At 44.1% G+C, this 71866-nt stretch overlaps 1 protein-coding gene and 1 pseudogene across 1 annotated transcript; both read right to left on the reverse strand.

The window, feature by feature from the left end:
- Window positions 1–3959: 3959 nt before the first annotated feature.
- PLET1 (placenta expressed transcript 1) lies at window positions 3960–17382 on the reverse strand. The gene is made up of 4 exons (XM_077893523.1): window positions 17132–17382; window positions 12431–12632; window positions 10045–10106; window positions 3960–7613 (listed from the first exon to the last, which is right to left on the reverse strand). The coding sequence occupies exons 1-4, from the start codon at window positions 17310–17312 to the stop codon at window positions 7327–7329; spliced, it is 732 nt and encodes a 243-aa protein (XP_077749649.1). The 5' UTR covers window positions 17313–17382; the 3' UTR covers window positions 3960–7326.
- Window positions 17383–18640: 1258 nt separating this feature from the next.
- Window positions 18641–19635, reverse strand: LOC144311261 (folate receptor alpha pseudogene; annotated as a pseudogene).
- Between the last annotated feature and the right edge of the window lie 52231 nt (window positions 19636–71866).

Below are 71866 nucleotides of genomic sequence, written 5' to 3' on the forward strand. Positions count from 1 at the left end.
CACTGACCTTTTTTTTTTTTCTTTCTTTTTTCCTTTTTTTTTTTTTTCCCCCGGTTGGCTAAAGAAATGACATCCCAGGCTTGTATACTTCAAGATGCCCAAGAAACAAATCCTCAGCATGTCAGCCCAAGTTCACCTTCAAGCAGCCAGTTTATTAATGAAAACTCCCAATTTAGTGAAAGTATGAACTCAGTATAAAAATCCTTTTCACTTTTCACAAATATCACTGTGGCTGATGACAACCTGAAGAAATAGAAGGGCTAGTGTTGTGATTCACCTCTTAAAGGTTTACTTTGCCTGCAGAGAGAACCTTTGGGTAGCGAGGTGCTACACGGACATCTCAAAGTTAACATTTCCTAAAACGAAATCCCAATTTCCTCCTTTAGATTTTATTCTTTGCCAGTCTTCCCTGAAAATGCTGCTACCATCCATTTTTTTTTCAAGCCAGAAATCTGGGTATTGTCATGGATTCCTACCAGTTATTTCTAATCATCAGAAAGTTCTATTGGTTCTACTTCTAAATATGCAATGTTAGAGATGCCTGGGTGGCTCAGTGGTTGAGTGTCTGCCTTCAGTTCAGGTCCTGATCCCAGGTCTGGGGATCGAGTCTCGCATGGGGCTCCCTTCTATGCCCCTCCTAAGCACAAGGAATCCGCTTCTCCCTCTGCCTATGTCTCTGCTTCTCTCTCTCTGTGTCTCTCATGAATAAATAAATAAAATGTTTTAAAAAAATGCAGTGTTGGGGCACCTGGGTGGCTGAGTGGTTGAGTGTTTGCCTTTTGCTCAGGTTGTGATCCTGGGGTCTTGGGATCGAGTTTTACATTGGGCTCCCCACAGGGAGCCTGCTTCTCCCTTGCCTATGTCTCTGCCTCTCTCTCTCTCTGTGTGTCTCTCATGAATACATAAATAAAATCTTTTAAAAAATAAAATATGCAATGATTTTTGTCTATCTCTCCATTTTCAGTGTCATTGCCCCCAGCCAAACTGCCCTTGTTTCTTGCCTGGATTATTGACATGGCCTCTTTGCTGGTCTCCTGCTTGCCCTTTGGTTCTCTTCCATATTTCTTTAGTTCTCTCTTCCCTCCTATTACCGGTTGAAAGCTTTCTCTTGATTTTAAAACAGAACCGAAACTTTATGCTTCATATGACCCAGCCACTGGTTCTCCACAGCCTCCATCTGGAGAGCTGGTCACACTGGCCTTTTTTCAAGTCCTAAAGCACATCAGTTTCATTCCTACCTCAAGATCTATGTATTTTCTGCCCTTCTGCCTGGAATGCTGCCCCCTCACCCCCACCTCCCACCTCTTTATAAAACCGATCATTCTCAGATCCCAGCCAAAAGATCCCCCTCTTGCAGAAGCCTTCCTTGGCCACCTTGTTATTTTCTGTTGTAATTCCTATATACTCCCCTTTCTCGCAGTCTCAAAACTTTTACCTATATTTCCTTTTGTCTCATTTATTTGCTTACTGGTTTACTGTCTTTCCTGATCATGGAGATGTCACATTGCCTTATTACTCTCGTTTCGCCAGAACCTAGCCTAGAGCCCCACTACCCAGCAAGTGCTGAATAATTAGTTATTGAATGTGTGAAATCGCCTGCCATCTCCAAAGAACAGGTTGAACCTGGTTAGGTAAACATTTTGAGATTTAATACTGAAATTTCGAGGATACTTCCCATAGGTGTTATTCTTTATGTATTTCCATTTAGAAGACAACCACCACAAAATAAAAATAAAACCCCCTAAGTATTTCTCCAGACTTGGTTATATGACTGATTTTATCTTCCTGGAGATTTTCTATTTCCATTTGTGAGTAAGAATTACTTTAGTCCTCAACTACTACCTTAACTAAAGACAAGCCAGCTTTCTGAATCAAGGATCTTTTAGTAAATTTGTATCCTCATGGCCACACCATCATTTGGTAGCTGCCCTTAGGTGCTCACGGACAAGGTACTCCCTTTAATGGCAGGATAAACCATAAAGATTGGTGGGAAGATTAGTGGGGAGTAGGTTTGCCCCAGGCAGAGAGAGCCTCAGCTGGTATCACAAACAATGCTTTTTATCATTCCATCTGGTTGGCTCCTAAAAGCAGGATTTTTTGCAGAGTGTAGATCTGCAAAAAATAGATCTGTGGCAACACTGGTCAAGGCTCCATTCTCCATTCTAGAAAACTATTTAGAAAAGGAAAAAAAAAAGTATGCAACTGAACCAGATTGTGGGGTATAATGTTTTCCATCCTCATGGAGATTGTGTTGTTAACCAAATTAAGGTTGTTGGTATTGATTGGCTTAACATTATGCTCACCACTCTGTGTCCAGCATCTCCATCACTATGGCTCTGTGAGGTGGGAGGAGGCTCCAGTCCACGGAGAAATCTGGGGTCTAAGGGGATGAAGGGTCTTATTCAAAGTTACTCATTAGGTGGAAGAGCTGGGATTTGAACCTAAATTTGTTTGGCTTGAAAAAAAAAAAAAAAGGAAAGGAAAGAAAAGAAATAGAGAAAGGAGAAAAAGACTCAATTAACAATTAAAAAATTTTCCCAAGCTCTTTAAATGTACTATCTACATATTTTGTTCCTTTAGCCAAAGGCTTTTTGAATTTGTTGAACTCAAGCATCTGAACCTAAAGTCTATTTTTACATACAGGTTTTATGCATATGCATATATAAATGTGTGGGTTTTTGCAGAAGTTATTCCCCACTTCTATCAGGTATATATATTTAACTTCATTCTATCTATATACACGGACATAACGTATATAAAAGCAGGGTGGGGGGGGGTGGTCCATATGTCCCAGTTTCACTGCTGAGCTGCAGTCAAAGAAATACATTTCAGCCATCAGAAGTAAAATAATTCTTATTTTCACTTGTATGCCTTGAAGGACATGAAGAGGTAACCGGTTTGTAACCTAGAGCAGCTCTTGGGAAATCCCTTAGCCTCCGCTCGGCCTGCAGAGGCTCCCTTCCATCTCAGCCCCCACAATACTCATCCCGAACTTGGCTTCTCTCTTTCTTCTCCACCCTCTCTCTTAACTATTATGTAGAAGAATTAAACCCCTCACCAACAGTTTAGTTTCTCTGTAGAAAGGAACAGACCCAGCACACAAGGAGGCATTTTACTTAGAAGCTTGAAGGGTGGCGATGGGGCTGTGGAGAAAGACTGGAAAGTTGGACATGAACCATTTCTTGTAAGAGTTACACGTTAGTGGGGACCTAGTGGGGCACCTGGGTGGCTCAGTAGTTGAGCATCTGCCTTTGGCTCAGGTTGTGATCCTGGGGTCCTGGGATTGAGTCCTGCATTGGGCTCCCTGTAGGAAGCCTTCTTCACCTTCTGCCTATGTCTCTGCCTCTTTCTGTGTGTCTCTCATGGATAAATAAAATATTAAAAAAAAAAAGAGTTACATGTTCGTACTTATAATCCTTGTAATAGGTACCATTTTATTTGCACATATTTATATGGGTACAATACTTGGCTTTCTTGCACATCAGTATATCATTTGTGATGCCCTTTTAGGCATTAGATAATTATATATGCTTAGTTTGTGCCAGGTACTGTTCCACATGCTTTTTTTTTTAAAATTAATAAATTATTTATTTATTTATTTATTTTTTATTTATTTATGATAGTCACAGAGAGAGAGAGAGAGAGAGAGGGGAGAGGGAGGCAGACACAGGAAGAGGGAGAAGCAGGCTTCATGCACCGGGAGCCCGACGTGGGATTCGATCCCGGGTCTCCAGGATCGCGCCCTGGGCCAAAGGCAGGCGCTAAACTGCTGCGCCACCCAGGGATCCCCTCCACATGTTTTATATGTATTAACTGACTTAATCTCCACAAGGGCCTGTGGGTAGCTACTATATTTCTCCCTAATTTACAGATGGAGAAACTGAGTCGCACAGAAGGTAAGTAATGTGTACAAGGTCCCACAACTAATAAAGGGTAAAATTAAATGAATTAAACTCAGGTGGTCTGTCCTCAGAGTTTATTTTCTTTTTTTTTTTTCAGAGTTTATTTTCTAAGACAATTGCCAAACTGCCCCTTGTGTGAAATAATAAAGTTTTTTTTTACTTCATTATTAATATTTTTAAACATTTATTTTCAAAACTAATGTGGAGGTTGATAGATAGTAAGATGACATCTGCGTGTTCTGCCTGTTGTGAACGTTTTCCCTGCTCTGCATGGTCGGTGTGATAGCTGGACCACTAGCTGGGCTCAGACTCCTCCTGCTGTGTGAAGGTCTTCAAGGTACCAGGATTTGGAAGACAGCAGTTTCCTTTCTTTTTTTTTTTTTTTTTTTTTTTTGCAGTTTCCTTTCCTACTTCCTCAGCACAGAAGCTCACTTCCCTTCAATGGATGGGCGGTTGCTGTTTCCAACTAAGGATAAGCCCACGTTGGATTTCACAAAACATGAAGCCGCAAACAAGAAAACGTAAAAGTGGAAGAACAAGGTTGGGTAAGTGAGTGTGGGAGTGGAAATAGTCCATCTTTTGTTCACCTCTTTCTTCTCTGCACCAGGTGCAGCCCTGTGAGTTTCCTTGAAGATCCTATATGTCTGTTTCCTTGTGGTTGGTCACCTTCTCATCAGTGAGGATCAGGATTAGCCTGTTCCTAGATGGTGAATGTCCATACTTGTCTATCCCTCTACTCTGGTTCTGCTGGCCACTCACTGGATTCTCTCAAGAAAGAGCAAGGACGGCAGATGCCAGGAAGCCCTGCCACTTCAGTCTGACCTCCTGAGCGCAGGGGAGATAACATTGTTGAATACGACACTGTTTCTTTTTTCTTTTTTTCTTTAAGATTTATTTATTTGAGAGAAAGAATGAGAGAGAGAGAAAGCATGAGTTGGCGGGGGAAGGAGAAGACTCCGCACTGAGCAGGGAGCCCAACGTGGGGCTCGATCCCAGGACCTGAGATCATAACCTGAGCTGAAGGCAGACACTTAACTGACTAAGCCATCCTGGCACCCAAACACTCTCTGAGCCTGGCTTTCACGTCTTCCTCCACAGGGCTCCCAGCAGCCTCTGCTCATCAATCACACATGGCATCGAGCCACACTGCCTTACCACCTCTGACTCAACTTTGAGAACTAGGTGTGGATGTGACAGAGAAATCAAAATGGAGACCCACCCACAAGAGGGCTCAGATGCCACCTAGACCAACCCTGTATGGAACAGATGAGAAACCGGAGCAGAAGGTCCCCCTTCTTTCTGAGCAGGAGAGCTGGAACTTCACATGTTCCCCGCCTGTGAATCCAATGGCCTTGTGTAACTGCCTCTGTGCTGCATTGTCTGCATTCAGCTCCCCAGATTTCTTTGAGTCTCAAAGTTTCCAGCTTGAGAGTGTTTTTACTGAGGCCCCAATAGTTGTCCCAACTTCTACACTGAACCTGAGATGTAGCCAGGCTGAGCCATGATGGATAAATATGAAGCTTGTCCCTTGCTTTTGGGTCAGGGCTCACTGCAGCTTATCTCAGAGGTGGCAGCAGGGAGTGGGTGTGGAGGAGCACTGCTGGAGCTTGTGTCCATGAGTAACACCTGTACCCTGTCCTTATCATAGGACCCTGGGGGGCAGGTTTTCCTGGGGGGTGCTGGGGGATGCAGAAGCCACGCAGGGGGCCCTTCAGGTATCCTGGTTGATGCTGCAGGCTCTGAAGTGGTCACAACCCAGCCTCACCACTTACTGAGCAACTCTGGACAAATGATTTCTCTGTCTCTGCCTGAGTGTCCTCATCTGTAAAACAGCTATATCTTCTAGGATTGTCCTGACGATTAAATGGGATGGTGCACTCAAAGCGCTTAGCACAGTGCCTGGCAGTACTAATAACAGCTACCAAATGATGTCATAGAAAATGGCAGGATGAGGCGCTCCAGGAATCTGTCACTCCACCGCAGCAACCTTTAAGCTGGTAAAGACTGTCAGAGTGAACTTTCTCAGCAGTCTAGGATCTAAGAAAAGAAAACTTCCAGCTATTAGAGGAATGCTTAATGAGGAAAGAAGCTGCTAAATTTTGAAATTTAAGAAAATCTGTCAGGTAGCTGGCTTGCTACTGAGATAACAGAAAAGCGATGTCAATGACCACACTCAACAAGGAATGCAGTCTGCACGAAATAGTTGAGAAAAGTCAAGCAACAAGCAGCAGCATGTCCTGGAGAGGAGGCTGAGCCCGATTGCCAGAACCACCATGTTATAACCTTTAACACGTCCAGTTCTTAACAAAAATTAAAGACCCGCACGTAGGAAAGTGTGACCTATTCACAGGGAAGAAGAAGAAGTTGACAGAACCTGCCCCCAAAGAAGACTCGTTCCTGGATGTTGGCATCCTGGAATTCAGCATAATTATTAAAATAAAACTGTTGCCTATTACCAGGATATTACTGGAAATCTCACACTTCTGTTAGTTTTACATTGTATTATGAGTGCTCTAAATATTTTGCCCATTTCTTAGTGGGAATTACCATTAGGGGAAAAATGACCAGTTTATACTGAGGAAAAGTAAAATTGGTAAAACTCTACCCTTAGATCTGGCTTTGAAAATATACACTCCCACCATTCTTTTAATTTTTTTTAAATGTTCACATACATGAATAAAATTAGACACCAGGTTGTACTTTAAGTTAGAGTAATCACTCATTAAAGACATACTTGAATTTAACACATTCATTATTCTTGTTTGAAGTATAGCTTATTTGGTACGCCATAGGAAATAATCTATTTATACCATAATATTTCCCTATGGTTGGTTGCTCAGACATGGTACATTCCTGTTTTCTAGCCCTTCACATACTACTGGTATGACCAATAACATCAAGGCTAATCAAGGCTAATCATTTTTCCTTCCCTTGTTGGGTGACATGAGACACAGAAGGTCTGTGTAGCCTGAGTGGGGTTGGTCAGAAATCTGAGGTCATCTTGAAAGTGAAGAAAGGTTTTTTTTTTGTTTTTTTTTTTATCCCTCAGAGACTCAGGTGTAGAGGAATATTTGACAGTGAACAAAAGTTTACACTGGCCATGGAATTGGCTGTCAGCTTGTGATACCAAGAGTCGGAATTCTGGGTTACACCCAGACCAGGTCTAAGTAGTTAACAAAAAGCCTAATTAATGTTCTGAGAGATCCAGTTGAACATCTGTGTGCCCTGAGTCCACCAGTGAGTGGACTAGCTACCCTCTCCACCAAGTGACCTCCAGGTCTCTGTTTTGGTCCAAAGCAGTGGCAGTAGAGTTGTACATTTGAGAATGTAGAGTCTTCATTTGCACACCTATCAGAGCACTGGCTTGAGACTGAACGTAGGAGGATGCAGTGGGCGCAGGACCAATTATTCTCCTAGCTTCCTTCTAGGAGAGGAGTTTGCTGGTGAGAAAGACTAGGAGGATCTGAATGGCACTTGTGATGGGGCAGAGGAAGGTTCTGTTGGCCAAGTTGGTTGTTCTTGGGATCGGGTGTGGGGTTGTCTTGGTTGTGGAGATGTGTTCTGTTGTTGGAGTTGATTGTAGGGTTGTTGTGGTTGTGGAGATGTGTTTTGTTATCGGGGTTGAGTGTGGGGTTGTTGTGGAGATATGTTTTGTTGTTGGGGTTGGATGTGAGGTTGTCCTGGTTGTTGAGATCTGGGAGGTGGTTGTGCCTGGAAAACAAAACAAAACAAAACACAATGGCATTAGGACCTCTTTTGGAGGGGGAGACACTAGAGAAAGGAGGCTAATCTGACAAAAGGCCAGAGCCAGAAATTCATGAGCAAACTTCAGTCAACACGTCTCAGTGGCCAAGTGTATGTAAAAGAGGAGGAAAACTAGGGAGTACAGAACGTCAAGGAAGAAAAAACAAATAAGAAACACTCTCTACCCTTAAGGTCTATCCAATCCTATGGGGGGGAGGGGAGGAGTTTATACAACTACTGAATTTATTGTTGGGTGGGTAGTCTGTCCTCAAATGTCTTCATGTCCTTAATGTTATATTAGATCAATCAGTGCAAATATGATCCAGAATGGCACAGATTTTTCCTTACTAATTTCAAAGGTTGCACATAAAGTTGATAAGAACTAGATATCATCCAGACCTGAGGACAGCTACCCCCACTCTAAAGCAGGTGCTTGGAGGCCCCATCCAGACCCCTGAATCTCTTTCTTTTTTTTTTTTAAAGATTTTATTTATTTATTCATGAGAGACACAGAGAGAGAGAGAGAGAGAGAGAGGCAGAGACACAGGCAGAGGAAGAAGCAGGCTCCATGCAGGGAGCCTGACGTGGGACTCGATCCTGGGTCTCCAGGGTCATACCCTGGGCTGAAGGCGGCGTTAAACCGCTGAGCCACCCAGGCTGCCCCCTGAATCTCTTTCTATGGTTTCAGAGGCACTGCTTATTGTCCTGTGCAGGGGTCTGACCATCCTTTGGTTTTCTGAGGTTGCCTTGCAGAGAGTTGGAGAGAACCAGGCCAGGGGCTGATCCTGGAAAAACTGGAGCTTTGTTATGATGCCTCCAAGAGTATGTGGATCAAAGAGAACTATATGGAAAGAGGAGAGAGAAGTCCCATGATTTGCTCAGGCCCAGGCACTCTACCCTGGCGGGAGGGTGCCTACCAGTTACGAGGCATTGTTTTAACTCATTTAGTGTTTCCCAGGGCAGATGTTTCACCAATATCCCACTGAGCCACAGAGTCTGAACACAACTCCTTCCTTCCTTCCTTTTTTTTTTTTTAAACTGGATTTTATTAGTGTGGACCTAAGGAATCCTGATTGGAAACAAACATTTTCTTTTTTTCTTTCTTAGCATTTACATGAGTATTCATCTTGAAAATGTCCTTCAGGAAGAAAATAACACCCCAGTCTTTTCACAGAGGGAAACCACCAAGGAAGCCATGAAGGCATTCATGTAATAGTTTCCTTAGGCAGAAACACTTTAAAATTTATTGTTGAAAATAGATATCCCTTGTGACTGTATTTGCAGTGTATGGCCAGCAGGAAGATGGGCAGCATGCTGCACGTATTTCAGTACTGGGGGGCTCCCAAGGAAGATCTGTTATCTGGACATTGAGAAAGACCAATGTTTCTTGTTCTTGATTGAACTTTGTATTTAAAAACTTCATTAAGAATAAAAGATTATTGGGGCACCTGGGTGGCCTAGTTGGTTACGTGTCTCCCTTGGCTCACGTCATGATCTCAGGGTCCTAGGATCGAGTCCTGCTTCAGGCTTCCCTGCTGAGTGGGGAGTCAGCTTCTCTGTCTACCCTTCTGCCCCTATTCCTACTCTCCTACTCTCTCTCTCTCTCTCTCTCTTTCTCCCCCCCTCAAGTAAATAAATGAATATTTAAAAATGATTGCCTTTATAATTTTGATGTAAGTCTAAGAAAAGTGAGAGGAAAGTGTAAGATGTGGGCTATGAGTCCTAGTTTCTCCATTTACTTTCTTTGTGGTTTCAGACAAGTTACCGGTCTTTCCTGGACCTCAGTTTCTTGAATTTGTTTCAGCTCCCTAGAAGGAGGCAAGAGAGAAGGAAGACAACAGAGAAGGGAGGAGAAGGACAAGGAACTTCAGGATAATTGGAAGTTGGGGACGACAACTTATGAAAGGTCAGTGGAAATCCCTTGTGGTAGTGGTGGTGGCCAGAGGCTACTCTGAGAACTAAGGAAAGTATGAGCATTTCTACACTATTAAGGCTTCTTTGTGCAAATCTCCCCTTCTTCCCCTTGAGCCCCTTGGTTAGAGTCTGCTATACCTAGGAAGGCTTTGTGCGAATGGGAATTCTTTGTGGAAATTAAAGGGCTGACTCTTTTATCCATCTATGTGGTATTGGACATAATGGCTCCTGAGGCAGCAGGAGTCTGGAGCCACAGGTGGCTGTGAGAATTAGAGGCCCCTAGGAATTGGCAAAAAATCTTGGGAATGGCTTTTGTTTCCTACAGGGTGTAGGATAAAGGGTCGAGCTGTCTTCTGTAGGTCTCAGGTATTAGGAAACTCAACTGACATCTGGATAACACATGATTAGAAGATTCTTCTGGGGCCCTCATCAAGTAATTTTCCAGGCTGACGGAAATGTGTAAATAGACCACAGAAGAACTTACCTTTTCTTTCTAGTTGCAGAGAAGAAAATGTAGCCACATCATAGAAATTAATAGCGAAGGCTCTGTGGAGGGTAAATCAATGAGAGATAATGGTGAGGCTCTCAGTTGTGGAACTCCCAAGTCTAGCTCCCTTTTCTGCCTTCCCAGAGGATCCCAACCTTAGTGTTCTCTCAAGCATAATCAACAGATCATTGTTGGTCTGGTCAATATTGTCTTGACTAAGATCCTCCGTGGTCTTGCTCCAGTCAAGCTCTTGTCCATCACCCACCCCCCACCATCTTCAGCATCTGAACTCCCCACAGGCTGGAACGCACACCTGGTCACTGTTCAAGCCAATTCCACCCATTGTCTCCGGCCTGGTCCCATCTGCCTATATACTCAACAGTGGCCTCTGTGAAGCCATATCTCCCTGTTGTCATTAACCCAGATGGAGCTCCATTAGAGAGACATGCCCCTCAACTGCACTGCCTTGCTGTGAGCCAATCCTGCCACAGCAGGAGGACAGGTTCTATTGTTAGCAATGCCTGATGCATAGGAGGTGCTTAATGTTCATTAAACAATCTGTACAGCTTGTTGTGCTGTTCTTAGATCAGTGGTTCTGTTATTATTTCAGTCTCTTGTTCATACTTTGAACAGTTGACTAATGAGAGTGCTCCAGCCACAAGTCAGTCACCGTGCTTGGTGCCGAGGGGACATGGGTGGAGGAGACAGGCAGGGTTCTCACCCTTGTGGCACTTTACCGTCTCTTCAGAGAGACAGACTTGAAACAAAACAATCAATAAACAAGTTAAATAATTAGATCCCAATTGTGATATGTGTTATGACAAAGCAGTGGAAGCTATGAGAGTGAAAACAGGAAGCTGGAACTTGACCTGGCTTTAGGGAATGCTTTCTTGAGGAGTGATGTTCAACATCTGCAATTATTTCCATAGAGACCCTGCCTACCCAAAACTCACTGTGGAGCCCTGTGGGCAGGAGCCTCTTCACATCCCATTGGGCCCCCCACCCCAGCACAGTGAGCTCCCTGCTCTCTGTTCTCCCATCGTACATGCTGCTCCCCTTTCCTCTTAGGCGTAGGGACCAAACCAGAGAGGCCAGTGCAGTTTAAGAGAGGTCTGGAGACTGCACTGTGGGTGGGAATGTGCTGTTTCTGTGGCAGGTTGTCACAGTTGGGCCTTTTATCTGTTGTAGCATGGAGTGTGAAGGCTTTAAGGAGGTAAGAGAAAGCAAAGTCATAGCCTGGACTAATTTTTGCTGGCTTCGAAGAGGCTGCTGTCCTCCTGAGTCTGGAATGTAGCAGCTCCCTTAGATTTCCACTTTCCGAAGTCACTGTGGGCAAAATTACCTCTCTAGGGCCAGCTATGTCCAACCAGGCCTTTGGCAGGAGAAGGCAGGATGGCTTGATAGCATCATCACCACCAGTGTCCACAGAGACCCAGGGGACACGACCAGGGTACATGGCTTGACCTGCCCTTTCAGTACAAAGTGGCAGTCTGAAAGTGTGAGGGCCTCTCAACATGGACACCTGAAGTAACCTGGATAACATTGCTAGCTGAGAGGAACGTCTTTTTGTTCAAGTGTAATGCAAGCCCCCAGGTGGCTTCACTTCACAATCTGAGCATGTCCATTTTGTATGACACTAGGAAGCCAGTTTTATGACACAATCATCACACTTGGTGTTTCCAAAATGAATCTGTATTTTAAAAAATGATTCTCCAGAATTTGAAGCAAGCAGCATGGCTAGTGACAAAGATCTTTGCTTAAACTTTTGTCAGGCTCTAGAACCTTCTCAAGCCTATCTGTGCACTTGCTTGTAAAATCCAGTTTTAGTAGGAACACTGCTAAGTTAGTTGAGCAAGTACCTTTCACCCTTTACCCCGAATACCTAGTCCTTCCTCCTCTACCACTCCCAGGGAATACCTGAGGGCCCTGGCCTGCTATCTGCAAGAATCCTGTTAGGTCAGTTTAGCCAGAATCCCCCTTATAAGGCCTTAACTGTCTCCTCTCAGTGACTCCCACCCTGCTTCTTGGCTATAATTCCCACTTGCCCACATTGTATTCAGAATTGAGCCTGGTCCTATCCTGAAGTCTCTTTCCCCAAATAAGTTTTGTTTTCATTTGTTTCTTTGCCTGTTTGGCTTTAACCACCGTACAGCTGTGACCAGAGCTTTCTGTCTATGATGAGTCTGCCTGGGGGTTTGTGCATGTGTGTGAACTCCTGTAGGTAGAAGGTAGGACAGAGAAAAGGCAGAAAAGGAATTCAGCTACTAAATTCTCCACATCATGTCTAGGGTGTTTTGAATTGTCCAAGGTCAGTGTAAAACTGCATAAACCCCATCTGCAGTTGTAAAAGCCCAAAGTAAATCACATAGAGATAGATTCTTACTGTAGCGTGATTGTGGTTATGTTCGTGGAGTTAGGAGATACCCAGCTTGCTGTGAAGAGCTCGTCACTCGGGTTCTCCAGGTGATACAGGACACTGTTGTTGCAAAGCTCATCTACTTTTTCCCAGAGGCCTAGTGAGTTGTTGTTCTCATCCACTGCTCGCAGGACCACAGAGGTGATGTTGGCATTCACAGGAACCCACACTAGGGGGAAAGGGTAAGGAACCAATCAGCCATCTGTGCAGTCAGACAGGATGAGGATAGTGAAATCAAACATCAGTGTGAAAAAGGAAGTTACCAATAGCGTTGTACATATAGTATCCCATTTTATTTTATTTTATTAAAGATTTTATTTATTTATTCATTAGAGACACACACACACACACAGAGGCCGAGACACAGGTAGAGGGAGAAGCAGGCTTCATGCAGGGAGCCCAACGTGGGACTTGATTATGGGTCTCCAGGATCATGCTCTGGGCATTGTATCCCATTTTAAATGAAGTTGAAGAAAAAAGTCTGGAAGGAAGTATAAGATCTTACTATGGTGATTTCTTGGTAGTGGGATTATCCATTATTTTTATTTTCTTCCTTGTGCATTTTTGTGTTCTCCAAATTTTCTCCAGTAAAAGGTAAACAAAAGAAGACATGTGCGCCTGCTCTGGTTTTGTTGTGTCACAGGGGTGAGATCCTGGCTGGCTCTTAACCTCCAGAGCCAGGTTCCTGTCTGCCAGATGAAGGGGACAGCCTGTTCTGCCCTTCTCTCAGGGGGAGTGGAGTATGGGAAGAGGTGGCTCAATGCATGGGAAAGGATCAAGTGGGCCCCCCGGGAAGTGTGTCATGACATAAAGGGACCGATAGTGCCAAGTCAAAGCAGAGTCCATTTCCTGGTCCCAGAAACACTGATGCCCTTGGCCTCTGTTGTTGAGCATGAGGGAATGGGTGGGGTCTCTGAGCCTCAGTACCTGTCATATAATCCTAGGGCTTCCTGACCTTCCCCAGTCAGGTGAGTCTTCCTGCTGACTTAGCCTAGGGTATGGTCACAGAGACCTCATTCACACTGGCTGATTCCAGTATTCTGATGTGTAACACAGAGGGAACTTCAAGAGGACACTTCATTCAGTCTGTCCATTTCCTTCATTAGAAGATCCCTTCTGGAAGAATTTCTCAGTGCTAAAGGGTTATTCTCCAGGGCCCTGTCAGCCACCCAAAATTCATTCAAAGATTCTTTTTACAAAGCAAAGAAAATCGAGCAGGTAGCACAGTAGGATCAGCCAGTTCTAAATAAGAATTTTAGCTCTCCCACTTAGGAGAGGTCATTTCATCCCTCAGCTTTTGTTTCCTTATTGTTCATTACTCACTCCACAAGTGTATATCTAATGCCCACTCTGCAGCAGGTCTGGTCCTAGGTCTGGGGATGATGACATCCCTCATTATAAGGAGATCACACTACCTTATCTTACAGCATTCCTGGGAGGAGCACAGAGAAGAGTGTAAGACTTTAACACATGATGGGTGTCAGATGAATTGCGATTGTTATTTATCTATTTATTTTTTAGCACAAAACATTTCTGTTCTGTTTGTGCCAATCAAGGTAGGCTGAGCCAAACCCCACTGGCCCTGACTTGCCCAGTGAGAAGCTGACAATTCTAGATGTGTGCACAATGGTGAGATGGATGGTGCTCAGTGGTGCTGGCCTGCAGAGAGCACCAAGTCTGTCAGTCCTCCCACGGGCAAACTCTTGTCTCGCCATTTTTTCTGCTCTCCTTCTTGCCTTCTGGATTCCAGCTTCCTCTTTTCCCTCCTAGGCATCTGTCACTTGGATTTCTGGCCTCTACCTTCTCTCTTCAGGACATAGCCAGATCAGATTCCATGCACAGCACTTCCATCAGGACACAGTACTCTCCAGAACTTTCAAAGTGCCTGTCTTTCTAAAGAATCTAGACATTTCTGCCTTGTTCACTTCTGTTGATTATAATACCCAACACATGGCTTTTATGACCCTCCTAGCCTAACGGACTGTGCTTTTCGCACTTCTGCTCTAGGGGCAGCCAGCCCTCCTCTGGTTCTGCAGATGTACCTGGCCCACACCAACCAGCCCCTGGCCTTTTCATGTCTGGAATCCTGCCTTATCACACATTCCATCCCTGCTTGCTCTCCAGGACCCTGCCTATGTTCCACCTCTGGGCCAGTTCAGCCTCCCTTCCTCTCACTCCTGAAACATTTACATTTGTTATTGTAGAGTTGAGTACTTAATTACATTCTATCTGTACTATATACTGTGGTTTCATCCATGTCAATATGTGGCCAGCCAAACACTGGAGACCTGGAAGGCACTAAATAACTACTCATGGATTAATTTAAAAAGTTGTGTGCCCAGTATTATACAATGCCCTTAAAGATGAAGGTTCAAGAAAAAGGCAAGCAGGTTATAGCCATCTTGCCCACGGAGGCGGATGCTTGCCCAGCACAAGCTTAATATAAATGTCACTGTGTCGCGGGTTTCTTTCACTGATATCAAGACAGACCCAGGGAACCTCTTCTAAGATCCTGCCTGAGCTGCACTTGTGCCGTGGAATGTGACAAACCATTTATGCATGACTTACCAATGTAGACACAAACCCTGAAATTAAAAAAATTTCAAAATCAAAATAAAGAGAAGCAGTTGGTTTCTGTGGGTCTTTACCCAGTCTCTCCAAAAGTCTCGAGTCCCAGTGCTGTCCTGCAATGACACTCGTACGAGGCAATCATGAAGCCTGTTATGTAGTATAATCCTAGGTGTGGAGTCTGGCACTTCACATCTCCGTGAGCGTAGGATTTTGACTCTCAAATCACTCACACAGTGATTCAGTTTATCATAGAGCTTTAGCACATTTCTGTTCTGAGATGAAGTCAGATGAAGTTTGGAGAAGTGCCTGGCACGAAGTAGGCATTCAATGAACCAGAGTTGGTCTCCTCCTCCTTTCCCTTTCTCTCTACTCTACCCAACCCCTCTGTAAACGTTTGATTTTCCCCTCACCCAGCATGTTCCCTTTCAAGGAGTCTTATGGATCCTCTCTTGACTGTTCATTCTCCTATCTTGATACTTTCAGAAGGCCCCCATTCTACATATCTCCCCCACAGCATCTTCACAAGATGGGTTTCTTTTCCTTCCATTTCAACAGCAAAATCCCTCACCTTGTGTTATGTTATCTTACGTCCCAAGTCTGTGATCTCTTTTGTAGCAGTCCCTCTGACAACCCCCAGGTCCTTCTTTGTGTGCGAGGTCACACCTATGCTTTTTTGTCCTCATCTTGAATTATAAGGTTATCCTCCCTGGCTTGGTAGGACAAGATCCACTGCCTGTGGAAGTGGGTGGGATACAGTGACCCAAGTCACAACTGAAGCCCTTAGTGACAGACCCCATGAAGAAAAGAAAGAAGGACAAGCTGGGACAAGTGTGTGAAAACAGACAATAGTTGTTCTCCTGCCCCAAGTCTGGAATCTATGGTTCATGGGTGTGGACATCACCCTGGTGCTCTAGGAGAACAAGATGACACAGTAGTGAGACAGCAGGCTCTGAAGCTAGACAGCCTGGCTGAACAGAGCTGGACAAATCTCAGCTGTTACTTAGGTTCAGATATTAACAATGCTACCCACTACGGCCTGGGTAGAACTTTAACTCCCTTATGCTGCAGTTCTCATCTGAGAAAACAATAGCATTTACCCAGAGAACAGCATCCAGCACGTAGTAAGGAGTCTCAGCTCCCATTACCATAAGTGAGGGGCATAGAGTATCTATGGGCCAGGTATCTGAAACTAGACAGCTCTGGTTCATATCCCAACTCCATCCCGTAAGGAACTCTGTGACCTGAGCAAGTGACTAGCACTTCTACCTCTGTTTTCTCATCTGTGAAACCGGAATAACCATGGTATGTTATATGCCTAACAGGTTATCACGAGACCTAAATGCATGAATACATGTAATCATATTAAATGTTATTATGAAAGTAATCAGAAAGCACCTGTCTTGACTTACAGGTGTGGCTGATCCCAAATGGGATATTCGTAAAATGTTCCGAGGCACTTCGAAGAAAAGCCTTGGATTGGGAAGAAAAGACCGAGATTTAGGAGCTAGCTCTGCCCCTTATTAGCAGGGGAACCCTGAGCCTAACTTCTAACCTAACTTCTAACCTAACCTAACTTCTAACCTAACTTCTCTCAGCTGCAGGGCTGCTCATAAACAAGGTGTGAGAGGAACACTTTCCCTCCCTAGCTCACTAGAGTTTCCACCCACACACTAAAGGCAAACAGTGCCTCCCCGTGTTGTGCAACATACCATCATCCATGGTGGCATTGTTTTATCACATGGATGAACAGACCACACACTTTGGTGGACTTATTATCCCTGAAAACAATAAAAATGCCCACTTTATTTAAGTGTGAGAATTTGCCGCAGGTGTGCTCTTACTGGGGCTCAGTTAACCTGGGTATCAGGACTTAATGACTCCCAGCTCAGATTTGCACAGAGAACAGAGCAGAAACAGTTCCACCCAGCAAACTCTCTCACACATATTCCCTTTCTTTGTTTCTATCTCCATTTCCCATCTGGGTCAAAAACATATGTTTTGTATGATTGAGAGCAGGAGTGGAGGGGGAGTGCTCTGAAATTCTAGTTAACTCCCCTCAGAAGACAAAGGACAACAAAGAGAATGGCTTCTCCTCACCTGTGTAGTTTGTGTTGCTTTCGTAGACATCTGAATTGGCCATGATGCCTTGGCCAGTGGTGGTGACCTCACTGAAGAGCATGCAGCTGTCAATGTCATCTGCAGAGCTGGCCGAAGAACACAACAGTCCGAAGCATAGAAACAGCCTGAGTGGCAGCAGCATGGAGCTAAGGACTGCCATGGTCTTGACCTGTTTGGAAACTGCTGGGCCCGGTACTGGGTAATACCTGTGACTCTGCAGCTGTTTATATGCTCCAGGGCTGGAGCGTCTGTGTGAAGTCATACATGCAAATCTCCTTCCCACTCCTCCCTAAAATGAACTGGTGTCTGGAATTTGGCGCAGGATATCACCGAGGAGTGAATCTCATGGTACTCGTCAGCATGACCCTTTACAATTCCAGTTTTGCTCAAGAAGGGGAAGGTACTGATCATGGTTCTATTTTGCATCTCATTCATCTCAGCATCTGCTATTTGAAGAAAGCTGTTGAGAAAAGGCTTAGTGCTGGCAAAGTGAAATTCAGAGTTGAGTAATCACATACTTGGCCCATTTAGAAGCACCACACTACTCCCTGTAGGGAATTTAGGCATAAAAGCTCTATTTTCTTGGAATATTACATATCCTTTTCTAGCTCTCCTTTATTGAACATGTCTCCAATCCCAGTTTCTTTTGTGACTAGCATAAAATGTAGGAAGACTGTGCCTTTGGATTTATATTTATTTTTTGGAAATAAACAGCTTTGATCCACCTTGCTCTTGACACATTCTTCCATAGCACCATAGTACAAGGAAACTACTTAAAGAATTAGAAAATATGTTTTCTTGTATCTCTCCTCTGATTTTTATGATTTACTCACTGAAGGAGTATTATGTGAGTAGAAAGGAAATCAAAACAATGGAGAATTGAATCAAGATGATATTTATAAATGTTTCTTCAAGAGAAGCACATACAGAATGGTAGAACAAGGGCCTCTGAAAAATCTCCTCCTCCAGAAAAGCAATGAGAACAAAAACAGTCAAAATAAACTTTTTCAGAACTCTGGAAATTAAGCAAAGGTTTACAAAAATCTGACAAGCATTTTTTAAAGAAAAATGGCTGAATCTCATTGAACACAATGAGCATGGTGGCATTGTAACTTGGCTTATTTACACCCCTCTCACTACACTTCTGCACTAGCCTTAGAAACCAACAGCCTTGCCACTATGGGAGCCATGCAGACTGGCAAACTAGCAGCGAAGGGAAGGGGTCAGAATGGGCTTGGAGTGCTCCAAAAAGCCTCATTTCCAAAGGATTGTCACTATGTGACGTGTCTGGAAATTGCCTATAAATCTGAATTCTCAGGTTTTATTAGCTGACTACCAAGTGGACTCAGCAGAGCCTTCAGTGCTCCACACATGGAAAAGAAGATAGACTTCTTTAGAATTATTATTATTTTTTTTTATGGTGGGTGCCTGGTTTATTCAACTCTCAGAGCTCCATCCCTGGCCAACGAACAGAAGTAAATAGCTAGGAGCTGTGGGGCCCAAACAGAGCGGAGCTGTGCAGGTATCAGGAGATAAAAGGAGCTCAGCTAAGTAGCTAGAGCAGCATCAGGGCCAGGCGGAGCAGGAGAGGCCCAAGCACACAGTGCCCAGCCTCACTCATGGCCCCAGCATAGAACCTCACCACTTCCTCGTTGGGGTTGCCCTGGGCCGGGTCGAACCACATCTGGATGCAGCGGCCACTCCCTCAGCTGTAGTTGCTGACTTTGTAGGAGTGACTCAAGATTTCACTGCACAGAGCAGTAGATGTGGGGAAGTAGAAATGGAAGGGATGGCAGCCAGCTCTCTCTGGACACTGGTTATACCCTGAGGTCCAGTTCCAGCCCTTTTGCCAGTTGCTCTTGCTGGTGTAGGAGGTGCGGCAGTCCTGCCACCATTGCTTGCAGTCCTCTCTGCACAGGGTTATGTGCAGGATGTGCTCCTTGTGCCAGCCCTGGGTTCACCTTTTGAATCCAGAGCCCCAGGTTGGGGGAACACTCATATAGGCAGGTGTCCTGGATGAAGTCCTTTTTGCAGGCATTGATTTGCAATGGTTCCAGTTGAATCTGTACAGGTAGGAAATATCCTTATGGGCTTCCTGGCTGGTGTTGGTGAAGCAGCAGGAATTCTTCTTCCAGGGGCTGCACTGCTTATGCAGCTCGTCCTCTGGGCTTGGCTTTTCCTTGTGGTGCTTTGTGTCCATACAGACATTGAGAAGCTCAGTTCTGGGCCATGCTGTCCGTACTGCGGCCACCCCCACCAGAAGGAACAGCATCTGCATTGTCACCAGGTGGCCCATGTCAGTCTCTGAAAGAAGAGCTGTGGTCTGGGAGAGGAAGTGGTTTCTGGTCTGGCTCAGGCTTCTGCTCCACTCTACAGTTCCCCTTGCCCTCCTCCAGGGCACAGCTGAGGTTTAGTGGCTTGAATCCTGTGACAGGCAGGGAGGGTTAAGGCCTCAGAAGACTTCAGCAGGTGAAGGGCCATCAGACCCCCTCAGGCCTCTCTTCTGGCTTTATCCTTTAGAATTAATTTATAAAAGTCACTAAACAGACAATAGCAGCAGCAGCAGTGGCCACCGCAGCAAACAATAATAACCAACAGAAACTACAATAAACCCTGGGAAGGAGAGGTATTGCACATCCAGAATGACTACATTATATTTTTTAAATGTCCAGTTTCAACAAAAGATTACAAGACATGCAAAGGAACAGGAAACTATGGTCAATACACAGGAAAACCTCCCAATCAATAGGAATTGTCCTCGAGGAAAACTGGATATTAGACCTAGTAGATAAAGATGTTATCTCAAATATTATAAATATATTCAAAGAAGTAAAAGAAAGCAGGTCTAAAGAGTAAAAAGAAAGTATGAGAATAATGTTTCACCCAATAAAGAATATTAATGAAGAGATAAAAATGATTTAAAAAAACAAATAGAAATTCTACTGTGGAAAAGTATGATGACTAAAATGAAAATTTCCGTAGAAGGGCTTAACAAAAGATTTTAGCCAGCAAGAGAAAGTATCAGCAAACTTGAAGATTTTCAATAAAAATATAGAATAAATTTATCAAAATAAATGTAAGACTTCTATACTGAAAACTATGACACAGGACCCAAAATAGCCAAAATGGTCTTGAAAAAACAACAATAACAACAAAGTTGGAAGGCTCACACTGACTGAAATTTCAGAACTTACTACTAAGCTGTAATAATCAAGATAGCATGGTACTGGTGTAAGGATAGACATATATAAATCAATGGACTAGAGTGAAGAGTCCAGAAATAAACTCATACGTTTAGAATTAATTGATTTTTTTTGATAAGGCTGCCAAGACAATTTGATGGGGGGTGGGGAGAATAGTCTTTTCAACAAATGGTGCTGGAACAACTGGATATCCACATGCAGAGAAATGAAATTGAACCCCCAAATCATACTATGTAGAAAATTAACTCAAGGTGGGGTCAAAAACCTAAATGTAAGAGCTTAAACTATAAAACTCAGGGGAAAAAACAGGTAAAAAAAAAAAAAAAAAAAAAGAATGCCTGAAGTACAAGCAACCAAAGAAAAAATAGGTAAATTGGATTTCATCAAAACTAAAGCTTTCATTCTTCAAAGAACGCTATCAAGAAAGTAAAAAGACTACCCAAATAATGGGAGAAAATGTTTGCAAATCATCTGTCTGATAAGGGCCTACTACCCAGAATATATAAAGAACACTTACAATTCTTTTTTTTTTAACACTTACAATTCAACAATAAAAAGACAAGTATCATAATTTAAAAATGGGCAATGAATACTTTCTCCAAAGAAGATAAATACAAAAGATGCTCAGCATTATTAGTTATTAGGAAAATGCAAATAAAACCTCAAAGAGAATACCACTTCACAGCTACTAGGATGGCTAATTGACAGATAATAACTGTTGGTAAGGATATAGAAAAATTGTAACCTTCATGCATTGCTGGTGGGAAGGTAGCCAATTTGGAAAACAGTTTGGCAATCCTTCAAAAAATTAAACATAGAATTACTATTATAGGAACCAGCAACTCTACTCCTAGGTATATACTCAAGAGAATTGAAAATGTATGTCTGCACAAAAACTTGTACATAAATGTTTATAGGAGCATTATTCCTAAAGCCAATAGGTGGAAACAACCCAAGTATCCATTAATTCTTGAATGGATACAAAATTATGATATATCCAACAATGGACAGCTATAAAAAGGAACAAAGTATTGATAGATGCTACAACATGGATAAGCCTTGAAAACGTTATACTAAGTGAAAGAAGCTAGATACAAAGGATCACAAATGGTATGAAAGCACTTATATGAAATATCCAGAAGAGGCAAACTGACAGAGACCAAGTATTTTCCAGGGATGGGTGTACGTGTGTGTGTGTGTTTGTGTGTACATGCACGCACATGCGTGCGGATTTGTGGTTTCTTTTTGGGTTGATGGAAGTGCTCTGGAATTAGATAGTTGTGACAGTTCATAACTGTGTGACTATACTAAAAACCACTAAACAATTTTATGGTATGGAATACATCTGAGTAAAAGTTTTTACTTATATACTATTATATGTAAGCAAGTTGGGGGTAGTAAAAGGAATGCAGCAAAACTTTAATATTAGATCCTGTTTAATTTGGGAGAGTTTTAACCTATCTGGCTTTTAGTTTCCACTTCTGAAAATTGGGGCATTAATACCAATCTTACATATTTTTATGTATGTTCAATGAGAAATACATGTAAACTGTTTTGGAGGATGAGATGGGTCTGGCACATAGTAGCTGTATAACACATGTTCACATGTTGATTTGTTCCCTCCCTTCTGACTTTCCTTCCTTCTTTCACACCAGATTAAGGCAGTAGGTCAGAAGAAGAGAGAATATAGGAGCTTTGCTGTTGATATGGACATCACAGTGTAAACCTCCTTGTGAACTGGGGGCAGAGGATTGGGACAGAAGAGAAAAGTGATAAAGCAGAATTGTTCCATTCATTTACTGCATTGTGGAGCTCAGCCCTAAAGATGGCCCATATGAACTCACCAACGTTGCTTCTGGGAGGAGGGAGCTGCCTGTTGGCTGCAGGGACATATGTTGACAAAACAAAATTAATCTTTGATTGCTTCCAGAAAGGACTTCAGTTTTCTTGAGAATAGGAGACCACAAGAAAACTAGTTAAAAAAACAAACAAACATGTATTTGGACTTTGCAATATTCCTCTACCTGTTTCTCTCTAATTTTGGACTCTAGTTCCTGGAAATTCACACTCTTTGAAAACTGCATAGGTGATTCTAGGACAGTGCTTTTAAATCTTGAATGTGCATTCAAATCATGTGGAGCATCTTGCAAACATGCAGTTTCTGATTATTTTGATTCAGTGGGACCAATGTGGGGCCTGAGACTTCTCATTTATAACAGGATCCCAGAGGATACTAAGATGTAGCTAATCCCTGGAGCTCACCTTGCAAAGCTCACCTTGATCTGAGTAAACCAGGTTGGGACTGAATGTCAGACTAGTTACTAAAGTCAGAAAAGCTGGGCTCTGTGACTGTGCTGGGTACTCCGAAGTTTCCAGTTGGCCTAGAGCTTGTATGCTGAGACTTCATGATGCAGAAAGTGGTGGGCACTTCCAATCTCTGTCTCTCTAGGAAGTACAGCTTTCAGACAGCAGAGAGCAGCTGGTCTTCCTAAGGTCGGAGTCTAAAGAGAAGTTCCCTGAAATTCCCCAGGAGCAACCACTGGTGAATGCAGGGATCAGGAACCTGAGGCTGGTTTTTGATCTAATCTCCCAAGTGTGTCAGAGGTGAGGGATGCAGCACTGCCACAGGTTTTAGAGTCACAGAAGCCCCCATTTGAATCCTGCCCCTCATGTCGTGACCTTGGACTGTCTTTAACCTGTTCTGAACCTCAATTCTTTAAGTCATATTATGGAGTTAACAATACAAACCTTGCAAGATTGTCTCAAGGTTTTTTTTTGTTTTGTTTTGTTTTAGATTGTATCAAAGTTTAAGAGAGAACAAAGGTTACATGCCTGCCATCGTCTGCCTTCAGTAAATGGTGGTTCTTAGCAACCCCGGGCAGAGCAGGGTGCAAATCTAAGAGAAGGGGCCTCCAGGGAGAGGGAGAGGGCTGGAGAATGTTTACAGCATCTCCTTTGTTTGTCCATGGTGGATACTTACGACAACACGTTGACTTTGGGACTAATTGGGTTGTACTCTTTGCTTTTTTATATTTTTAATTTTTTATTATTATTTTTAATAATATTTTATTTACTTATTCATGAGAAACAGAGAGAGAGAGAGAGAGGCAGAGACACAGGCAGAGGGAGAAGCAGGCTCCATGCAGGGAGCCTGACGTGGGACTCAATCTCCGGTCTCCAGGATCAGGCTCTGGGCTGAAGGCGGTGCTAAACCACTGAGCCATCTGGGCTGCCCCTCTTTGCTTTCAACAGGGTGTTGGGTATTGCACTTTTGAGGATTCCATAGGGTGAATCCTTATGCCTTAGAGGACAATCAGGCAGCCAGCAGTTTAGAAGATATAGCTCATCTTTCTCATTCTCCAAGGCTTAGAAATTCTCAGGGAGATAACACACTATTGTATATGACATTAAGAATTTTCAAACTGTGGGTGACGGGCACTGAGGGGGGCACTTGATGGGATGAGCACTTGGTGTTTGCTATATATTGGCAAATTGAACTCCAATAAAAAATAAAATAAAATAAAAAAAGAATTTTCAAACTGAACTGGCTCTAAGAGGTCACTTTATTTTATTTTCTAAAGATTTTATTTATTCGTGAAAGACAGAGAGAGAGGCAAAGACATAGGCAGAGGGAGAAGCACGCTCCCTGTGGGGAGCCTGATGTGGGACTCAATCCCAGGACCCCGGGATCATGACCTGAGCCAAAGGCAGATGCTCAGCCACTGAGCCACCCAGGCATCCCTAAGAGATCACTTTAATCAAACTTCCTCATTTATGTCTGAGAAAACTGAATACAGAAAGGTGAAACTTTCCTAAGGCTATAGCCATACTTAGTGCCAGTGTCAGGGCTGAGACCACACTGCCCACCTCTTCGCCCCAGCCAGGTGTTTTCTTCACTGTACAGTTTTACTACCGATTACATGCCTGCACCTACTTAGCATTTGAGATTCAGATGGACCAAAGTCAAGGTATAATACATTTTAATTTTAATATTTATTACATTATAATAATTAAAAACATTACCTAATTTTAATTTTAATAGTAAATTAACATTAATAGGCATGTGTACTTTGTGATATATTTGGGACTCTTACTAGTCTATTTGCATTTTATAGAACTATAGAGATAAATGTACTCTTGCCATAATTAATTGTTATCCTTTCCTTGTTGGTTACATTGGTAGCTTCATTTAGTCCTAAATTGTGTGTCGGTGGCACAGTTGGGTTAGCACAGTGCTTTACCCACATTGTCTCATTTGCATCTTTGATCAGGAGACTAGGATTGGGGGGCACTAAGTCAACTGTCTAATGTCACACAGCTTTAGGGGAAAATACCCTGTCTTATAGTCATTCATTGTGACTCCAGGCTGATGACAGTTCTTTTGTTTTCATGGAATAGGAGGATGAGAACAAAATGGTGAGATTTTGAAAGAGAATATAAAAATTTATCAATTTAAGGGCTCGCCTTTTCTTCCAACATTATAGTTTTCTGACATTTTGTTATTAAAATGTCCTTTCTGTTGTGAAATTATGGTCATTGTAGATTGTAGGTTGTAAATCCCTCCTTTCATCTATTTGTTTTTTTTAATGTCCTTATTTGGCAAATTTAAAAAATTAAAATTAACACACTTTCTATGTCCCTGATATGTCTATATCCAGAATCTGGAGACCAGGGATCTACAAAGATTTACTTTGTGTAGGAACATCCAGAAATGCCTTGTGTTACTGTGGCAAGAAGCAGGAATTACTGGCATTTAAGTAGGAGCTGGTGTTCAAAGACCTCTTTCTCAATAAGTGTGATATTGAATCTTTTTTTTTTTTTCTGTTCTCTAATTAGGTTTCCAGAACTTACACACAACTGAATGTATGTACCCTTTGACCACCATCTTCCTTTTTCTTCTACCTCTGAGACCCTGGGAAACATCATTCTGATGTCTGCTACTATTTTTTTTTAAAGATTTTATTTAAAAAAATAAAGATTTTATTTATTTATTCATGAGAGACACAGAGAGAAAGAGAGAGGCAGAGACACAGGCAGAGGGAGAAGCAGGATCCATGTAGGGAGCCCGACATGGGACTTGATCCCGGGTCTTCAGGATCACACCCTGGGCTGAAGGCGGTGCTAAACTGCTAAGACACTGGGGCTGCCCTGTCTGCTACTATTAATTCAACTCTTATTTTATATTTAGATTCCACATATAAGTGAGATCATGAAGTCTTTATTTTTCTGTGGGTGGCTTATTTCATTTAGCATAATGTCCTCTAATTTTATTCATGTCACAAATGGCAGGATTTCCATCCTTTTTAAGGGCTGAATAATATTTCAGTGTTTGTCTATGTATGAGTATATGTGTATATATATACACATGAAATCCATATATTCATATGTATGTGTATATATCACAATTTCTTTACCCATTTATCCATTTCTTTATCCATTTTGCTGTTTCCCTATCTTGGTGACTCTGAATAATGAACATGGGAGTCCAGATATCTCAAGGAAAGTGATTTTATTTCCTTTGGATGTATACCCAGAAGTGGGATTGCTGGATCATTTGATAGCCATATTTTTAATGTTTTTGACAAACCTCCACATTGTCTCCTAATGGCTGTGTCCGTTTACCATTAGCATACATTTATTTATTTACTGACAAACCTCCATGTTGTTTCTCCTGATGATTGTGTTGTTTACCATTAACATTTGTTTATTTATAGGGATCCCTGGGTGGCACAGCGGTTTAGCGCCTGCCTTTGGCCTGGGGCGCAATCCTGGAGACCCGGGATCGAATCCCATGTAGGGCTCCCGATTCATGGAGCCTGCTTCTTCCTCTGCCTGTGTCTCTGCCTCTCTCTCTCTCTCTCTGTGACTATCATAAATAAAAAAACATTGTTTGTTTGTTTGTTTGTTTGTTTGTTTATTTATTTATTTATTTATTTATTTATTTATTTATTTATTTAAAGGTGGGGGAAGAGCAGAGGGAGAGGGACAAGCAGACTCCATGCTGAGCACAGAGCCTGATGTAGGGCTTGATCCCTCAACCCCTTGAGATCATGAAATCAAGAGTTGGATGCTTAACCAGTGAGCCACCCAGGTGCCCCATCATTAACTTTTAAATGTTGCCAGGAGGTATTTTCTTTTTTCTTTCTTGTATTGAAGTGTAATTAATGTACAGTGTTATATTAATTTCAGGTGTACAATATAACAATTCAGCAATTCTGTATATTACTGAGTACTCATAAGGGAGTTGAACCTTTTAAACTCCTCCTTCTAACATTAGCATTTGTAGTCACTCCAAAAATCCAAAATCAGTTACATTCATTTTTAGGCAGAAAAAGAAGTGTCGAGGATCCTCAGCATCTGGTCATAGAGTGGGTTGGTGGGTGAGGAAGTGAAATGAGACCAGAGAAGTCAGGGATCAGTGCTTCCCAATCCCCAAACAGAAGAGGAAGAGGAAAAGGGATCCCCAGGAGAGGGAGGAGGTGTGTTTGGACAGCCCCTTCACTGCCCAGCTAGTGGGAGTTCCTCCCTGGAGAGACAAGAGCTCTCTTCCTGAGAGGAAGTATCCTGCCAGGTGCCCTAGTCAGAAACCCCTGGAGACAAATGGCTTTCCTTAGTTCCTCTTAGCTACACTTTGGCACATCTTTGGAGGCTCTGGCATTTTACCAAGAAATTCAAATGCCGACTGTTTAACTGGACAGTTTAATTGTGAAAACATACAGGACACTTTAATCAGTGGGACATGAGCTGAACTCCCAGAAGGGGCAATGGACCAGTGTGGTGGGTGGACTGACAGGATGCAGCAGAGGCAGCTCTCCAGGGGCAAAGTCACTACTTATGGGAATCCCCTTACATCCAGTTCTTTAAAAGAAGATTGATTTTCTATTATCCTACTTTGTTCATGTAGGATTTAAGGTAACTTACAGAAATGCCTCTGCCTTTGCCTTGGGTCATGATCCTGGTGTCCTGGGGTCTTGGGGTCCTGGGATGGAGCCCCACGTCAGGCTCCCCACTCCATGGGGGCCCGCTTCTCCCTCTCCCTCTGCCTGCTGCTCCCCCTGCTTGTGCTCTCTCTGTGTCAAATAAATAAATAAAATCTTTAAAAAGAAAATAATTGTTTCATTATTTGAGTCATAGAAACATCTTTTAATTCATTTAATTCCCTTAGATGCTATTGACTTCTGCCATTAATCATGAACAGTGATTTTGTTTCCTTTTGGTGTTGATTTGATAGAATACACTAGCATTTAAATATCACTACTGTATACTATGGTGTTTTCTCTTTTCTAAAAACCAAACAAATGAACCTCCTGATAACAAATAGGCTCTATTTCTAGCCTTGTATACAAATATAATTTTGTCACTTATGTAATTTGTTGATACATTAATTTCAGAGTTCTTTGTAGCCCTGTTTCCTGAGACTATGAGAAATTCCAGCTTACTAAAGAATATGTCTTTCAGTTGAGAATTATCACTTCAAAGATTTTTAAAAAAATAACATGTAAAGGCTATTTTTTAAACTTTTTTAGTTTTTTATTTTTATTTAAAAAAATATTTTATTTATTTATTTATGAGAGACACAGAGAGAAAGAGAGAAGCAGAGACACAGGCAGAGGGAGAAGCAGGCTCATGCAGGAAGCCCGACGTGGGACTCCATCCCGGGTCTCCAGGATCATACCCTGGGCCAAAGGCAGGCACTAAAGCACTGAGCCACTCAGGCTGCCCTAAACTTTTTTTAAATAAAAGTTTTATTGTATAAAAATAGAACTACCATGTACACAGGGAAAAGAGCACAAAAATTTAACTGATACAGAACAACTGAAAGACATAATTATCCATTGTTGTTTGTAATTACTTTTCAATTTCTTAAACAGCTCCCCTCAACTTTTTTTTTTTTTTTTTTTTTTTAGTATTCTTGCCAATTTTTCAGTTGAAACAGCATCAAGTTTTCAAAAAATTAAGAGCCTCAGGGAAGGGACCAGCTTTCAAGATAACAAAAGTGACACCGAGAGTCTCCTCCTAACAGGGACCAATTCTATATAAAAATTTCTTAAGCGTAACTATTGAGTCTTGTGGAGTAGTCTATGTATCTCAGAGACCATCAGGGATGAATTAGAACACTGACATAAATGGTCCATTTTGGAGAGAGGACAAACAAAATAGCTGCATTTCCTTGTCAGATGAACTCATGCAAGGAAACCAGGGAGAAGCTCAGAAAATATAGGCAATGGCTGCTCAAAAAGAATTAGGAAGGCATTCTAAATGCCACATATTGTTAACAGTGTGCAAGTTAATGCAATCAGAGGGAGAAAACAGGAAACTTTTTAATAATAGCTGGGTACAGGTCTTGAGAATTCAAGAAAACAATCAATAGTAGACAAAGGAGCCAAAAGTCTCCTCAGTTGACCTAGAGCCCAAGGACCTAGATAGTCTTCCTAATGGCTCCAAATAGTCAAGGAAATCTATTGTTGCCAAAAGCATCAAAGCAATCCTGATTTTTAAAAAGCCAGACAGAATTTTCTGCTTCTCCTCCAAGATCGATTACCTTTGAATGAAAAACACACCAGGAAGCAAGACAAAAACAAAAACAAAAAACCAAAAACCAAAAAACAAACCCAAGCACCAAACCCACAGAAACAAACAAACAAAACCCCCCACTGATGCTAAAAAGAAGCCGTTTTTTACTCACATTTCCAATTAGAGTAACAATACTTTTGCTTTTTTTCTGCATATGAACAATCCTAGGACATTCCCCTGAAAAGTAGATGTGTAAAGGCTATTTTTAAGTGATCATTGAAATTCAAACAAAACAGGACACCTGGGTGGCTCAGTGGTTGAGCATCTGCCTTGGGCTCAGGGCGTGATTCTGTGATCCCGAGATCTGGGATCAAGGCCTTCATCGGGCTCCTGTAGGGAGTCTGCTTCTCTCTCTGCCTGTGTCTGCCTCTCTGTGTGTCTCTCATGAATAAGTAAATAAATCTTTAAAAAAAAGTCTTGAAATTCAAACATAAAATCTAAAAATTCTGGGATCCCTGGGTGGCGCAGCGGTTTGGCGCCTGCCTTTGGCCCAGGGCGCGATCCTGGAGACCCGGGATCGAATCCCACATCGGGCTCTCGGTGCATGGAGCCTGCTTCTCCCTCTGCCTGTGTCTCTGCCTCTCTCTCTCTCTCTCTGTGTGACTATCATAAATAAATAAAAATTTAAAAAAAAAAAATAAAATCTAAAAATTCTAATGGAACTTGTGGATCCTAAGAATACACTAGATGCCATTGGGAGATATACTTATTTATTTAAATTATTTATAATGTGTTGATTATTAATAAGTAATATCATATTTTAAGAACTGATACAAATACTACTGTTTTATTTTTTGGCACCAATAAAATTATATAAAAGGTAATATGTTAACTTTTTTATGAATACATTTTTGGGTATGCACAATATATATTCTCCAAGCCAGAGATTTTGATCCAGCTGGTATACAGTAGGGTCAGATATCTGCATTTTGAAAGTTCTGTAGGATTGAGAGGTGCTCTGCTAGATGGTGTGGAGAAAACAAAAATAAATCAGGTATCAGGGCCTGGTAAGAAGTAACTTTTTTAAAAAAAAAAAAAGATTTATTTATTTATTTTGAGCAGGAGACAGGGTGTGCACATGTGTGCAAGCAGGAGGAAGGGAGAGAGGAAGACACTCAAGACTCCCTACTGGGCCTCAATCCCAGGATACTGAGATCATCCCAAGCTGAAACCAAGAGTTGGATGCTTAACTGACAGAGCCAGCCAGGTGCCCCAGAAGTGACTATTTTTGAGCTCTCTTGAGACTTAACTTTGTGAGATAGTTTCTTTCTAACTGTTGTATTGAATTCTCACGACAATCCTGAGCAAGGAAACTTCACCTCCATTTGATAGAAACTAAGATTTGGCAATATTAAGTGAATTGACCAGAAGCTAGTAAGTAAATGAGCTGAGATATAAAAATATTTATGTCTACACCATCTTGTTACAAAAAGTGATTTGGGGCTATGAGCAGAGATTTGAACCCAGGCCTTTGTTTTGGCTGTGTATGGGTTCCCACCAGCCTATGACATCCCACTATGAAAGATTCTATAAGCAGAAAGTGATTTGGTTCAGGCATAACAGGAACATTGCCTTGATCTTCTGAAATTGATGCTCTGGTGCTTTTATTTTATAAGTAATTCTCAGGAACTCTCATATTTATTAACTATGAGTAATAAGGGTGCTCTTTTATTGTAGGTAGAACTATGCTTTCCAGCTGTTTTACTTTGAGGGAATAAGTACTATCATTTTTATTTGCTTACTCCAGAACAATAGTTGCCACCTGGGGGTGATTTTGCCACCTAGGGGCATTTGGTCATGTCTGGAGGCATTTTTGCTTGTCACAGCTGATGGTGGTGGGATTGCTACTTACATCTAGTGAGTAGAAGCTAGGGGTGTTGCAGAATACCTGTGATGCACAAGACAGCCACCATGATAAAGAATTATTCAGCCCCAGATGCCAGTAGTGGTGAGGTCGTGAAACCCTGCTCTAGAGGAAAGGAATTATCTGGTATGTAGAATATTAATGTTTTTTTTTTTAAATTTTTTATTTATTTATGATAGTCACACAGAGAGAGAGAAGGAGAGGCAGAGACACAGGCAGAGGGAGAAGCAGGCTCCATGCACCGGGAGCCCGACGTGGGACTCGATCCCGGGTCTCCAGGATCACGCCCCGGGCCAGAGGCAGGAGCCAAACCGCTGCGCCACCCAGGGATCCCCTAGAATATTAATGGTTTTAATAATAACAAATAGATGCTATTTATTAAACATCCACGGTGTTCTTGGAATCACTTCCAAAGGAACCTTAAAAATGATTTCTAACCTCAGAAAGCTTCTACACCAATGGGAAATCAAGAGAGTTCTGAGAATTTGAGCTTCTACCAAAAGGGAAAAATCAGGGGCTCCTGGGTGGCTCAGTCAGTTGGGCATTCACCTCTTGATCTCAGCTGAGGTCTTGATCTTGTGGGTTGATGCCCACTCTGGGCATGGAGTCTACTAAAAAAAAAATTAAAAAAAAATTTTTTTTGTAAAAGGAAAAATCATAGTCCAAACAATGAGAAGGAGGGAAGATGCCCCTTCTGTGTGGGCAGGTAAGAGCAGGATCTCTGAAGTCAGGAAGAAAGATCTGTGTTGTGTATCTGCTTCTCTGTTGGTTATCCACATGATCTCAAACCAATATATTGAACTGCTCTATTCTCTGGTTTATAAAATGGGGATAATGGTAGTACTTATTATAAGGTTGTTGGAAGCTTTTTAATGAGATGGTACATGTAAAGCGCAGTGTTTGGCATAGAGAAAGCACTCATTAAATTCTTATTTTACTTCTTATTTATTAGAGAGATTCCACTGAGGTGGTGCCTGGGAGCTGTTCACACCTCCTCCAAAGGGGAATTCCAAGGATCCCAGGCTTCACCGCCTCCTTGAGCAATGATAGGTGAGTCAGGGCTGCAAGAGCTTCACTCTGGCTCCAGGACACAGCCTGTCCAGCTGGTAATGAGCTGTCCATTGCAGCTGAGCTGAGATGAAGCTGGGCTTGGTTGGCTAAGGGGAAGCAAGAAAGGAAGATAACAAATTCTTTTTTCTTGTGAAACTTTATAAACTGAAGGCCTTTATCTGTAGAGGAGCAGCAGAGTATGGAGCAGATGTGTTAATGTCTCTATTTGTGAATAAAAACTATGATTTAGAGCTGCAGCTGCTCTAGCTTCCTTCCCCAGGCAGGAAATAAGCTCTCCTAGTCCTAGAACCCTTTAGGGGTGCGGGGAGGTTGGCTGGGCCCCCAGAGATTAGGGTGAAAACAGAGGGTGGGGGAGTTCTTGCCTTGGACACCTGCCAGATTCTCTACTAATGAGGTCATTCTGGCTCTTCACCTTTGTTTGACAGGGAGTTTACCAGAGAAGGGCACCCTATCTTTATCCTTTGTTACCTATACCCTTGCTGCCTTTTCCTGTGTTTTGTCAACACGGGATGGTATTTTTAGTTTTGTTTTGCTGATATCATTGCAACCCTGTGTCCTTGTGCCTTCCTTGTCTGGGGCAATCATCTTCTAGGTGAGGAGTTCCAGAGGAAGGTGTGCAGGGATCGCCATGTATGATGTGTGCAGGTGTGGTACCATTAGCCGGATCTAACAATCTCCTCTTTTGTTGTGCAGTGATTCTGTGGGTTCTGGGCTTGAGCTTTCCTTGGCTTGTCTTGTGTCTCTCTTGGCAGCTTTTGTTGACTGCCTTCTGTGTTTCAAGTTGTAGGGGAAGGCCGCTGGACAGTAGGTGGGTGAGACTAGGGACCTCCCAGGAGAGGCTGAGGGACATGGCAGCTCTATTTCACACAGATCCATATTGATTTGTCTTCTCATATCCTTTGGATAGTCCATGTCTTGTATACTAGGAACTTCCCGGAGGCTTGTTTCCAAGAGAGGGGCTTGTTTCTAAGAGAGGACTGACAAAATGGTTGCAAAGCACAGTTGTGAGTATTTGTGGGAACATCAGCTGCCTCAGGTGCAGCATGTAGAATTAGCTAGTAGGCTGCTCAGGCCTGGCACTGCCAGCAGTTTATAATATCAGGACTCCACATACAGCCAGCAATGCTAGGACTTTAAGTCCATAATCTTCTGCCTCCCAAAATCTTGCCCACCATCATTTCCTTAGATTGCTCATGTACACTGTCATCCTTAGGTGATGAACTGACATACCATTCTCATTTTTTAAAAGATTTTATTTATTTATTTGATAGAGAAAGAGAGGGAGAGAGAGGGCACAAGCAAGGGTAGTGCAGAGAGAGGGAGAAGCAGACTTCCTGCTGAGCAGAGAGCCTAACATGGGGCTTGATCCCAGGACCCCGAGATCATGACATGAGCCAAAGGCAGACGCTTCACCGACTGAACCAGCCAGGTGCCCCTGACATGTCATTCTCATTTGTTTCTATGCTTAGCTTGTGTTATCCAGATTGTGTTTCAAAGAGCATAGGCCTTAGAATTGATTTAAAGTCACTACTCTCCCATCTACTAGTATATAACTTGCTGAGTCTGAGTTTCTTCATTTGTAATACTTGCCTTGTTGCCCTACTGTGGCAATCAATTCAATGATTATTTTCTGAGTGCTTACTATGTATCAGGCAATGTGCTCAGCACTGGGGCCTGGGGGAGGGGGCACAAAGCCTAGTACCCAGTACTTGATTCCTGTTTTTGAATTTGGTTTAGTGTTGGGGGGTAGGCCTATAAGCAGATAGTTTCAAGACAGTGGGCAAATGCTAAGACAGAGGTAGGCTTAGGTATGCATTGGAGTACAAAGGAAAGACAGGAGTGCTTTTTGGAGTAAATGGAGGACGAGACATTTTGAAGGATGAGGGGTGGTTGGGGTGGGAGTTTCTGGATGAGAGGAATGTGGAGGTAAGAAACAGCATGGAGGGAGCAGGGAATTATGGAAACGTAGTGCTCAGGACAAGGGGTGACACAGATGATGCTGGGGAGTGACTAGGAAGGAGTCAAGTCACCAAAGCCTTGTAGGTCATGTCAAGAATTTAAGACTCTATCCTACAGGCAATAGGGTTTTGAAGCAGGAGAGTGACGTGGCCAGATCTGAGTTTAGATCAGTCACTTTAGTGACTATGTGGGGAGTGCATGTGGGATTGAAAAATCTGGAATCAATCCAATCAGGAGGCTGTTGTAATAGTCCAGGTGAGTGATGATGAGCTATCACAAAGTAGTCATGAGGTGTAGGATATAGAAGGGAGGGGGCAGAATTTAAATATTAAGGCAATGAAAAGGGCAGATTTAGAGATAGTTTGCTGGGGAGAGGGTGGAGTTAGGATGACTCCAGGTGTCTGGCTTTACTGGATGGGAGGATGATGATCCCATTGACTAACATGGGGATCACTGGAGGAGCAGTTTTGGGGCGAGGGTGGAGATAGTGAGTTAGGTCTCATTTGAGATGCCTGTGGTGTATCCCAATGAAGACGTCTAGCATAGAGTTGTATATACAAACCTGATGTTGGGGGAAGAAAAGCCAGACTATGATAGAGACTCACTATCTGATGATAGCCAAAACACCAATGATGGAAGCTTTTGTCCAGGAGCATTGTGTGCAATGCAAAAAGCAGTAGTTTAAGGACTGATTGGCAGGGAATCCCAATGCTTAAGTGGTGGTTGGAAGAGGACTCCAAGATGGAGACCCATGCTGACAGAGAGAGAGAGAGAGAGAGGCATGACAGTCACAAAGGAGTAGATGGTTTCAAGAAAGATTAAGCACTAGGGTCAAATGAAGCAGTAAGAAAAGTCTAGAAATTGTCCACTGGATTTTGGCAATGGGAAGGAATTGGTTTTTTGCTGGAATGTGGTAAGTAGGGGATCAGAAGCTGCAATGGAATGAGTTGGGGAGAGGAGGAGAGGCAGTGATGAGAGCAAGTAGAGGTTTCAGTAGAGAAAAAAGGAGGGAGATAAGATTGGGTTGGAAAGACCCAGGGGAAGAAAGGTTTCTGTTTATTTTTAAACGTTGCAAAACTGGAGTGTATTTATAGGCTAAGAGGTAGGAAACAGTAGAGAAGGAGGTGTTGGAAGGTAAGGGTGAAAGCTGACGGAGACAGGTGCCAAGGCTGGGGAACACAGATGGAGGGACTGGCCTGGGGCAGGAGGAATAACCCTCATCCTGGGAGACTGGAGACAAGGAAAAGGAGTGTGGAGACTGATGAGGATGTAGTAGGGACAGGAAGGTAAAGCAGCTCTCATTTTATGGCTTCAGTTTTCTCATCAAGATAAGAAGAGGTGTTGTCCACCAAGACTGAGGGGGCTTTGGGGTTGGGTGGAGGGATTTGAAGAGGGATCTAGCAATTGGAACAGTTCCTAAGGAGAGTGGGGAGATGGCAGGCAAAGCACAAGTCTAAGGATTCTCAATTTGCAGCACTCTGAACCCAGTTGAGTGTGGAGACCATGGTGCTATGGTAGAATTGTGTGCTTTTCCTCAACAGCACTTGGCCTGGGCAGAAGGTCGATTACAGGATTTGTTAGGGTTGGATTTTTCCAGAAAAATGAGATTGAAGGTAGGTGCTTGCGAGGGTATGGTTCAGGTGGTCAGCTGTGAGGTCTGGGCTGGGAAGGCAGCAAATGAAGGACTCAGGGGACCAGGGATGCCTGTGATGCTGAGGAGCAAATGGAGTAGGAGTGAGAACAGGAAAGAGCCACACAGTAAATGGAATGCTGTTTGGGGCTGGACTATTAGACTTTGAGATTTCTTATAAGGGGCAGTTCTGACAACTGGATGTGGGGAACCCAGGGGGAATGGAGATGAGGAGGTTTGTGAGCTGTGAGACTGCAGCATGGAATGAGTTATGGACATCCAAGTTACTTAGCCAGGTGGTAGATGTAAGGGACAGAGGGAAGCTATTTATTAGCCTTCAGTGATGGGGTTGGAGGCCGTTAGAGCCATGGGGCGGAGTCTCAATAGCAGAGACTTCAATTGGAAGGGGAAGAGTAAAGATTTTGAAATGGCACTGGGGAGTATAGAGGACAGCACTCCCTTGATCTGGTGCCAGTGGGGAGTGGGATATTGAACAATCTCCATGGAAGGTTATAAGGAAGCAGTCAGGCTGGAGTTGGTGTAGTTTGTGCTCTGTCTGGGGAGTGGTGGGACTCAAATCTGAGCTTTCACCATACTTTAGGTCCTGGGGGGAGAGGGAGCACTTTTAACCAATGTGACCTCCACCCCCAGAGGGGCCACCTGTCTCTAATTTACCCAAGGTGCCAAGGAGGCTAGTGGTGGACTTGGGAATTGGTATCATAGGGTAAGGTTATAGGGAAAGGACTGAAGGTGTAAGGGAGCTTAGTAGGCTTTGGGGGCTTTGAGTGGCACAGAGGAAATGTTCTGAGAGAGGGAAGCAGAGAGACAGGGCGAGGGAAGGTGGAGGAGCACTGAGGTGTTGTGAGGAGGAGGGATGACTGGAGGGGCTTTCAATGCCAAGAGTGGATTGACTGCCTCTGAGGCATTAATCGACAGTGATTTCAAGGATCCAGATGGAAGCCACTAGCCTCCTGGGGCGAGGCTGGAGCTCCCCAAGGATCCTGTCTGGATATACCACTGTGGTCTTTGGCATCTGCGTCACTGTCACAGGATGCTTATAAAAATGCATGTTCCTGCAATTTTACTCAGCTCCAAGGTTATTCTGAAGCATCTCCAGTTTGAAAACTCCCATCTGGGAGTCTTGGTGGTCTTGCATGCAGAGGGCCTGGTGGCACGCAGTGACGTCTCAGAGATACAGCACCACACACAGGGCCTGTCTGGTCAATGAGTGTCACACATGCTTGGACCCCTGGGTGACCTCTGGAAGGGTGTGTGGGCACACAGAGTTTTGTTACTGGCTGATGTACATGCCAATATGCTGGGGCGAGGAGCAAATATGGCTTCAATTTTTCCTCCTAGTACCTCTCACTCACGCTTCTGGGAAACCCCAGGCCCCCTTCTTGCTCTGGTCTCCTCCTTTCTTCTTCCACTGGCCTCTAACTCTTACCTGTCCACTGGCCTCCCTCAGGGAGTTGTGGTATGTCTGAGGCTGGGATGGTGGTGAGAAGAGAGAAGGTGGCAGAGAGAAGGTGGTGCCAATGGCCACCCCTCACATCCTTCAAGTGCATTTTACTTTATTAACAGTCTACACCTTTTATCCATGTTGTTTTAGGAGTGGGTGGAGGGGACAAGGAAGGAAAGGTGTAAGGGGATGAAGAGCCCTGGCCACCTTGGCACCTGACTCTTCTTTACGCTTCAGGCTGATCCCAGTCCTACTGTGGGGGCCACCCCTCTCCAGCCCTCTGGCCCTCACTAATCCAAAACACTCTTGAAACTGGAATCAGAATCTGAGTTTGTTCAGGGAAGCAAATGTTCATTTAGCTGAGCTGGCCTTAGATACTTTGGGCAACACAGAGAAGACACATGAGCGTATGGTCAAGGGGAACCTTGGGGATACGTCTGTAGTATTGGCATTGTGTGATGTGCCTTAGAAGAAAAGAGAAGGGAGACAGACCAAGCAGGGGCTTAGTGTGGATCTGCAGTGAGCAGATCAAAGGGAAGAAGGGCCCAGAGGGCCCAGCAGAAGGGTAGTTAGTGGTAGAGGAATTGAGTCTCATGTGGACTCTTGTCGGTGGGGGGGGCAGGTTCTCAAGCCAGGCGCTCATGTGTGCTGGGAGATGATCATGAGGTTTGCAGGGTCCCAGAAGGGCAGGAAGGGGATGTGAGCATCAGTAAGGTATGCGAAACTAGAAAACAAACAGACCCCAAACCCTTGAACCTCCCTACAGGTGGGGCCACGTCGATGAATCTGGCAGGTGAGAATCCTAGAATTCCGACAGTTGAAGGTGGTGTGGTGGTTTAGTTACTCAAACCAACATGTTGGTACAGTTCATGTAACTTTAACATCTAGTCCTATAACCTTGTACATGAGTGCCTGCCTGTATTTATGATATGCTCAGGTGTGTGTTGGACCAACTTGGGGGCAGGGGTGGGTAGTGGGCAGAGAGCTCGGCAGCCTGTGGCTGTTTTATAACACTGAATAATTGTGAAGGAATTATGAAATCCTTCATTGATGTGACATGACAGGCCTATGAGTAATCCACCATACCTGCCCTCCAGGGCTCTCAGGTGATCCAGGATATAAGGCTTGTGGACAAGTAACAATAGTTCAAGACTGACCCAAAAAGCCACACTGGATGTGGGAAAGCAGCCCCATGAAATAACAGGGGAGGGAGGCTAATAGCTTAATAGGCTTAATAGCCCAAACACCTTGTATGTTGGTTGTCTCCCTTCCCAGCTAGCTTGCAGGTTCTTGGAGGATAAATACTATACCTTCTTTTGTGTTTCCCACGACTCACTGTATGCCTTGGTACTCAATATCTGCTCGCTCTTATTAATTTTTATGCCTGCAGGGTTTGCAACATGCTCTGCATATGTTAGGTACATGGTTTTTTTAAAATGACTACAATTAATTTTCTCTGCCTTTCTTACCATTCCTCCACTTCTCTCCCATCTCCCAAGGGTTTATTTTTTTTCTTTCAAGGGTTTATATAATAAATACTTATTAAAATGAATCACGAAATTGTCAATGACATTAGAAGTTCAACTTCACTGATAAGAAATTTCATTTATTACATCGGCAGAGATTAACAAAAGTAAGATAATTTTCCACATTAATGAGGTCTCAGGTAGACGACACTTTTATAAATTATTGCAGGGAGAACAATTGTTCAGTTTTGGTGTGTGTGTGGGGAAAGGCAACCTGATACTATTTGTCAATAGCTTTAAGAAGGCAGATATTCTTCCGTCTAGATGTTCAGTCTCTACAAATTTACCCTAAGGAGATAATTACCACTGAGTGGAAAGAAGATAATCATAGCATTTTTTGTGAGAGTGAACACTGAGAACTTCTGATAGGCTCACCAGTGAGGGACTGTGCGATTAGTGCCTCGAAGCAACTTATAATAACATGGCACAAAAGCATTTGAAAAATGAGATGAGAGCATGTTAAAACAGAATTAAGGGGGGTGGGGGGGAAGAATCACACACACACAAAACCCAGCTCAGAGAGCTAGTTTGGTAGGATTTCTGGAATTCTGTTTTTTTTTTTTTTCCTAGCTATATGACCCCAGGCAGCTCTCTTGACCTTTGTGTGTTCAGCCTTCTTTTCTGTAAAATGAGGACGATGCAGTCTGCCCTGTAAGGATGGGTGATGTGTATGGGGAGCACTTGTTTCTGAGCCTGTGTATCAGCCAGATGCTCAGTTAGTAGTGGATAGTATCACCCAATTTTTGTTGAAATAAATAAATAAAATGTATATTTGCACAGTAAAAGAAAGGCCAGTACTTTTCTTACATAGAAAAGTTAGCAGTATTGTCTTTAACTGGCAGTAGTGTGATTTTTCTTTTCTTCTTTAGACTTTGCCCTTTTGCCAAATTTTCTACAATGAACACTATAGGAATTATATTAATATGCTAATTAGAAGCGAAGCACTTAGAAAAGAAATGGTCCTGGGCTTCTATTTAAAAAAAAATTAAAGAATTAAAGAGATGAATTACTGATCCCATCTGTGTTAGAATTACAAGAGACCTGGGATCATTTGTTTAACCACATTTTACAGTAGAGGAAATGCAGAGAGGGAAAGGGAGTCATGCGAGGTAATACATAGATTCATAGTGGATTTCACATTTCCTGAGCCAGGGCTTTTAGAACTACACTAGTCTGTCTTTGAGGACACAAGGCTCAAGAGAGGTGCTGCTTAAGGCCTGGTTATCCCGCAAACCATCGGTGTCCCCAGTGGAATCCTGAATCCTCGGAATCCCTTCCTGAATCTCCCTGGAAAGACTTCTGCCTCCTTAACCTCTCCCCAGGCAGGATGGAGCCAGACAGCATCCACTACTTCAGTCCACTTTATTTCTACCAGACAAGTCTGAACAAGCCCCTTCTCCAAATTTCATTCTTCATTAAATGGAGACAGCGATGCCTCTGGAAATCCTCCACATTGTTTCCAGCCTACATGTCTCTCCTGGGTGCGACATCTATCTATTCATCCTCACGTGGATGTCCTGCAGGCACATCCAGTGCCTGGTGCCTAAAATGGAATTACTGTCTTCCCTCCCAAACCCGTTTCTCCTCCTGTTATTATGCCTTAGGAAATGGCAGGCCCAGAATCCAGGATGACATTCTCTACACCTCCTCCTTCTAACCCTTTATTGATTAGTTGTTAAGTCTCACTGATGCAACCCACGTCACCCAGTCAGGATTGATGAGCCTGAGTGCCCTCCGTCCGAAGAGTGGATAGCGGGTGGGTAGGAGAAAACCTGAGGATGAATCAGACCTATCCTCAAGGAGTTAATCCTTTGCTTCACCATAAGCAAAGAAGAGATGCTGGGCTCTGAGACTTTCAAAGAGGAAGGTATTTCTAGTGAGGGGTCAGTGGGAGGCCATTTTGGACCTTGAGGGCAGTGTAAGATTTGGACATGTGGGCAAGAGGAAGAGAATTTCAGACATGAGAGCGCAGTGGGGAACGCCCAGGGGATGGGGAAAGGTTCAGCCCTCTTGGAAGAAGGAAGGATGGTGGTGGAGACAAGGGGAAACGAAGGCTGGTGTGGACATGAGGAAGGACTTGACTTCCATACACAGGCTACCAGACCGCAAAGCCCAGGGGCAGAGGGGTCTAAGGCCAGGGCAGCAGGCCAGAGCATGTTCTGAGCACATCCTTTTCACTCTTCAGGGCTGGTGGTGCTGTACGGTGGACCCTTGGACAACATGGCTTTCTACTGTGTGGCTCTACTCATGAGTGGGTTGTTTTTGTTTTTTTCCCAATAAACCCAGTTTTGTAAATGTATTCTCTCTTCCTCATGACTTTCTTAATAATATTTTCTTCTGCTTACTTTTTTTGTGAGAACACAGTATGTGCTATATATAACATAAAAAATGTGTGTTAATCAACTTTGTGTTATTGGTAAGACTTCTGGTCAACAGTAGGCTATTAGTAGTTAAGTTTTTAAGGAGTCAAAAGTTATATGTGGATTTTTGACTGCACAGGGGTTTGGAATCCCTATTCCCACCCCCCACGTTTTTCAAGGGTCAACTATTCAAATTATCAAGATTTGGTTTTTGCAAATCTGATGTGAATCGGTATCTCATTGTTTCAGGTATATTTCCTTTATGTTGGTGAATATAAGCTTTTATTTATTATTTATTTATTTATTTTAAAAGATTTTATTAATTTATTCATGAGAGACACAGAGAGAGGCAGAGACACAGGCAGAGGGAGAAGCAGGCCCCATGTGGGGAGCCTGATATGGGACTCGATCCTGGGACCCCAGGATCACACCCTGGGCCAAAGGCAGGCAACTAAACCGCTGAGCCACCCAGGGATCCCTGAACACGTATTTTTAATTTTAAAATAGTCACATTTATAACCTTTCGTGGGCACTGTTTTGTTTTTAAGCAGGCTTCAGGTCCAGCAAGGAGCCCAACATGGGGCTTGAACTCACAACCCTGAGATCAAGACCTGAGCTGAGATTAAGAAACCACCTAACCGACTGACCCATTCAGGCACCCACGGGCAGTGTTTTTTTTTTTGTTTTTGTTTTTGTTTTTGTTTTTAATATTTTTGAAGAAATCCTCTCCTTTTATGAGATTTTAAAAAGATATCCCCCTATATTTTCTTTTAATGTTTGAAAGTTTTACATGTCACATTTAGGTCTTGAATTTACTATGGATTAATTTTTGTGATTGTTGGAGATAAAAATCCAATTTTTTTGGCATATGGATAACCAATTATACCAATATGTTTTACTGAAGAGGCCATTCTATCTCCATGAATCTATAATGCCAGTTATGGGGGCAGAGTGGGGGTGTTTAGAGAGAAGGATAGGGAAGTTCTCTGATGAGGGACATTTGAGCAGAGAGCTGAATGAATGAGGATAGTAAATGAACCATGCAATCATCTGGGGGATGCTTCCCCTAGGAAGAGGGAAAAGTGAATGCAAATGCCCTGCGGTAGAGTGTCCCCAGTGTTGGAAGAACAGCAGAGAGGTCAGTGCATGGAACAGACTGATTGAGGAGGCGGGGAGGAGAAGCAGCATTGGCGCATTTGCTGCAGCCAGATCTGAAGGAGCTTGTAGAACATAGTGCTTTGGACTTTGCTCTAAAGTGATTGGCAGCCACAGGAGGACTGTGAGCAGGGAACAGCATGACCGGATTCATGTTTTATGGATGATCACACTGGCTCTTGCATGGAGGCTAAGCTGCAAAGGAGCTAGTGATCAGTTAGAAGGCGAGAGGCAGTGGCAGCTTGGATGGTGGTGGTAGGGACAGGGAAGGCAGAAGTGTCAGGTTCAGAGTATTATTTGAAGGTCGAGAAAACGGAATCTGCTGATGGATTGGATGTGGGGTGTGAGAGAAAGAGAAGAACAAGGTAACACCTCCTCGCCATTTTCTTCATTCTCTTCTGAAGCTCCTACTGCATGTTTATTAAAGTCTATAAGTCCATCTACCATCTTAACTAATTTTTCCTATTTTCCATCTCTTTGTTCTCTGGCTACATTCTGGGTGAATTCTACAGTGCCTTCTTTCAATCACTCATTCCATCTCTGACTGTGCCCAGTTTCTTAGGGACTGTTGAGTTTTAAGTGTAATTGTTAAGTTTTTCACTTCCATGATTAAAAATTGTTCTTCATGTCTGGCTGTTTGGGTTTCTTTTCTTTTCTTTTTTTTTTTTTGGTGGTTTGTTTTTATTTTTGTTTGAAATAGATATGGAGAGATAAAGGTGGGTGTGTCTAGGTCTGATCCCTCCAGGCGGGCTTCCTGCAGGGATCCACAGGAACTGGCCCAGTGCATATGCCAGTCAGTGCTGACAACAGCAAGGACTGGAGATGAGCCCTGTGCCCTCATGCCCCCATCCTGCCAGGAGAGGACAGCTGGCACTTTCCCTACCGTAAGTCCCTGCCATAAGGTGGCTAGGTGGTATAGCTGCAAGCGCCAGGCTTGCACCTCCATCTGTATCATATGGGGGAGTGCTAGTACAACCTCCCCCTGAGAATACAGCCCAGGATCTGGCACCCCAGCCTCTGATTGCTCCAGGAAGAGAGTGATACTTCCCTAGTCAACAACATCAAAGGCCCTTGGTCTAAGAGTCAGGCTTCCTCTCCTAGAGTCTGATGTCTGGCTGTGCTAGGCCTTTGTGTGCTGCCACAGGAGAAAAGGGCCATGGGGACCTGCACACGTCCTCCTGCTCCTCTCTCTGAGTCTCCCCGGCTGCTGATGCTACTTGGCCATTTGCCCTTTTCAGTGGCCCACATTATGTCTTCATTTGTTTCTCAACCATCCTCAACGTACTGATGTACGCCTTTTATTCTGCTTCCTAAAACTGATTTCATGTGGATTGATTTATTTCAGATTTTTGATGTTTTTAGCTGTTACGCTTAGCATTTGATTTCTGCATGTGTTTTATAATTTTGGATTTGCAGGCTCCTTTGGAAGGCGAAGCTCTTGGATTTTTTTTTTTTTTTCTATCTCTTTCTACATGTTCATGACTAGGTCTAGAGGTGCTGTAGCTTCTTCTTGGCCTCCTGAAACTCTGGTCCCCAAACAGGCCTTGTGCTGGTGGCTGGTGAGTGGAGATAGAGGGGATAGCACAGTGGGCAGCCTGGCTCAGGAAGGAATGCATTGTTCTCCAGCTTCCCAGGCCCACAGCTCCCTATGAAGCTGGCACCCTAGGCAGCACTCTGCAGCAGTTTTCTCCAGTGTCCTTTCTGGATGGGGTGGGGGGATCCCCAAAGCTGACTTGAAGTAGGGAAGCACTTTTAATTCTTTTGTTGTTGTTGTTGTTGTTTTGTTGTTGTTGACCAAGGCGGGGAAAGAAACCAAGTGGCTCCTGAGAGGATGCCACCCAAAAGAGGAAGAAAGAGAGCTGGTTCTTCTGCATCCTGAAGTCAGTGAAGAATCCCCCCAGGTAGGTGGCTGGCCAGGACAGGTTTCATAAGGAAGCGTCTCCCTCTAGTGGCCCCACAGGTGTATTTCAATATGCGTTGCTCGCCTTTGTTCTTGGGGATTTCCTTACAGCTCTAAAAGATCTACCAACATATGGGTGGGAGAGCTGTAGAGTACAAAGCCCTCCCTCTGGCCTTGTGACTAAAATGAATGGATTCTGTAGTGACTGGTGAAAGAGAGCTCCCCTTCAATTTCCATGTTTCTCATAATTTTTCCCAGTCAAAATTTGCAAATGGCTACATATATATGTTAATTAGCGTTATTCCCAGGAACTCCAGAACCCTTGTACTTCTTCCAGGTAGCTTCCTTATTAAGGGGCCTCTTTCGTGATTTTCTCTGTCCGTCTCTACTTGCTAAGTGTCTTAGCTGAGTTATTTTAGTTGTTGTGAGCGGACTCCTCCACACCAATTGGCAGGAAATTGGGGAGGAATTTGAAAGGACAGAGGGGGAGCAGGGGGAGCCGATGTCCTTAGAGCCTGTGATCTGGTTGGAAGGTCACACTGGAGCAGGAGTCTGGCTTTTGCCCTGGTTGTCTGCAGGATGGTGGCCTCCCTTCTCTCACTCTCTCTTTGCTGCTGACCTTGCCCTGAGTCCCCCTGTTTCTTTCCTCTGCATCATAGCTTCTGCTTATTCAGAGCTGTGGTTTACCCTGAACTCATTGTGGTCCTCCTTGCATCTTTCCACTCTCTCCACCTCATGGTATTTCAATCTTAGCATGTACCAACAACTAACTTATTTTCTTGGCATTTCTCAGTTCTGTTTCCTGAGATAGAACTCTAATTGATGCCACCACCTGCCTTTTTTGGTGCTTGGGCACATCAAAGATCTCTGGCCAGCCCACTTTGCAATCAGCTGAGCAGGGGAGGATGGCCCTTTGCAATCAGCTGGGCAGGGGAGGATGTGGTACAGCAGAACTGGCTGGGGATGCCTTTGTAGCAGGGGCTGAGGAAGTTTCCTTTAGAAGGGCAAGATCATGGCACATCATAGGGCCATCCCATTTGGAAACTCACTTGTGGCTGCTGTGAAGCCTTGGTCTGGGAACTGAGTGATTTGGTCTACTTTGCAGGGGGGCTAGGAGCTCCCACAGGATGGAAATTTCAGGATATCACTTGATGGGATTCATCTCTCCATTTGTCCTGCTCTGTTTTCCATTCTCATTGTGTGACCAGCGTTGCAGAGGAGCACAATGAATGGCTTGTGTGTCTCTGAGGCAGGCATAATGACGATGTACCATGTGGGTGGGTTGATTGGCTGGTCAATGAAGGGAGATGTCACATTGGGGCAAGGAGACAGGGAATGGGGATGGTACTCTGCTGCTGGTTAATAGAGCAAGTTTGTTCAAATTTAGGAAGGGTATCGCTTTCTCAGGATACTTCACTGACATCTTCCAGAAAGCTATTGTAGTAACCAGTCAACACCATGAGGAGCACAGGGAAGAAGGGGTCCTTGGGAGTTGTGCAGTGCAAAACTCACTCTCCTGTTAGTGGCTGCCTTGCTGTGGCCACAGTGAGCATGATGTGCATCTTGGCCTGTGTCTACAGGTACCCTGGCAAGGATCTCACATGGTTATGGAATAGGGGCCTCCATCACTCAGGGAACACAGATACATAGATTTGGGGTTATAGAAAACTTTTTGGGGAAAAGTAGGAGAAAATGAACATTTATTGAGCACTTCCTGTATGCTGTGTTAAATCATTGTTCATAGTTTTGCACCATATCTGTGTTGTGGCTATCATTATTCCTATTTTACAGCTAAGGAAACTGGGCTCACAGATTCAGCCAGGGCTGCTGCAAGTTGTATATTTGTACTACTCCAGGAGATGCTCTTCACTTTGTAGTCAAAGTGGCCATGTTGGTTGGAGGTGGGGCCAATAAATCACTAGCCCAAGCCACGCAATGGGGGAGGGGCAGAGCCAGATTTAAACCCAGGTCTGAATGATTGGAAAACGTCAGGTCTTTCTGTTCAGAGACCCCATAGGAGTAAAATGCAACTGAATTTAGTTTTCTCTTCCTCTTTGGGAAAAGTTCTACTCACATATTCTGAAATCAAGTACAGGAAATATAGAATTTTATCCAAAATGACGGTAACCTCAGAAAGAATAACAAGCACCTGTGTGTGATACCTACTACTATCCTAGGTGCTGGGTCATCAACAAGACACGGAGCCCACTGAAGGCTGTGCTGGGCTGGATTGCGACCAGAACAACATGGCTCTAGGGTGTTATGAAGTCAATCTGAAAACTGGATTGACTTCCAAGTTGGAGGTTCTCTATTCCACAGAACTTTGGTTTTAATTGGCCTGGCACAGAACTCTTCATCTCAGTTTTTATTTTTTATTTTTAAAGATTTTATTTATTTATTTATTTATTTATTTATTTATTTATTTATTTATTTGAGAGAGAGAGGCAAAGACACAGGCAAAGGGAGAAGCAGGCTCCATGCAGGGAGCCTGACGTGGGACTCAATCCCGGGACCCCAGGATCACACCCTGGGCCAAAGGCAGGCACTAAACTGCTGAGCCGCCCAGGGATCCCTTCATCTCAGTTTTTAAAGGCTCCCAGGAAGATTCTAGTGAGTGGCCAGGATTGAGAAGCACCAGTAAAGTCCAGTCCTTCATCACAGAGGAGAGAAAAATGGACCTGAGAAGCCAAATACTTGCTCAGACTGCTCAGCTGGTTAGTGTGTGTTGGTTCTTATTGGATCCTCTGCTGTGTGCCTTGAAGGGGCAGGGAAAGGGGCGAAGGACAAAATGAAGCAGGAAAGAGGTAGATGGCCTGTTGCAAGAAAAGAGAGGCCATACTTATCTCTTAGCCTAGGTGATGCTGGGAGGCACTTAATTTTTCATCAGGAGTCTCAGTACCCAAACCTAACCACCACATTATATGAGGTTGGTCCTCAGAGGGCATTGTCACTATTGTGAGCTGAAACCAGGTGTGACTCATGCCAGGAAATTGCCTGCTCTTGTTATTCATTATGGTGAAAGGCAAAGCCATTGTAAGAAAAACACCCAGGAATACAAGTGGCTTGAAGAATATCAGGATTTATTTCTCTCTCATTTAATAGTCTGTGATGAGTAAATGGGCTCTTTTTTTCCCATCAGGGCATTTGGGAACGTGGCATTACCCCAGGGCATTAGTCAGCTCTGCTGACTGAAGCTGGGATGTGGCCTCTTCTGGGTTCTAGAAAGAACATGGAGGAGCATGTGGAGGGTCTTTTAAGGGACATGTGTCACTTTTGTTCATTTTCCAGTGGTGAGAATTTAGTCCCATGGAAGCAAGGGCATCAGGAAATGTAGTCTCTTCTTGGGAGCCAGTGCCCAGCTATAAATCTATTCCTATGGAAGGAGAAGGCAGATTCTGGTGACCAATGAGTGTCTCCACAGCAGTCCTCAAGGGAATTTATTCCTGGTGCCCTTTGCAACCATTCTTCCAGTCAAGAAACATTTTTGAGGGCCTCCAATGAGTCAGGAGGGTATAGAAGTGGAAGCACATGGCAGGGAGGTTCTAGGTTAGATGTTTTCCATCAGGGAACATTCCCCAGAGGCAGCAATGCCTGAGTTTTGAAGATGAGTAGGACACACAAGGCAGAAGACATAGCTGTGCAAAGGCTCGGTGATGGATGGGGCATGGGGAGGACTGAGTGTGACAAAGTAGTAGATAGAGGTAGGCTAGAGAGAAGAGCAGAGCCAGACCATGCAGATTCTCATGAGGCACGAGAGTACAGACTTTCAATTGATAGTTACAAGGAGAGAATCCACTAGCATCTCCAAGTGAAGGGGAACTTTGGTGGAATTGGACCCCCAAATTTTAACCCTTATTGAAAGAGAAGTAAGGACAGTAGAACAGATCAAGGAAACTAAGAGCTGGTCCTTTGAAAGAATTAATAAGATTGAAAACCCCTTGGCCCAGACTTATCAAAAAGAAGGGAGAAAGGACCCAAGTAAATAAAATCTTGAATGAAAGAGGAAAGATCACAACCAACATTGGAGAAATACAAACAATTATAAGAACATATTATGATCAACTATATGCCAACAAATTAGGCAATCTGGAAGAAATGGATGCATTCCTAGAAACACAGAAACTACCAAAACTGAAACAGGAAGAAATAGAAAAAGTCTGAACAGACCCATGACCAGCAAAGAAATTGAAGCAGTCATTAAAAACTTCCCAACAAACAAGAGTTGGGGTTGGATGGCTTCCCAGAGGAATTCTACCAAACATTTAGAGAAGAATTAATGCCTATTTTTCTGAAGCTGTCTCAAAAAATAGAAATGGAAGGAAAACTTCTAAACTCTTCCTATGAGGCCTTGACTCAAAACCAGACAAAGACCCACCTAACAGGAGAATTATAGACCAATATCCCTGATAAACATGGATGCAAAAATTCTCACCAAAATACTAGCCAGTAGGATCCAGCAGTACATCAAAAGGATTATTTACCACGACCAAGTGGGACTTACTCCTTGGCAGCAAGGGTGGTTCAACATCCACAAATCAATCAATCAATCAATCAATCAATCAATGTGATACCCTACTTAATAAAAGAAAGGACAAGAACCATATGATCCTCTCAACAGATACTGAAAAAGCATTTGACAAAGTACAGCATCCTTTCTTGATTAAAACTATCCACAGTGTAGGGATAGAGAGAACAGACCTCAATATTCATAAAAGCCATATATGAAAAGCCCACAGAGAATATCTTTCTCAATGGGGAAAAACAGAGCTTTTCCCCTAAGGTCAGGAACACAGCAGGGATGTCCACTATCTCTACTCCTGTTCAACGTAGTACTAGAAGTCCTAGCCTCAGCAATCACACAACAGAAAAAGAAATAAAAGGCATCTGAATCAGCAAAGAAGAAGTCAAACTCTCCCTCTTTGCAGATGACATGATACTCTATGTGGAAAACCCAAAAGACTCCACCCCCCAAATTGCTAGAACTCATACAGGAATTCAGCAAAGTGGCAGGATACAAAATCAATGCACAAAAATCAATTGCATTTCTATACACTAACAATGAGATACAAGAAAGAGAAGTTAAGGAGTCAATCCCATTTACAATTGCACCCCAAAATATAATCTGCCTAGGAATAAATCTAACCAAAGACACAAAAAATCTGTACTCAGAAAACTATAGAACACTCATGAAAGAAATTGAGGAAGACACAAAGAAATAGAAAAAAGTCCCATGCTCATGGATTGGAAGAACAAATATTTTTAAAATGTTTATTCTACCTAAAGCAATCTATACATTCAATGCAATCCCTATCAAAATACCATCAATTTATTTCATAGAATTGGAACAAATAATCCTAAAATTTGTATGGAACCAGAAAAGACCCCTAATAGCCAAAGGAATGTTGAAAAAGAAAACCAAAGCTGGTGGCATCACAATTCCAGACTTCAAGCTGTATTACGAAGCTGTAATCATCAAGACAGTATGGAACTGGCACAAAAACAGATACATAGATCAATGGAACAGAATAGAGAACCCAGAAATGGATCCTCAACTCTATGGTCAACTAATCTTTGACAAAGCAGGAAAGAATATCCCATGGAAAAAGATAGTCTTTTCAACAGATGGTGTTGGGAAAATTGGACAGCCACATGCAGAAGAATGAAACTAGACCATTTCAGTACACCATACATAAAAATAGACTCAAAATGGATGAAAGGCCTAAACATGGGACAGGAATCCATCAACATAGGCAGCAACCTGTTGGCTGCAGCAACTTCTTGGCCACAGCAACTTCTTGCTAGACACGTCTCCAAAGGCAAGGGAAACAAAAGCAAAAATGAACTACTGGGACTTCATCAAGATAAAAAGCTTTTGCACAACAAAGGAAACAATTGACACCACCAAAAGACAACCGACAGAATGGGAGAAGATATTTGCAAATAACGTCAGGTAAAGGGCTAGTATCCAAAATCTATAAAGAACTTACCACACTTAACACCCAAAGAACAAATAATCCAATCAAGAAATGGGCAGAAGACATGAACAGACATTTCTCCAAAGGGAATACAACTCAAAATCACAGTGAGATACCACCTCATAACCAGTCGGAATGGCTAAAATCAACAAGTCAGGAAATGACAGATACTGGAAGGATGTGGAGAAAGAGGAATTCTCTTACACTGTTGGTGGGAAGGCAAGCTGGTACAGCCACTCTGGAAAACAGTATGGAGGATCCTCAAAAAAGCTGAAAATAGACCTACCTTAAGACCCAGAAATTGCACTACTGGGTATTTACCCCAAAGATACAAACATAGTGATTAGAAGGGGCACTTGTACCCCAATGTTTATAGCAGCCATGTCCACAATAGACAAACTATGGAAGGAGCCCAGATGTCCACTGACAGATGAAAAGATAAAGAAGATGTGAGATATATATATATATATATATATACACACACTACTAATATATATATATATATATATATATATATATACTATATATACTACTACTACTACAACTACTACTCAGCCATCCCCCAAAGAAGAAATCTTGCCATTTGCAACGATGTGAATGGAACTAGAGGATATTATGCTGAGCAAAAAAAGTCAATCAGAGAAAGACAATTATCATATGATCTCACTCATATGAGGAATTTAAGAAACAAAACAGAGGATCATAGGGGAAGAGTGGAAAAAATAAAACAAGACAAAATCAGACAGGGAGACAAACCAGAAGAGACTCTTAAGCATAGGAAACAAACGGAGGTTCACTGGAGGGGAGGGGTTTGGGCAGATAGAGTAACTGAGTGATGGACATTAAGGCGGGCACACGATGTAATGAGCACTGGGTTTTATATAAGACTGATGAATTACTGAACTCTACTCTGAAACCAGTAATACATTATATGTTAATTAATTGAATTTAAATAAAGTTTAAAAAAAAGAAAGAAGAAAAATCTGGACTGAGCTTTTTTTTTTTTTTTAATATTTTTATTTATTTATTTATTTAGGATAGTCACAGAGAGAGAGAGAGAGAGAGGCAGAGACACAGGCAGAGGGAGAAGCAGGCTCCATGCACCGGGAGCCCGACGTGGGATTCGATCCCGGGTCTCCAGGATCGCGCCCTGGGCCAAAGGCAGGCGCCAAACTGCTGCGCCACCCAGGGATCCCTGGACTGAGCTTTTAAGCTTACCTGAGCTGAGCTTCTAATGTGCTCCACACGAAGTTATTTAAGAACAGAATCAGCCAGGCCTTGGGAAATGTGCCATCATATTTTATGAGGTGTTTTTGTTTGAGCCCATCTAGACAATAGCATAGTGGAAGGGGTGTCCTCTGGAAGGGAAGCGGTGTGGGAAGGGGCAATCCAGGGCAGATATTGGTTATGGGAGGTAGTCAGGTACCACCTCTGACAGCCCAGATCTTGGAGGTGAATGCCACATTTCTGGTGGTGGGAGATGAGAGGTACCTGACCATGACAGTGGGTGGGCATGACATAGGAGGCAGGTGGATGAGGGGCTTTTGGCTGCACTGGGGCCTATGGAGGTTCCCTCTGTTCCCCTAGTCCTCTGGGAAACTCATGGTAAAGGTAGCTGGTCTCAGGCATGCTGTGTGGTATTGGAGAAGGGTGGATGCCATAATAAGGACTGAGAAGGAAGTGTCTGAGCAGGACCCTTTCCCTGGTGGCCAGAGTAGTAGTTGTGGTGGTGGCCCTGGTTGGGGGTGGGGGTGGGGGGACACGTTGTGCCTTGCAGAGCAAGGATTTCATAGGCCCCATGGTGGAGGCCAGAGTGGAAGGTCATACACTTCAGGGGCCTGTTCCCAAGTCCTGGCCCCTTTCAGAGACCCCTGCAGGACGTGGCGGCAGGTTGGTTGGTGGGGGCTTAGAACCTAAGCCTCAGGTGGTCACAGTTTGGGGATTGAAAATAAATATGACCTGGCTTTATAGTTACTGGTGAGGAGGTCTAGAACATTCTGGTTGTATTTTCATAACCTGCACCCCCCGCCCCCGCCCTCATACCTCTTGTGAATTGTAGAGTTCATTCTTCTGTAAGTTCTCCACTTCTGTTACTCAGTCTCTGTCTCTTCCTCCCTGCTTGTTCTCTCTGTGTCTCTGTGTCTCTCTCATTTCTCCCCATGACCTTGCCCATGGACAGACAGTTGGTCTCCTCATGCTTCCAGTGTTTCTTTTTCTCTCCGGCCTCTCCGGGCTCTGCTACAGACAAGGCACCATTTCTCTGTGGGCAGTGGGATGACCTGTCTGCCTTTCTCCTGAGCTGCTGCTGCCTTTTCTTCTCATCACTGGCTTTGGGAGGTCTCTGTAGGGCCCCGCCCAGACAAGCTTCCGGCTCATGATGAAAAGGGGGTGCTCTGCTCTCCTGAGATAAAGCATCAGGGGCAGAGCCTGATGAGTAAATCCTGAAGCCGTGGTCTCTGTTGTTGGCATCCCTGGGGCGGGCAATTGGAAACTTCGCTATTCAAAGCCATGTCCTTTGTTCCTCCACGTTGCAGTCCACGTTAATTGCTTTTCCAATGGTTTTTCTGGCAAGCTATTTTTGCTGTAAGGGTGCCTGGGGTTGCCGTTGCCTACGGAAGTGGTGTCACAAGCCCCAGAGGGTGCAATAATGGGGACCTGATGCAGACTCGGGAGGCTCTGCACAGAGTAGAAGATAATGAAGTAGAGTCACGAAGAGTGTTTTAAGCAGTCAGGCTTAAGAAATGACAGTAGCCTGTGGCCAAGCCTTTCCCAGGGTGTCATCCTCTTGGTGTTTGTGTTTTTAGCAGGCCCCCCTTCCAGAGCAGGGGCCTCAGGAGTCAAGTGCCCAGGTACTGGCCTAAATGACCTCTAGGTCTTTCCCAAGACCCTCTGGAGACTGGCAGCATAGAGACGGGCACTGGGGTGTTGCATCTTCCCAACCACAAGTCAGAACACATGGGCAGGGGATTCAGTATCTCATTCATCACAAATATTCACTGACCTCTTACTGTGAGGCAGGCACGGTGCTAGGGGCTGGGGACACAATCGTGACTCAATCACAGCTCCCACCTCAGAACAGCCCCCAGTCTGGCTGGCAGGGGGACACACCCACATACATGCAGTTAAATGCAGTGTGGGGAGCCCCAGTTGTATACGTGGGGCAGTCTGAGTACAGAGGAGAGGTAATTAGCTCAGTGAGAACCAGGAAGGGCTTCCTGGAGGAACCAAGGGAAGTGAGTCTAAATGAGTAAGTAGGCGTCAGCAAGGCCAGGCAAAGGGGAGTGTAAAGGTGAGGAGAGGAAAGGCAAATTGTCTTCCTGCCTGCACCACTCAGCTTAATACTAATGCGGTAGAAGGAAGCCATACGAAGGAAGGGAAACGACAAACAGCAGTCTTTGGACCGTACGACCAAGTTCAATCGCCTCTCCTTCATGCGAGGGTCTCACACTGGGTGTCCAACTGCCCCCTGTATGAGCCATGTATCCCCTTCCAGTTCCTTCCCGCGCTCACGGGGAACTAAAATTCCTGCGACTGCAGATGAATGTGTCCTGATAGTCCTTGCCTCACTCAGGGACTGTCCAAAACGTGGGCCCCTCAGTACCCATCACAGTGCAGAGAGCACATGGGTGCTCATCAAATCCTTGCTTGTGGCAGCATGTGAGCTACCTACCTGTCAGGGTGACCAACAGGCACTTGGCAGTGAGAGGCAGCCAGCAGCTACACGTGTCGTTAAGTTTACAGCAGAACATGGGTCGGGCCAAGACATAAGGCTGCAAGAGGCCTCGCTGTGTCAGCCACCAGCCAGAGGAATAAGAGGGAGGGACATCTCTGCTGGTCTCAACTGGGGGTGGGGGAGCTGGAGCCTCTAGAGAGTGAATTCCAGCTTAGGCCAGTTTGTCTTTCCAGCACTCTGGGGACTAGCCCCGAGGGTCCATTTCCTTCCTTTGCTGCTGGTCTCTGCTTTTCGGCAGATAATGGGAAGTCCATGGGATGTAGTATGGTTTTATGAAAAGCAACCTTGGAGACAGCTAGACCTGAATTTGAATCTTAGCTCTGCCGCTTCAGCTGTGCAGCCTTGAATGCTTCATTTCTCTGAAAATTTTTTTAAAGGTTTTATTTAGTTATTCAAGAGACATATAAAGAGAGGCAGAGACATAGAGGGAGAAGCAGGCTCCCTCTGGGGAGCCTGATGTGAGACTTGATCCCAAGACTCCAGGATCATTACCTGAGCTGAAGGCAGACGCTAAACCACCAAGCCACGCAGGTGCCCCTACTTCTCTGAATTTTGATTTCCTCATCCACAAAATGGGGTGAATCACATCAATTTTTTTTAAAACAGCTGTTGAGAGGATCAAAGGATAGCACATCTAAAGCACGTTCTTCAAATCTTAATCTCTGGGCTGGGTACAGTGGCTGCATTCATTCATTAAACAATTATTGATTGCTTATTGCTAAGCATTTTTCTTGGTTCTGGGGAAACAGTAATGAACAGCATTCCCTGCTTTCATAAAACTCAGTGTATTCTGATAAGGAAGCTAGAAAATAAGGAAGCAAACCAATAAATAAACAGGATAATTTCAGATAGTGATAAGAGCTACAAAGACAAGGAAACAGGCTGGTAAAGCAGAGAGGGATTTGGTGGGAGGCCTGAGAAGGCTTCAGGAATGGGTGATATTTAAAACAAGATATGAAGGCTAAGAAGGAGTTTGCCTTTTGCCAGGACCTGGGAAAGAGCATTCCAGGCAGAGAAAACAGCAAGGATATGTGCTGAGGAGGGAGGGTGCCTGGTGCATGCAGGGAAGACAGGAGGTCCTTGTAGCAGAGTGTCATGTACCCTGAGGAATGTGGTATGAGATGAGCTGGTGAGCTGGGGCTAAGTCCTTGCATGCTTCCAAACTGTGCCCAGGTGGCCCGGGGCCCTGGAGTGAATTCACAGGAACTCCATGGGGTAGAGTAAATGTTTAAGGCGACAGCTGACATCTGTTGGACTTTATGTAAACTATTAACTAGTCAGGATGGTTTGCAGTTTCACCATCAGATTGCCTTACCTGCTTTTGGATGACACCGTATCTTCACGAAGCTGGCTTTTTAGTGATTGCTGTGATAAAAAGCAAGCACCATGGGAATATCAATGTAGACTCAGAAATAAGTGTGGCAGTGTCTAATCTGATCCCAAGGTCTGAGGTGCTGTGCAGTGCCCAATTAGCACATACATCCCATTAGTAAGTAGGTGGTTATTTAAGAATGCGATAAAAATATCGTTCCCCCTCAATTTATATGTATTATTTTTTCTAGTGGCTATTCAGTTATTAAGACATAAATATTTATTGCATTGTTTGGGCCTAATTACTTAATGAACAGACCCTTCGGTGTTTCTTCTGGCCCCGGGGGACAGTAAAAATACTTACTGAGCCACGAAGGGCAGGATGAACTGAGAAGGTTGGAAACCCACCCCTGGACTAGGGCTGCACGCTTAGGGAAGTCTTTCTCATTTTAAGCCCCTGGCCTGATAGGAGGTGTTTGTCTTTGTACAGACTCAGGAGTGTGTGACTGTGTGTCTGCAGGCAGCGGGAAAAGATCCTGTAGGTTTTCTAACTCCGTGGGCGCCCGGCCTGCAGGACCATTAGGATCACCTAGGGAACTCTGCAAAATAATAGTTTACTGTCCTCAGCCCTGGATATTCTAATTCGGTGTGTCTGACAGAGTCTGAGTTTAAAAACCTGTGCAATAGTCCGCTTTCGTTCAGGCAGCCAGGATAGCTCAGATTTGGGGGTCCTGGTTGTTATCCGGTGTACCTGGGGGCCGGGCTGTGGCCTCGGCCAACTGTTTGGTCTTTCCTGATCTGGTGGGGAAGGGGTGCAGGCATGTTCCCCGCAGAATCCTAGGCGAGGTGGACGCTGGCAGCACTCATCCCCACATCCCCCCCCGCCCCCCCCCCCGGGGGCGCGCAGCATCAGTGACCCCGAGAGGAAGCCGCTCCGTCCGTAGGAAGTCCCTGTGGGGAATGTCCTCGCCCTCCCAGGCCCACTGATCACGCACCTCCTCCGCTCGAGCGCCCACCTGACCGGAGACGCCAGAGAGGGTTTGGGTGCGGGGTGGGAGGTTAGGGTGGGGGGCGACTGGGTGCGGCTGGGAGAGGGGCCGCCGAGAGGTGGCAGCAGCTGCCCGCCCGCTGCCGCCGCCAGCACGGAGCCTTCCAGCCGGGACCGGACGCGCGGGGGTTGGGGACGCGCGGGGGGTTCGGGCCGCCCGGGGGCTTCGGGGACGCGGGGGGTTCGGGGACGCGCGGGGGGTTGGGGGACGCGCGGGGGGTTGGGGGACGCGCGGGGGTTGGGGACGCGCGGGGGGTTCGGGGACGCGCGGGGGGGTTCGGGGACGCGCGGGGGGTTCGGGGACGCGCGGGGGGTTGGGGGACGCGCGGGGGGTTCGGGGACGCGCGGGGGGTTGGGGGACGCGCGGGGGGTTGGGGGACGCGCGGGGGTTGGGGACGCGCGGGGGGTTCGGGGACGCGCGGGGGGGTTCGGGGACGCGCGGGGGGTTCGGGGACGCGCGGGGGTTCGGGGACGCGCGGGGGTTGGGGACGCGCGGGGGGCTCGGGGACGCGCGGGGGGTTCGGGGACGCGCGGGGGTTGGGGACGCGCGGGGGGTTCGGGGACGCGTGGGGCGTTCGGGGACGTGCGGGGGGGTTCGGGGAGTCACAGGTGGCTCCGGGACACCGCAGCTCAGGGACCCGGGAGAGGAGTCAAGGAAGCGGCGGCCTCAGTGCTTGTTATGCCCTTGCTTGGTCTCTTCACATGATTTGTGGGGGAACAAGAGGTTGTGTTAGGGAACATGGACATGGATGAGCCAAGACCCTCGGTACACAGATGGGGAACCATGGTCTCAATGTGGTGTGATGTGAAGAATTCTTCTCCTCCGCCTCCTCCTCCCTCCTCCTCCCTCTTCCTCCTCCTCCTCTCCTCCCTCTCCTCTCCTCCCCTCCTCTCCTCCTCCTCCTCCTCCTTCTTCTTCTTCTTCGGTGGCAGTGGTGATACGGGGTGGAGGGTTTGAAAATCACTCCCTTGCTGGTGTCTAAAATTTCGCTATTACAGGTGCATTCTCTTGTCTTAAGTATTGTTCTCCTCAATAATGGGGAAGGAGCAGTGCATTAGACTTCGAACTCTTTAGGGTAAATCAGTGACTTAATATCTCTTCTTTCCTGGCAAGAGAAGGGTTAGCTCAGAATACTCAAGAAACAAAGAGACTGAAGGCTCAGTGGTACTTGCTACTCAAGCCTCAGGAGACCAGGGCAGGCGCTGGGATCTCTCAGAACCATTTATGTTGGAGACAAAGCAGCCCCATATCCACTTTGTGGATGTTTTAGAGAGGATTAATGAGGTTCACAGTGTGATTAATACAGTGAATTGCATTATTGTTATTATTATTATTTTGTAAAAGAGAAAGCACTTGTGCTAATACTTTGATACATTATGAAATTCGTCTCTCTCCTCCCTTTCCTTCCACCTTCTCTCTTTGAATTAGGGAAACGGTGTGGTATGGCATAATGAACTTTTAAGCCAGAAATCTGGCTTGGAGATCCCTCCTTCCCACCCCCTTATTGACTGTGTAATTCTGGAAAACAATCTTTCAGTTCTGGAAAAACAAGCCTCGGTGTTCTCATCTGTAATATCAACAAAATGGTGCCTATGGATGGTTGTTGTATCAAATTAGATAATGGGTGGAAAACACTTGGTGTAGGTATTGTCTTCAGGCCTATAGGCTGTGTAACAATAGTACCTTGGGGAGCTTCCCCCTGGTTGAGTGTGTGCATCTTCTGGGTGCCACCAGCGACTCTGTTGAACAAGGCTGTCCAGCCTGAGGACTTCCCATCTTACACTGATGAGGGGGGGTGGGGTGGGAACACTGACATCACATATAGAGGGCACCACCTTGATGCAGAATTCTGCATCTTTTCACCCCAGACTTTAGGAATCTCTTACCAGAAGAAATAGAAAATATCAGTAGGCAGTAAGATATACATATCCTTTGAAGCCCGGTTCTCCACAGGCTTCTTCAAGGAATTTAACATTTGTTTATTTTTATAAAAAAGTAAAATTCACCCTGTGTGTTGTCTAGGGGTCTTCAAACCAAATATCTGGAGGCAGGGGTGAAGTTTTATTTGTCTTTTTTAAGGAAAGTCTACTCTCCTATGTAATGTGTTTCTAAAAATGTATGTGAACACCAATCAATATTTCTCTGATTGTTTAGTCAAGAATAAAATGGTATTTTGGGGCTCACAACTGTATAGGAGGAAGACTTTTGTATATTTTTATTTCCCTCTGTTCCCCCTTCCTACCTGAAAGTTTATTAGTTAAATATGGGCTTGGGATCTGGGTTATTATTAAATAATTTTTGGTTTTGGATGTCCCCTGGTTTCAGAGTATTTTTGACACATAGTCTTGTAACCGCATTTAAACAATTATTTTAAACCCATCTCTATGTTTAATTGGTTTCACTGCTCACTGCTAGTCCTTTTATATTCTGATTTTCCCAATTCTGAGCTCCTAATTTTAATTCGTCACTTGTGCAGTTGGAATATATTTTAAAGTGATTTAAAGAAGGCTATGTGAGTGGCAGCCATTTTGAGCTCTTATGAACGTCTTTTTGTTGTCTCCTCTCAAAAACTAAAATTTTCCTGTGAGGAGAACTATTGAGTCTAAATCTTCTTCATGTCAGAATGGTAGACATTGCTCTATCATTGTAGAAGAGAAGACCAAGATCAGCATGATTTCATTCCTATATATATATAGGAATGAATATATATATATTCATATATTCAAAAAAATATATATATATTTTTTGTCTGGATGTATATGGGAAAACATGCTTTTTATTTGTTTGTAACTTAAAAGCTTGTCAGGGTATTTCTAGGTATGAGTGTCTCTTGGTTACTTTTACCTGGAACCTGGTGAACCCACTACATTCCTACCGGGTCCCACTCTTCCTATCCTTGTTTGGAAAGTTTTCTTTAATTATATCTTTGATGATTGCTTCTCTTTTGACTGTTCTGGATTTTTCTTTGGCAATATAATTCTTAGGCTGAATCTCTATTCTCGGTCTTCCATAGCTATCATTTTCTTTTTAAATATCTGTGTGTTTTTTTAAATCTAAGGTAGTACTGACTGTAAGAAGCACTATTATTTTACGTACAACAGAGGGAAAAAATGCTGCCAATTAAACTGTGACATAGTGCTATAATTATAATCTTGTGAAATTGGTAAATTGATCACACAAGGCCCTTTCCTGTTTTGAAATGTTTCATCTATTTTGGGAAATTTGGCAGTTTCTCCTGCCTTCAATTGCATTGCTTGGCATGTGACAGGCAGTCCATTTTGCATGCATCTCAGTTACAAAACATCACAGAATTCGTACTTCAAGGGAAGTTTCCTATTTCTTAGGTCCTGTAAGTATTTGGTTTTTCTTAAAAAAAAAAAAAAAGTTGTAGTCATTGCTCCAATAGCAGATATTTGCTTCAGTAATATCGAATTACCTCCTGCTGCTTTAATCCCATGCCTTTCTGCATACACAATAACTTCTTGTTTCAATGCCAAATCATAATGTAATCTTTTAAAAGACATTTCAAATGGCAGTTAAACTCACATGTAATCACAACAATGTACATAACTCAATTAAAGTGCTTACAACATGAACAGCTGAGACCAAGTTTGCCCATGGCCAGTACTTGCCAACCTTGCCATGCCAGCTCCCTGATCCAAAAGATTGTACAATGCCACTGATTATAAGACGTAACATGATTTCCAAAGTGTTAACATGTGGCAAAAAGGATGTCTTAGAATCAATGAAACAGGGTAGTTTAATTCTTTGTTCTTTCTCTGCATTTTGAAAGCTTTTCTCAAGTCTGCTATACGTAATACTTATTTGACTTTCTGCCGTGTGAGTTCCACTCATTTATTGCTTTATATATGGCATTTAATTATTATTTAATACTTTTATTTTCCTAGAAATTTTTTTGAAAGCCAAAAGCAACTTCCTTTCCTTCTGTTCATGGGAGACCATTGGTCAAATTCTCCTTTATAGACTTGAGGCCCCATGATTTTTACCATGCAACTGAGTTCTAGTCAATAGAATGGAAACCCAAGTGATATGTGTAATTTATAGGACTTCCCTATAAGAACGTTCAATAAGCTCTTGCCCATGCTTCCCCCAACCCCCACTCCAGCTGAGTGCCAGGAGGTAACAAGGACAACCTTGGAGGCTACATGATGAAGACAGCAGAACTTTTGTTAGCTCGGCTGCCCAGGAGTAGAGAGCTGCTCTTAAAAACTGGGAACATTTGCCTTGGGCTGTTTTGTAAGTGACAGATCAACTTTTATTATATTGCATCCAGTATACAAATATTGAGTGTGTTTATACAGCAGCTGAAGTTATTGTGATAACACATATTCTGAAATCACCAAGTATCTTTTCTAAAAGATTTCTATAAGAACTGCTCCAAATGGTGCCTTCTTAATTATTTACTGCTGCTGTAAAAAGAAGAGCAACTTTGACAATGAAACTATCTCAAATGAGGTAATGAAGTTATTATCGGATTTTAACACTCCCATCATTTCTGCCAAAAAAACATTTCAGAATACAGTCTTTCCTGTGGGTGTGTGGTGTTCTGATTTGCTGAGATATTTGATAAAAGAGAAGAAATCTCACAAGCAAGGGGCTGAAACTTGGATGGATAATAATGGAATAGTGCTTAATATTGTTTTAGATGAACTATTTTAAAAACTCCACTCTTAAAATTTTAACTAACTGCTGTTTCTTGTGTTCTAAAAGTTCCCGTTGTTTATTTTGAAAGGATCACAATTAGGCTTAGTGTAAGCAAAGGACCCTTCCCCTGCCATTACATTTTCATAAGAACCTAAGATGTAATCTGTGGTGGCAGTCTTTTAAACTTATCTCCATTTATTTCAGCTTGTTTTCCATAAGATTTTCAGTTTCAACTTCATAGGGCCACATTATGTTTTCATATTATAGAAGCCAATTTCCTACAATTTTCTTCTAGTTCCTAAAGCAAATCATCTTCAGAGGTGTACTCTTTCTCTTGATCTTCTGGGTGATACTCTCTTTCTTGAATGTGGTATTGTTTTTCTGTAGGCCCCAGGAGGGTCCTCCCTCCCCCTCACTCCCTTCACCTACCTTTAAGCAAGTAGAGAGCTCTATGGAGACTTGGTGCTTGCTAACAGAGAAGAAGTGCAAATTGTCCTTGGCTTTACTCACTACCCTATTTTTTAGGTCTGTAGCTGGAGAGGCAGTTGAGGTACATAGCACCTCTGTAGTTTGAAGAATGGTTGGGATTCATCTTCCTCCTGAACCAATGTGGGATCTCCTCCTACTTCTGCCCATAACATTCAGAACTGGTAGAGTATGTAAAAATCTTACTCGCCAGCACATATTGCCTTTATCCTGCCTACAAAGCATCATATGTAGAAAAATTACCTTCCAAAATAAGATGGTGCCTTTGCTAGTTCTCTTCTACTTCCTGCTCCATGCCTTCCCAGGAATTGAATTCTGTGAAAGATGTGAGTATATTGGGAAGATGCAGTAGTTCCCTGGCACATTCCCAAAGTAGCACCCAGAGTAAAGAGCCAGATTTTTGTTTGCTTTGGTCTTGGGTCTCTGAGCTGGGGGTGGAAAGTAGGAGAGTGGCAAAATCTTATCATTTTTCAGGTGGATGAGGCTCTCGTTTGTCTCAATGCAGCTCAGCTTCATTATCTTTATTTAGCTAATAGAAATTCCTTCTAATTCTGGTAACAGATTGATTATTCTTCCTCTTCAGTGTTGTGAACTTTGTGTTTTTTTTTTTTTTTTCTGTATCATAAGTAATTTAGGGAGAAGTTTAGAGATACTTCATCAGGAGTGTCTAGCCAGATGCCATTTTAAACTCTAAGTGGACCGGATTTTATTTTATTTTTTAAAATTAGGTCTATAGATTAGTTCAGTTTACTCATCTGTCATGTTCTGTTTGTCTTACAGCACTTCATGAAGCATTCACTGGGTCCCAAGTTATCTTTAGATACTTTTCTAAATTCTGTCATATGGGCCTTTGGAGGAGGCAGGGGGTGAACTTCTTTGGTAGCATGTAGCCACATCAAACAGTCATCAAAGGGTGGGTTATTTGTCTGACCTGGGGTCTTATTCAAAGTTCTTTTGGCTGTTAATAACAGAAACCAACTACAGCCAATTGTGGGATGGTGGGGGAGAAAGCAGAAAGAAAAGAATAGAGTACATTGGGATGCAGGAGGATCTTACAGAATCTAAGCACAGTTGGGCCATTTAAGAGCTGGGATGAGGAACTCTTGAAGCTGTTAGGATCCCAGACCAATCATTCACTCTCTTCTTCTGGTTTCCTCCAAAAGAAACATTAAACTGGAGGGTATTATGCTGAGTGAAGTAAGCCAGTCGGAGAAGGACAAACATTATATGTTCTCATTCCTTTGGGGAATATAAATAATAGTGTAAGGGAATATAAGGGAAGGGGGAAGAAATGTGTGGGAAATATCAGAAAGGGAGACAGAACGTAAAGACTGCTAACTCTGGGAAACGAACTAGGGGTGTTGGAAGGGGAGGAGGGCGGGGGGTGGGAGTGAATGGGTGACAGGCACTGGGGGTTATTCTGTATGTTAGTAAATTGAACACCAATAAAAAAAATAAAATAAACAAGAAAAAAAACCAAAAAAAACCAAACAAACAAACAAAAAAAACAAAAGAAACATTAATTGTAAACAAAGTACTATTCAGGATGTACCTGTGAGTTTGCTTCTCCATATGCATGGAATGACATGGATGCTTTATAGTTTCTGAGTTTTCCTCTTCCCCACTCAGGTAACTGAGGTCAGATGGATTGGTGCTTCTCCCTGGAGCCTGCCAGACTCCAGGGAAAGAGAGACTTTGATAAGCCTGACCTGAGTCATGTGACCACATTGGTTCAGTCAACAGTGGTTGGGTCTATGAAGACAAGTCCATATGTACATAAAGTTATAAGCATGACTACTGGCTTCACCTGAGGGTGGGAGACAGTTCCCAGAAAGAGAAGCTCTTTGTGATCAGGGCAGATTCCCTAAAGGTGTCTACCACTTTTGGCGTTTGGAATAAAGCCCATTAGGTCCTGTTCTGAGGGGAAGTGGAATTCTCAGCCATGATCCTCTTCTTTGGCCCTTGAGTTTCTTGGGTGGAATGGAGCACCAGTCTCTCCATTGAGCTGTGGGTCTCAGGGCTCCTGTGAAGAGTTGTGAGTAATTTATAAGGCTGCACACCTGCACCTCCAGCTGTCTCCCATTACATTTTCCCTGGCATTGTTCCCACTTCCCTCCAATCAGAATGACTCTTTAATATGAAATCCACATTTTGCAAACTTTCTTTCTAGCAGTGACTCTATTTGGAAACTAAACTCTCTCTTTGGTGTGAAATCAGGACCAGTCACAACAGGACACAGCACGCCTGCCACTATTGCTTTTTCCGTGGAGGTAGAAGTGAAAAAGTAGTGTATCTCATGGACACTTTCAGTGGAATTCAGCTGCAGTTAGCAGCGTAGGAGAATACTGAGCTAAGAGAAGTCCTGGGTGTTAGTCTTGAATACCATGTTTTACATAAAACTTCAAGACTTTGGGCAATCTTATCAGTGGAGCCAAATCTCATTTAAAAAAATTTTTTTGAATAAGGGTAATAATACTTTATAATTTATCAAATGCTTTAAATATGATCAAATATCTGTAACTATAAGGCATTCTTTATTAATTGACCTTATATGGACTATTCATAACTTTCCAACAATATTCCAATGGTTAATTGAAATTTATAGCATGACCTCAGGAGGAGAGGTGAGATCTTAGAGCAGTTCAGCAATTCATCTGACAGCATCTGACTGCTGCTCTTTCTCCTCTTCCTTCAAAGTGCACATACTGTGGGGTGTCACAAAGAAGACAGGGACCAGGGTAGGCAGAGGGCTCAGTAAACACTAAGAAAGGACAATTTTTTCTCTCTGTGCCTTCCAGGGACTTTGTGAGGCTGAATTGGGGTTAAATTAAATGACAAAACCTAAAGAAATGAGGCCTCGCTTCCTTTGCTTGGGTTTATGCTGCAGAGGGAATGTGACACGAAAAGCAAAAGCATAGGTACCAATATTATAGCACTTTACAGCTTGCAAGGTCATTCATGATTTTTAGGTCACGCATCCTTACAAGCAGCCCTGTAGGCTAGATACTGTTATTGTCACTGCTATACGGTTGAGGGCTCTGGAGCTCAGTGATGTGAGCCTGAGGTGACATGGTTAGTAAATGGAGTCAGAATTTGAACCTGACTCCAAATTTCTTCCTCTTAATAAGCACATTCTCGGGGAGCCTGGTTGGTTCAATAGGTTAAGTGTTTGACTCTTGATTTTGGCTCAGGTCATGATCTCAGGGTCATGAGATGGAGCCCTACACTGGGCTCTGTGTTGAGTGTGGAGCCTGCTTGAGATTCTCTCTCTCCTTCTCCCTCTGCCCCTCCCTGCTTGTGTTCTCTTTCTCTAAAAAGATGAAAACAAAAACAAAAAACCAAACAAGCACATTCTCATGCCTACCTGAGGAGTTTTAGAACAATGATATAGCTGCATCCTGCCCTCACAGAATCTGATTTAAGTGATCTGGAATTGGCCCTGGCTTTGGGATTTTTAGAAGCTCCAGAGTGAACCAATGTCCAGCCAAGTTTGAGAACCACTGCTATATGTTTTCCCCAATTTAGTGGGTGAAAACCAGCCACATTCTGATCCCATGCTTCTCAGACTTTAATGCACATAATAAACACCTGTGAATATTGTTAAACCTCTGATTCAGGAGGTTTAAGAAAGCCTGAGGTTCTGCATTTCTAACAAGCTCCCGGTGATGCTGCTGGTCCCAGATCACACTTTGAATAGCAAGGTAGCCCAGCCAGCGTAAGTCCTTCATACCAACTGTGTGGTGCTCTGAGTGCATCTGCCCAGGCTCCACAGCAGGGCTCAGGCAGCCAGATGGACTTGCTACTCCTGCCCCCCAAGGCTCCCTAACCCAGCTGGTATGAGACACCATCAGTTTGGTTGTACTTGGAGCTGTACAACTCCTTCCCTCCCACCACAGGGTCTGCTGCTGTGCATCCTGGACTGGGCTGCCTTCCTGTCCTTGCTTCTGGTTCTGAGATCTGGTGCCTCCCAGTTGCCCTGTTTGTTGATGTCAGCTCAGTCCTGATGTATGACAAAGTAGGGGGCGCCCATGCTGTGAAGACCAGAAAGCCTGGTGTTTAGGATCAGAAGGATTGAGTCTTGGCTCTGCTACTTCCTGCCTGTATGACCTTGAGCAAGTTACTTGACCTGTAAGGGAATGAAGAATGCTACCTCATGGGTTTATGAAGAGATTACATGAGACGGTGTAGGTGAAGTGCCCACACCAGAGACTGCTATGCTCAATTAACAATGATTATATTATTAAAGAGGTTGGGACTTAACATTTATTGTCTAGTGTGTGCAATACCTTGCACTAGGTGTTTTGTAGACATCCTCTTGTTTGAGCCTCAGAACAACCTTATAAGGTACATATCATCTTCTCTAGGTACAAATGAGGTGATTGAAATCAGGAAGGGTTAGTGACTCAGCCAAGGATTCACAGATGACAGTTCTGACTTGTCTGACATTGAAGATTCTTGTAGATTGCTTTTGATAGGTGTGGCTTATTTGACGACAGGAGGGGCTCCATGAATACTCGTTGTCTTACCTGTTTGGGAATGAGGGAGAACAGCACCCAGAGGGCTGGGAAGCAGCCTCCCACTCTCCAATTGCCCTCGCAGGGCAGGCTGGGATAGGAGCAGGGGTTCAGAGATAAAATGGCCAGTCAGAAAGTGACTTTGATGGGCAGACATTACCAAATGCTGCCTGCCTGTCCCCTGCCTTGTGAAGCAGGCAATGCAAGGTCTAGAGGAGCTGTAGACTCGATGCCCTCCTCAAGAGTGAAAAGCGACTTTTTTTGTGCTCTAGTAGATTGAGAATGAGCTAGCAGCAGCAGGTGTGAGTACAGTGGGTAGGGAATGAATGAGATCTTTTCATGGCTGAGTGTGGAATGGGGGCTCCCAGCCTAGTCTCCATGAAAGAGCTTGGTAGGACCCAAGTCCCCCAGTCTCCTTGTCTCCTGCCAGGCCCAGGCACCCACCTGCCACAGATCTCTGCCTTTGCCACATGTGGCTCCAGGGCGTCGAGGTAAAATGTAAATCCTGCCTTTAATACAGCAGTAGTGGGGAGCACACTGATGAGAAAGTGGGGTTGGATTGGAGTTGCTGCAGGGAGCTAGCTCAAAGTCCCAAATGACATGACTGTGGTGGTAACATGAGTGTGGGGCTAGTCTCTCCCTTGTTGGGGACCCTCACCATCCCAGGCTTTGCTCAGCAGGGTGAGGAAACCCTAGAGGAGGTGTGAAGACTGGGGCCGGCGATTTTATTTATTTATTTTAAAGATTCATTCATTCATTTATTCATTTATTTGAGCAGGGACAGGGTTGTGGGAAGGGCAGAGGGAGAGGATCTCCAGCAGACTCTCTGCTGAATGAGGAGTCCGGGCTGGGATCCCACAACCTTGAAATCATGACCTGAACTGAAATCAAGAGTCAAATGCTTGATCAGATTGAGCCACCAGGTGCCCTGAGGCTAGAGAAAGTAGGAGTAGCTGCTCTGGGAGCTGTCGCTTCCAGCCAGGTGAGCTGCAGCCCAGTGGCCTGAGATGCCCCCAGTATAGCCGTGGCATTGCCAAGCCCCGCTCTGCAGGAGAACGGTGATGCTCTGTTTGTACCCTTCCATATCTCTCAGCATCAGCACTAAGATGGATCCTTTTTATGTGGGAGGAGATGGAGCCAAGAGAAACCCTGCCAAAGTCCCTGGTGTCTGAGCGGCTGTGTTGGCCAGCCTTGTTTTGCTCTGTGGGAAAACAAGGAGCCACTCCACCTTACTTCACACTGGCTCTTCTAGCTTCAAAGCTCACGTTGTCCATCTTGATGAAAAATTTTCAGATTTTACACAGTTACAGGAAAAGAGAAACCCATGACATACACTTCATTGTTTATATAGCTGGTTTCATATATTTTGAAAACTATTAAGTTTTCAGCAGGTACTGAAATTCTTTTTTTTTTTCTTTTTTTCTGGGACTGGGGAAAGGGGCTTTGCAGAAAAGGGCCCCTTTATCCATCTTTTAATTTGTCTTTCATGACCTTTTCACTATTAAAAAGTATTTGCTAGTTATCTTCTAGAATGTTCTTAATTTGGGCTTATATGATGTCTCCTTGTGGTTTAGATACAGGTTATGCATTTCTGGCAAAAAAACCCCAAAACCTGAATGTGATGTGTCCTTCTAAGAGCATCCTGCAGAAGGCACATGACCTCTCTCTGTTCTCCTGTGACATTAACTGTGATCTCTCGTGCCAGGTAGCGACTGACAGATTTCTCTACTGTGAGGTTACTATTTTTACCTTTTTGATTAATAAGTATTTTGTGGGAGGAGATTCTTTAAATAATCCTGTTTCTCATCTCTTGCCCACTGGTTTGGGGATTTGGTAATGATCCCGCCTGAAACAATTATTGCTGGGGAGTTTAATTTGCCTACAAATGTGAAGATGGTACAATTACAAAGCAAAAATAAAAGAGTCTTCTAGGCACATGGGCAGGACCAGATCACTTCTTACACCTCTAAGTCTGTTTGCTTGTTTTCAAAGTCTTATCTCATTTAGTATACCTTAGTCAACTATTAAGTACATAAAATGTTGAATGCCAGGTCCACACACCAGGTTTGCTTTTAGGAATAATGATATTTCAATGATGTTTCTACCTTTCTATCTGATTCATTCTTGTGTTTCAGAGCAAACAGTCCCTTTGGAGCTCAGAGCTACCTTCTAAATTTGATCTGAACTTATGTTCCGTCTCCCTCTATTTAGACTGAAGATATGTGGTATTACTCTGTGTGCCCCGGTGATTCTAATTTCTACTCAGGACCAGCTTCTTCCTTGGTGAATGACTCAGCAGTTTACAATCTGACATTTTAAGAGAACCACTTTGCTATTAAACTGAAGCCATATATTAAAGTTAAACCCCGAAGCCAGCATGGGTCCAACAAAGGTTAGACAAAGATAAGACAATTTGTCATACCTACCAGCCTACGAAGTGCACAGCAGAAATGAAATGAGATCCCAGAACCAGAGCAGGCTGGGCCCTTTGACTACAAATTCTAAAGAGACAAATGCTTTTCCCGCGACAGCAGCTCTGGCCTCCTCCGACACAACCTTGTTGATGGACTATGTGGAAGGATTCTGTGCTCCAGACCTGAGGCCCGAGTTAGAACAGCGTATTTAAAGGAGGCTTAAGAGTTGAACTTCTAAATTGGGAAAGTTGTAAATTTGAAGTGAGTTATTGATTTTTATTTTGTACCAAAGAAGAATTGATGAAATAGAAAAGAAAGCCTTCCTGTATGAGCACCTAGCAGGCAGGTTGTCAATTGGGTGATTGTCCTTCCCTCATCATTTATTTCAGCTGCACAGAAATGCCGGCCAGGAGGGGCAGCTGAATGCAGCAGCAGGAACGTGTCGGTATACGCCTTCTCTGTCTGCGATTGATCGACCTGGCCCATGCAGCAGTACTTACCCATCCCCCTTTCCTGGTAGGCTTGCTCTACCTTGCTTTTCCTGAGGATGGGAGGCGAGGAGGAGGCTGGAGAAAGGGGAAAGAGAGGAGAGGGTTGTGAATGCAGAGCAGGAAGGAAGGGGATGGAGAAGACAGCTCTTTCTGTCTCCATCCCTTCCCGGGGGCCTACCATCTTAATCCTGAGGCCTTCTGGACCATAATACCTGCAGCGAGGCCCCGGCACCCAGCCTTTCCTGGCCCACTGCACACTCAGTTGCCCCTTACCAAGCAGCGTGAAAACTGACACCCCCCCCAGCCCCTCAGGGCCCTCTCTTCCACAGACTTCCAGAGGACCATGCTGACTTACAATCTATATCATTCATTCATTCATTCATTCATCCATCCATCAGTCATTTACTGATGCCTCTGCTAAGCCAGACTGGGAGTTGTGCGAAGTTGTGCTAGATATGTAAAAATAAACACAATTCTTACTCTCAGAGAGCTCCTGGTTTAGTGAGAAGTTTTTAAGTAGATAATCATAATGCAGTCATAAGATATAATTTACTACATGCCATGTATCCTTTTGAATACTTTACATGCTCTACATATTTAACCCTCATGACACCCCTATGGAGTAAGTGCTGTCATATCCCTTTTATGGTAGATGAAGCACAGAGAGGTTAAATAATTTACCTAAGTTCACACAATTAATAAGATGAAGCACAGGGGCACTGGGTGGCTCAGTCTGTTAAGCGTCTGCCTTTGGCTCAGGTCATGATTGGGTCCTAGGATTGAGCCCCACATCAGGCTCCCTGCTCAATGGGGAGCCTGCTTCTCCTTCTCCTCCCAGCTTGTGTTCTCTGTTGCTATCTCTGTTTCTTTCAAATAAATGGATGGAATATTAAAAAAAAAGATGAAGCATAGAAAAGTTAAATTATTTAACTTTTCTTTTTATTATTTATCCCAGGTCACACAGTTAATAAATGGCAGAGCCAGGATTTGAATTCAGAGGCACTGGCTTCAGAGGTCGGGCTTGTCAATAGTATATTTCCCTGCCTCTCTGTGAGTTAAGTATGGTAGTGGGGTCTCTGAGTGTTACAGGCACACGTGGTGGGGCTGGTGGAGGTGGCAGGGGTAAGGCTGGGACAGGACTTGGTTTGGAGTTGTGTAGGAAGTAGCTTAGTGATCTGGGCAGCCTGAGGTTCCTTCCCTCCCTCCTTTTTTTCTACCTTCCGTATTCAGTAAGTGAGTACTGTGTGCGAGGCATTGTGCTAGGTACTGCAGATACAAAGATGGGCCTAGTCTAGCCTAGGATGTGCCAGTACGCAGTGTGGCCAGAGCTCTCCCAGCAGAATGGACATGAGGCTGTGGCAGGAGCAGTGCCGGAAGGCTTCACAGAGGGATGGAGGCACATCATGTGGACAAGGGGAGCAGGAAGATCTGGTGTGAGTGGCTCGGTGACACACAAGTGCAAGGATATAATCATATCAGTTCTACTTCCGAGTCCCTTCCCAAGGATCTAAAATCCAGTCATGGACTGGGGCAACACTCACCTTCAGCTGATCTTCCAGGACCCTGGACCAGATGCGGATCTCGGTCTGTGGTTTCCACTCTGTAGGGACCTGAGGCTGTTCTCACAGCCCGACATCCACTATCAGTGTGGCACTGTCCCCAGCTTCCAGTGAAGGCTGCCCTGGTCCCCTGGACCAGCACTGCAGGTGGCAGCAGTCTTGTCACACCCTACAGCTCTCATGGCTGTGGCTTGGTGCCCGAATTTCCCGCTGGCACCACAGGGCCACTGGCCCTCACCAACAGGCTGCCATTGAGCCAACCCCTCTGTCTTTCTCCTTGGAACCCAAACTTAAAACTGTGTTGACTGCCCTCTGGTGGTAGGGGAGCCCTAGAATTTAGGAATGATGGCTCAACTTCTCAGAGGGGGAGACATTGTCTCTTTCTTTACCTTGATTCTGGAGAAGCATGGCCATCAAGTATACCAATAAGAGTTACAAGAGCATTCCAGGCAGAGCAGAGGATGTGAGCAACGACACAGATGTGTCACTGTGTTGGGTCTATTGAGAGTCTGCGCACAGCGTGGGATGTCAGTGGGAGATAGGGGCAGGAGGATGGAATCTGGGCTAGGTGGTAAGGGGCCTTGAAAGCCCAGCTAGTAAGAAAAAACCAGCTTTCACCTAAAGTGGAGTAGTGATGTGACCAGGTCTGGAGTTTAGAAAGATCCTGGTAATTCTGTGCATGCGTGTGTATGTGTCTGTGTGTGTCTGTGTGCAGTCGAAGGCTGTTAAGAACAACTTAACCTACTGCATAATCCTCCCAGAGTGGCCTGGGCCTGGTGCTGTCCTGTTCCCTCATTTGATGATGTGTGGTGTGGGGCTGTATCGCTCACAGGCACACAGCTAGATGCTTGTCCCACTTCACCTTGGCTCTTAATCCAGGCAAAGTATGAGCAGGGTGGGGAGATTATAGCCCATGTCCCCTGAGATAGGTGGGTAGCAGTCAGAGCGGTGACAGAATTAATTTTGTATCCTGTCCTTGGGAAATAAAAAAGAATGGGCCCTAGAAGACTCTTGCGACCAGGCTCGTTAGCAGAAGTGAGGGAAAGATTAGACCAAAGGTTTCTCATTTCCCCACAATCCCAGCCAGATCCAGTTTCAAGGACTCGGAGCTTCCTCCCTGAGCCAAGAAGACACCCCTGTTCCCCTAGTCCTCAAATGACTCCAGAGCCAGAGGCACTGCAAATGACTCAAGCATCAGGAAAGCCAGAGCCAGGTAATGAGGTGCGAGGGGAAAGTGCCTAGCCGTGACATTAAGTGGGATTTATTTTCTTCATCTCGGGTTCCCTATTGTATGGCACGCTCCTTCCCCACCTGCAAACACAGCCATATTTTAGGATACAACTCTGAGGGTTTCAGGGCTGAGAAATAATGGCTCCGGGTACTGTCACTGCATAGATGTGCCCTTTCCAAATATACAAAACAGGAAGGTGACCTGCTGATTCAGTGGAAGGCAATAAACCACACATTCAATTAGAATGACATAGATTTAATCACAATTGTCTAATGGTATTTGAGATTTCTTATTTAATCAGTAATGAGACGACCCAGCAATTAATGTTCCTCGAATCACAGCCGCCCTTACCAGTACAGTGTTGATTTTAAACTAATCTTTCTATTTCATATCCTCTTTCTATTTCTGGAGCTAATAAAGGTGCTCTAATGAGTTGTATTAAAACATCAAATTCTTCTTTTGTTGCACCCACAAGTTTATCATGATTTTTAATCAGAATACTGAGTCAATTTGCAGGAAGGAGTTTTGGACATCATGGTTTGCCTGGATGGGGAAGCCATGGTGAACTTGGCTCATTTCCCT

This window comes from Canis aureus, chromosome 3, assembly GCF_053574225.1.
Source record: "Canis aureus isolate CA01 chromosome 3, VMU_Caureus_v.1.0, whole genome shotgun sequence".
NCBI lineage: Eukaryota > Metazoa > Chordata > Mammalia > Carnivora > Canidae > Canis > Canis aureus.

Excerpts from the sequence above, each read along its gene's own strand:
- PLET1 (XM_077893523.1), bottom strand. The coding sequence starts at position 17,312 with ATGGCAGTCCTTAGCTCCATGCTGCTGCCACTCAGGCTGTTTCTATGC. Across the intron at positions 12,633-17,131 it reads AAGCAACACAAACTACACAG|TGTGGGTTCCTGTGAATGCC; the intron begins GTGAGGAGAAGC and ends CTTTCCCCCTAG. Across the intron at positions 10,107-12,430 it reads ATAACCACAATCACGCTACA|AGCCTTCGCTATTAATTTCT; the intron begins GTAAGAATCTAT and ends TACCCTCCACAG.